This window comes from Muscardinus avellanarius (genome assembly GCF_963383645.1).
Source record: "Muscardinus avellanarius genome assembly, chromosome: 1".
NCBI classification, from domain to species: domain Eukaryota; kingdom Metazoa; phylum Chordata; class Mammalia; order Rodentia; family Gliridae; genus Muscardinus; species Muscardinus avellanarius.
This window is the reverse complement of record NC_137786.1, coordinates 225,997,461-226,069,549: the sequence shown is the minus strand read 5'-3', so window position 1 is coordinate 226,069,549 and position 72,089 is coordinate 225,997,461. Positions and strand designations below refer to the sequence as shown.

Below are 72,089 nucleotides of genomic sequence, written 5' to 3'. Positions count from 1 at the left end.
ATTTTTAGGATCCCTATTTGGAATATTAATATACCTTCAGATACAGCATTTGGAAATATTTTATCCCATTCTATTAGTAACTTTTAACTTTGTTTACAATGTACAATATTTTTTTTACTTTTTAAGAAGTTTGTTTATTCTTTTGTTGCCTGTGCCTTTGAAATCATATCCTAGAAATTACTGCCAATTTCAATGTTGTAAAGTGTTATAACCCAGGGTTTCTTCTAAAAGTTTATAGTCTTAAGATTTATATTTAGGTCTTTTATCTAGTTTGAGTTAATATTTGTATATGGTGTTAGGTAAGGGTCCAATCTTATTATTTTTCATGTAATTATTATATTTTAACTATTTAGTGAAAAGATTACCATTTCCTTCACCAAATGTTCTTGGAAACTTTGTCAAAAATAACTTGACCATATATGGAAGAATTTATTTCTAGGCTTTTTATTTTACTCCACTGGTTTATATATCTGCCTTTATAGCAGTACTACACTATTTCAATTATTGTAGCTCTATAAGGTTTGAAATCAGAAAATGTACATCTACTAGCTTTATTCTTTTTCGAGAGTGTTTTGGGTATTTGGAGTTCATATTTCTTGTTAGGATAGACTTTTCCTGAAAAAAAATAAATGTACGATAATTTAAAAACGATAATTAAAAAATAATTTAAAAAAATAGAAAAAGAAATTAATTAAAAAAAAAAGAAAAAATATCCTCTGGTAAGAAAGAAAGCAAAAAGAAATACTGAAATGTTATCTCTAAGTGATCAAAAGTTTGATATCAGACAGATGAATCTGTTATGTAAGATTATCATTGTTAATTTTGGATAAATTGCTATAATATTAGATGTCAACCACTAAGCCAAGCATGGGAAGGAGGGATGGGGAGGGGAAGGGGTAGGGGCTAACTGGACGATGTGTGCATGTATGTCTACACAAGTTTTTATTCCATTATGATGTATGAATACAGTGCACCAATTAAAAAAAAAAGAAATTTCAGGGAGAGAAAACAGTTGTGATAGGGGTTTCCAAACTTCATTTCTGGAGGTAAGTTTGTTAGGTTCTTAAACAGCTGGTCAAGGGGGAAACACGGAAGAGGAATGGCTCCACCTACTGGTGAGGAAATGTTATGCGGCTCCACATTGAAGAAATCCACCTTCCCATTGTGGGAGATGAGGGGCAATTTAGCAAAAACTTAAATGATCCTGTATTAGAATGCATAAGTTAAGAGATCATTGCAAAGCGACACATTCTTGTCACCTTGAAGGAGAAGGATCACGTTTTTAATGGAAATTAATTTCTTTCTTTTTATTTTTTTTGGTGGTATTAGGGGTGGAACCCAGGGGCTTTTCTACCTCCGGGCTATACTCCCAGACCTATTATATACTTTATTTGGGAACAGGGTCTCACTAAGTTGCTGAAAGCCTCATTAAGAAGCTGAGGCTGGCTTTGAACCTGTGCAATCCTCCTGTCTCAGCCTCCCAAGCGCTATACAAGCGTGTGCCACCACACCCAGCTGGAAATGGGCATCTATGTTTATTAGTCATCTCCACATAGCAGTCTTAGGAAACACAATGTGATGGTCTTAAAATAGAAAGTGTAGGTATGCCTGTCGGATATAATGGCTCATGGTATTGGTCTGTAATTTTATTTTCTTGAGGTGTCTTTATTCAGTTTGGGTATCAGGTGATCATTCATAAAAAGAGTTTGGTGGTCAGGTGTGGTGGTACATGCTTGTAATCCCCGTACTTGGGAGGTTGAGACAGGAGTGTTATAGTTGTAATGGTGCTGTGGGCTCCTTTTCCTTGATTCAGCTAAAACTTTATGGGTAGGGAAATTAAGAGACAGCTTGGTGCAGCTTCAACAAGTCTTTATTACAAAATCAGTAGGAAATAAAATGAGAAGAGAAACAAAGCAGTATAGCCGGGGCATGCCGGAGAGCCTGTAAATGGAACTACGCCTCACCTCCATCCACAGCCCTTATATAGACTTTGTATTGGTATGTTTGTATCAGCTTTACCAAGGCAATAGGCTAGTAATGTATTTCTTAGCCAGGTGGTGGCTCTTTGTGTCTGGACAGTGCACTTACCAGGTGCAGGGGTCAATAATCTACCTGGCTTCCGCCCGTTATTGTATTGGGCAGTATTGGTTGCTCATCAATTATGGGGGCTTTGAAGCAGCACACGGAGTTTACCTTTCCTATACTCAGGCCAGGTCACAAAGGAGAGGTCACAAAGGAACAGAGGCACTGACTGCCTCTACATATTTTTAGGGCTAAAAGTTTCAATTGTTTCTAGGGCTTTTTAAGGCTTAAGGCCTTAATTTTCTTTACATTCTTACTCTAGGTTAGTCTAGGTTAGTAATTAGAACAAAGGGGGGAGAGAGAGAGAGAGAGAGAGAGAGAGAGAGAGAGAGAGAGAGAGAGAGAAGAAGAAGAAGAAGAAGAAGAAGAAGAAGAAGAAGAAGAAGAAGAAGAAGAAGAAGAGAAAGAGAGAGAGACTCTGCAATGTAACAGCTGCCGCCCATCCCTGCCTGAGTTACTATGCAGCACCCAGGCTGTGACTGCTTTTTACATTTTGGAAATTAATACCAGAGCAATTTTTCTTTCTTTCTTTCTTTCTTTCTTTCTTTCTTTCTTTCTTTCTTTCTTTCTTTCTTTCTTTCTTTCTTTCTTTCTTTCTTTGGTGGTACTGGGGTTCCTGGAAGCCCTTCTACCTCCGGGCTACACTCCCAGACCTATTTTTTATACTTTTTTATTTGGAAACAGGGTCTCATAAGCCAGCGCGCGCGGCTAGCTTCGAACCTGCGCGATCCTCCTGTCTCTGCCTCCCAAGCGCGGGGATTACAAGCGTGCGCCACCACGCCCGGCCTATACCAGAGCAATTTTTCAATATCAGCACAGGAGGACTGCAGGTTCGTAGCCAGCTTCAGTTACTTAGCGAGACCTTGTTCCAAAATAAATAAAATAAAATAGAATTGGGGGGTGGTGTAGCTCAGAGGTAGAATGCCCCTGGGTGGTTAAACCTCCAATCACACACACACACACACACACACACACACACACACACACACTATATATATATATATATATATATATATATATATATATGCAACACTTTTCTTGTATAATATATACTATATTTTTCTATATTTCTATATTTTTCTCATATGAAGAATGCATATATAAATACATGTATGTGGACAGAACACACATATATGTGGGTATATGTACTTATATTTATATGAACTAGTCTCTTGTAATTTTCCAATTTATTATTTTCCTCTGGAAAGTGAAGACTAAGTGTTAGAATAAATTCAGCAAAAAGTATGAAGAAAAGAAATTTCCTTTTGTGACCAGCACGCCTTAAAAACTTAAAATGATTTATAAGAAAGAAAATATCTGCTACTACTGCTAATAGATAAAGGAACATTCTGGGTATGTAGCATGCAATTCTGTACTCTTTGGTTCAAAAAGAGGTTTGAATGATTCTTGAAGGTTTTGTTACATGGGTAATTGAATACTAAACTCAAGGTTGAAGTCAGAAGGGTGGTGAAGAATTTTAATTCTAGGCAGGAAGTAACAACCATCAAAAAAAAAAAAAAGCCCAAATGCAGTTAAGAAAATCTTCTAAGTTTAGTAAAGCACCATCCAGGATCAAAGACACATACATGTGAATTTTGTTAACAGTGTCTGCTGTGCTGAGCTTAGGCCACTGCACTGGAGTATCTCATCCTTCTGTGCTTGCCTCCCTCAGGTTAGTTTTGACATACCCAGCTTTGGTTTATGTCCCTTAGATCCACTCTAAACCAACTTTTCTCCCTCTCTTCCTCCCTCTCTTTCCCCTTCCTTTTCTCTCTCTCTCTTTCTGCATTGAAGATTGAACCTCGGGTATTCTATCTCTGGGACACATCCCCAGCTTTTCACGTGTGTGTGTGTGTGTGTGTGTGTGTGTGTGTGTGTGTATGTGTGTGTGTTGAATGTGGGAATCTTCCCTCTGATCTATACCCCCTAGCCCTAAATTAAATTCTTCTTCTTTTTTTTTTTATTTTTTGGTGGTACTGGGGTTCCTGGAAGCCCTTCTACCTCCGGGCTATACTCCCAGACCTATTTTTACATTTTTATTTGGAAACAGGGTCTCCTAAGCCAGCGCACATGGCTGGCTTCGAACCAGCGCGATCCTCCTGTCTCTGCCTCCCAAGCGCGGGGATTACAAGCGTGCTCCACCACGCCCGGCCAAATTAAATTCTTATTTTGAAACAGGGCCTCACTAAATTGCTGAGGTTAGCCTTGTACCTGTGATCTTTCTGACTCAGCTTCTCGAGTAGTGGGAAGAGGGGTGTGAATCACTTTCTCTGGCTAAAACTCTCCTGTTCTGCCTCTCCTCCATACTGGGATGATCCCTGGGGCCTTCCACAAGTCCCCTAGAGCATCTGAAATTGATCTCTTGGGAGGTTCTACTGAGATTGGACCCAGGACGCACCCCACCTCAGTCTCTGCCATGATCACTGTGCTCAGTTTGCTCTAGAGCAGGTGCCTTGCTCATGTTTACCCTCTCCATCACACCGATAGAATGCTTCTTTCTCTCTCATGTGCTATTCCAGCCACATGAGCACCGGAGATTTCATGTGAGGCAAGACTGGGTTGTTTCAAGCCGATCAAGGCATCCATTTAGCTTATTACCAATTTCAGCTTTTTGCTTGATGAATGAATTGGTCTCCAGGAGAACCACTGGAATTCCCTTACATGGCAGAGGAGGTGTTCAAGAGCACGCTAGAGTGGAGCTGGGCGCGCGCCTGCAACACCAGTACTTGGAGGCTGAGACTAGTGGATCACAGGTTCGAGGATAGCCTGAGAAATTTAGGGAAACCCTTTAAAAAGAAAATTTAGGGTTAGGCTGGGTGTGGTGGTGCACACCTGTAATCCCCGCGCTTGGGAGGCTGAGACAGGAGGATAGCACAGGTTCAAAGCCAGCCTCAGCTACTTAGAGAGGCTCTCAGCAACTTAGTGAGACCATGTTTTCAAATAAAAATATAAAATAGGTCTGGGAGTATAGCCCGGAGATAGAAAGCCCCTGGGTTTCACCCCTAAGTACCACCAAAAAAAAAAAAAAAAAATTAGGGTTGGGTTGAGGTAGAATGCACCTGTGTTCAATAACTGGCACCAAAAACCAAACAAAAACAAAAACAAAGCAAGCAAACAAAAACACCAGCAACAAAAAACAAAAGTAAATAAAATAAAAACATGTTAGAAAGAAGAATGAAGTCTGGTATGGTGGTGCATAGCTGTAATCCCAGTATGTGTGAGGCTGAGACAGAAGGACCACAGGCTTGAGGCTGGCCTCAACAACTTAGTGAGGTGCTCAGCAATTTAGTGAAACCCTGTTTCAAAATAGTCATATCCTGTTCTCTAAGGTGGAATGCCCCGGGATCAATCCCCAGTACCACCACCACCACAAAACAAACGAAACAACAACTAATCATTCACTGAGCAATGGAAAGTGAGTATTAAGTGTTTGCTTCTGGTGCACACAGAGTCAGGCCTGCTATGGAGATGCGGGCAGGATGGGATTCTTTCCTCCTGGAGGGCTGGCCAGCAACGAATGGCTATATAGTGACGTTGAAATTCTTGAAGTCTCGTAGCATGTACTCCTTGGTCAGGCGAGGACAGCTAAGCGCTTCGTAGATGAGCTTGTTTCCCATTCTGAGACGGCAGCAGTAGCTTACCCTTAGCTGAGGCTGAGGTATCTCAGGTTTAGCCTGGCCTCTACCATTAATCAGCTAGGAAAATTATGATAAAACACGAACCATCTCTCATTATTTGCAAGGGAAATTCAGAGGCTTCCTAAGAAAAATGGAAACTTGGTCCTCCGAGGACAGTGATAGAAAACCTATTTCCACACGAGAAGAAGTGGACAGTACTTATAGACTTTATCCCTAGTCCCGGGAAGTTGTCTACTAGTTATCACCTGGGCAACATGGAATACAGCCACAGCTCAAGAATCGAGAGGTAATTTTCTCTTAGACTCCATTTTCTCCCCTGTAAAATGAGGCTTTTTTTTTTTTTTGGTGGTACTGGGGTTCCTGGAAACTCTTCTACCTCTGGGCTACACTCCCAGACCTATTTTATATTTTTATTTGGAAACAGGGACTCTTTAGCCAGCAAGGCTGGCTTCAAACCTGCGCGATCCTCCTTGTCTCTGCCTCCCAAGCGTGGGGATTATAAGCGTGCGCCACCACGCCTGGCTAAAACGAGGAATTTGAGGGCTAGGTGCACATGAGCTCCTTGAAGAGCTGACAATTTAGATTCCAGGCTCTAAAGTGCCAACAACCTTACCATGAGAAAACCCTATAGAGATGATTGTTGGTGGATAGTCTTAGTAGAGGACTCTGCTGTAGGATAAACTTCAGCCTCTGGACAGTCTATTGGTTGGGACCTTCTATTGTGTCTTGAGTAAACATCTTTTCAGCTCCGATGTTTCCAATCTGGATTCCTAGTCTATTCCTTCTTGGGAGGTCCGAGTCTTCTCTTGAGTCTCCTCATGGCCGACTTCATCTCCTGGTTCCTCAGTGTGTAGATCATGGGGTTCAGGACGGGAATGATGACGGTGAAGGTGATGGACACAGCTCTGTCCATGGGGAGGGCGGTGAAGGGCCGGGCGTAGACATAGATGCAGGGCACAAAGTGCAGGGTCACCACGGTGATGTGGGAGGTGCAGGTGGAGATGGCTTTCCTCCTGCCCTCGCCGGTGTGCGCCCTCAGCATCGTCAGGATGACCGTGTAGGACACAAGCAGGAAGACAAACCACAGCGTGGAGATCAGGCCGTTGTTGGAAATCATCAGGATCTCCAGAGCAAAGGTATCAGTGCAGGCGAGTTTGAGGACCTGGGGGACATCGCAGTAGAAACCGTCAACAACATTGGGGCCGCAGAAGGGGAGGGGGAGCAACAGAGAGATCTGCACGATGGAGTGGATGAAGCCCCCCACCCAGGAGGCCGCGATGAGGGCCGTGCATCGCCCCCTGCTCATGACGGTCACGTAGTGCAGGGGCCTGGATATGGCCATGTAGCGATCAAACGCCATCACGGAGAGAGAGAAGATGTCCGCCCCGCCCAGGAGGTGGAAGAAGAACATCTGGGTGATGCAGCCATTGAAAGAGATTGTCTTCCTCCTGGAGAGCAGGTCCACCAGGACCTTGGGAGCGGTGATGGAGGAGAAGCAGATGTCCAAGACAGAGAGGTTGCGGAGCAGGAAGTACATGGGGGTGTGCAGGCGGGGCTCCCAGGTCACAGTCACCATGATGAGGAGGTTTCCAAGCACAGTGGCTGTGTACACCAAAGATAAGAAGAGAAACAGGGCCAGGCTCAGCTCCCGAGACTGGGTCAGTCCTTGAAAAATAAAGTATCTCACTCGGGTGCTATTTCCCTGATTCATTGGCTCATGGTTCTCCTTCCTCAGCCACCTGGGAGAAAGACTTTTGTTAAGGAAGGCATTATGTTACAAACAAGAGGAACGGGAGTCCTGTGCTTGGGTGCTATTTTAGAGTTATTTTGTATTTGGGAAAGGATGCCTGCGGTAAGATGGCTTTGGTGGATTAGTGATGTTTCTTTTCTTTTTTTCTCTTTCTCTTCCTCCTCCCCTCTCTTCCTTCCCTTCCTTCCTTCATCTTTCCTTTTCTTTCTTTCTTTCTCTTTTTTCTTTTGGTGGTACTGGAAATGGAACCTAGTGGAGCTCTACCACTGACCTTTGCCTCCAGCCCTTTTAAATTTTTTATTTTGAGACAGGGTCCTCTAAGTTGCTGAGTGTCTTGTAAGGTGCCGAGACTAACCTCAAACCTTTGGTCCTTCTGCCTGAGCCTCCTAAATACCGGGATTATAGGTGTGCACCATCACACCTGGCATACTATGGCGTTTCTTGGGTTCTCTCAGTGCAGAGAAAAGAATGGGTTTCTAATGGGGTCTTTGATTGAAGCTCGTAAAATGTGTTTTTCATGAAATTCTTCTTAAAAAGTTAATGGTTGCAGCTGGGCATGGTGGCACCTACCTGTAATCCCAGTACTTGAGAGGAGGATCGCAGGTTCAAGACCAACCTCAGCAATAGTGAGACTAGGAGTTACCTATTGAGACCTTGTTTCAAAATATAAAAAGAATAAAAAAAAAGGCCAAGGGTGTAGTTAGAAGGTAGGATGCCCCATGCATTTATTCCCCAGTACTAAAAATAAAAAATAAAGAAATGAGATATCAGTCTGTAGATGCGCATAAGGAAGCCATATATGCATATTGAGAAATAAAAGGAGCCCGTATGAAGAGATACAGGCTGTATGATCCCAAGTAAGTGACAATCTGGAAAGGGAAAAACTATAGGGACAGTAAAATAAGTGCTCACCAGGGATGTGGTGGTGAGGGAAGGGAGGGGTAAAGAGATGGTGCATGGAGATTTTAGGGCAGGGGGACCTCTTTTTATGGAACTATACCTGTGGATATGTCACCTTATGCATTTGTCACAACCTGTAGAAAAGTACAAGATAGAGTGACTCCCAATGTAAATTATGGACTTTAGTTAAGAATAATGTGTATTGGTCGATCAGTTGTTCAATAATGAGCTACATGAATGACAGGTGTTAAGAATAAGGGAAATCATAGTGGAGCTGGAGAGAGGGAATATGTATGTGAGAACTTTCTGCACTTGCTGTTGTATTTTTCTCTGAACCTAAAACAGTTCAAGGAAATATAAATCTACTGATTAAAAAGAGATATGTGATTGACAAAACAATTCAAAACACAATGGGAGCCAGATTTGGTGGTGCACATTTGTAATCCCAGTACTTGGGAGGCTGAGACAGGAGGATTGCAGGTTCGCGGCCAGTCTCAGCTGCTTAGTGAAACCCTGTTTAAAAATAAAGAATAAAGATTTTTGGACTTCCGGGAAGATGGCGACCGAGAAAAGTGGGGCTTAAGAGCCCCGCTAACAACAAATCTCCATTACTACAAAATCAGCGCCTTTCAAAGCCAGAAAACAACATCACCAGGAAAACAAAAAAATCACCAGGCTCCAGAGAGAAAGCGGACTGAGAACAGAGCCACAGAGGAGATCCTCACGCGCGAGAAAGCGGCTTCACGACGCGGCAGCAGCCATACTGCCGGCGGCACCGGCGAGTTCACGGGACGGCCACAACAAGCCGAGGGGAGCCGCTGCGGAACAGCCAGGTGGGATTTCTCGGCGCAGGAAGCATCTAAAGCTCGCAGTGGCTGAGCTCAGCACACGCTGCAGGGATTCAGAGTGGAAATCAAAACCAAGAAAAAAAAACGCCAGCCCCACAGCTGAGGGCATAGCAGCGGCACCATATTGCCACCAGCGGCAGCAGCAGAGAATTCACCGAATCCAGTACAGCTACATCTGCGTACTCAAGAACAGTGAGTCAAATTGTGGGCTCCAGAGGAGAAATCCCAGTACTGTACTCACTGGGACTTGACCCAGCGGGAGAGGGGCGGTGGCAGTGATATCACACCATAGGAGAACGTGCAACCAGGCACCCCCCACAGTCTAAAGCAGCCTCTATCGACTCTCTGGGTCGGAGACTCTGTGATACAACCCAGTAAAGGAGTAGTGGGGTCTGAGATACTACAGACTCGAGATCCAGAGCACCTTAAGTGAAGTCATAGTGACCCAAGGGAAGAACCCAGAGAACGCACAAACATCGGAAATCATGGGAAAGAGGAATAATACTGGAGCGATCAATGCTCACAACCCCACAACATCAGAACCCGATAAAACAGAAAATCAGAGATTTCTAGAAGATCAAATCAGGAAAATAACTGTAGAAATAATAGAGGTGCTTCGAAAAGAACTCAGAGAGAGCCAAAAAGAGATAAAGGATGCAATTAATGAAGTAAAGGCCTCAATTCAAAGCACAAACAACCGATTAGAACACATGGAGAACAGAATCTCGCTCTTAGAAGATAATCATTCCAAAAATGAACGCATAGTTTCTAATCTAGAAAAAAATATCCGACAACAGGAATCTGATATTGAAGAAATATGGGCCCATTTTAAGAGAGCTAACCTAAGAATAATTGGAATAGAGGAGGGAAAAGAAAGTGAAACCAAAGGGATCAACAATCTCTTCAAGGAAGTAATAGCAGAAAATTTTCCAGACATAGAGCAAGAGGTCGATACGCAGGTCCAGGAAACTTATAGAACTCCCTTTAGACAGGATCGGAGAAGAGGATCCCCACGCCACATAATTGTCAAAATGACCAATGTGGAAGCCAAGCAGAGAATCTTAAAGGCAACAAAAGCAAAGGGCCAAGTGACATTCAGAGGCAAACCAATTAGAATCACTCCAGACTTCCCAAACCAAGTTATGAGAGCCAGAAGGGCTTGGAGTAACATATTCCCAATTTTTTTTTTCGAATATGATTCTATTAGTGCAAATTTATTTATTTATTTATTTATTTATTTATTTATTTATTTATTTATTTTGGTGGTACTGGGGGGTGGAACCCAGGGGCTTTTCTACCTCCGGGCTATACTCCCAGACCTATTTTATGTTTTATTTGGAAACAGAGCCTCACTCAGTAGCTGAGGCTCTTTTTGATCCTGTGTGATCCTCCTGTCTCAGCCTCTCAAGCTCTGGGATTCTAAGTGTGCGCCACCACACCCAGCTTGTGCAAAATTTCAGACACTAAAATACAACATAGAAATACTAAAGTTTGATGGCGACCGAGAAAAGCGGGGCTTAAGAGTCCCGCTAACAACCAATCTCCATTACCACAAAAAGAGCGCCTTTCATAGCCAGAAAACACCATCACCAGAAAAACAAAAAAAACCACCAGGCTCCAGAGAGAAAGCGGACTGAGAACAGAGCTCAGGGCTACAGAGGAGACACACGAGCCCGAGGACGCGGCAGCAGCGCCATACTGCCGGCGGCAGCGGCGAACTCAACGGACGGCTACAGCAAGCCAGGTGAGCCGCTGCGGAACAGCCAGGCGGGACCTTTCGGCGCAGACAGCATTTAAAGCTCCCAGTGGCTGAGCTCAGCACACTGCAGGAATTCAGAGTGGAAATCAAAACCAGAGAAGAAAAAATACGCCAGCCTCATGGCCGAGGGCGTGGCAGAGGCGCCATATTGCCACCGGCGGCGGCAGCAGCAGTGAATTCACCGAGTCCAGTACAGCTACATCTGCGTACTCAAGAACAGTGAGTCAAATTGCGGGCCACAGAGGAGAAATCGCAGTATTGGGCCTCCTGGGACTTGACCCAGTGAGGGAGTGGTGGTGGCAGAGATATCACACCATAGGAGAACGTGCAACCTGGCACCCCCCATAGTTTAAAGCAGCCTCTATCGACTCCCTGGGTCGGAGACTCTGTGATAAAACCCAGTAAAGGAGTAGTGGGGTCTGAGATAATACAGACTCGAGATCCAGAGCACCTTAAGTGAAGCCATAGTGACCCAAGGGAAGAACCCAGAGAAGGCACAAACCTCCGAAATCATGGGAAAGAGGAATAACACTGGAGTAATGAATGTGCACAACCCCACAACATCAGAACCTGATAAAACAGAAAATCAGAGATTTCTAGAAGATCAAATCAGGAAAATAACTGTAGAAATAATAGAGGTGCTTCGAAAAGAACTCAGAGAGAGCCAAAAAGAGATAAAGGATGCAATTAATGAAGTAAAGGCCTCAATTCAAAGCACAAACAACCGATTAGACCACATGGAGAACAGAATCTCGCTCTTAGAAGATGAGCAATCCAAAAATGAATGCATAGTTTCTAATCTAGAAAAAAATATCCAACAGCAGGAATCTGACATTGAAGAAATATGGGCCCATCTTAAGAGAGCTAACCTAAGAATAATTGGAATAGAGGAGGGAAAAGAAAGTGATACCAAAGGGATCAACAATCTCTTCAAGGAAGTAATAGCAGAAAATTTTCCAAATATAGAGCAAGAGGTCGATACACAGGTCCAGGAAACTTATAGAACTCCCTTTAGACAGGATCGGAGAAGAGGATCCTCACGCCATATAATTGTCAAAATGACCAATGTGGAAGCCAAGCAGAGAATCTTAAAGGCAACAAAAACAAAGGGCCAACTGACATTCAGAGGCAAACCAATTAGAATCACTCCAGACTTCCCAAACCAAGTCATGAGAGCCAGAAGGGCTTGGAGTAACATATTCCAAACTCTGAAAGAAAACAACTTCCAGCCAAAAATTTCCTATCCAGCAAAACTTTCTATCAAATTAGATGGAGAAATAAGAAGCTTCCATGACAAACAGAAACTGAAGGAATTTATGTCTTCAAAACCAGCACTAGAGAAAATACTCAAAGAGATTAACTACAAAGAAGAAATAGGTAACACTCACCAGAACCAGAGAAACAAGAGTTTCCATTCAACAGACAACTAAGATTGGTTATCTGTGGAGATTCATTATTTATGTTAGTCTTTTACCTATCTCTAAGTTGTATTGTTTGCCTTTATTGTTGTTAATTTTTAGGATTTCTAGTTGGAATATTAATATACCTTCAGATATAGCATTTGGAAATATTTTATCCAATTCTATTAGTAACTTTTAACTCTGTCTACATTGTCTTTGGATATACAATATTTTCTTTTATTTTTTAGGGAGTTTGTATATTCTTCTGTTGCCTGTGCCATTGAAATCATAACCAAGAAATCACTGCCAATTTCAATGTTGTGAGGTTTTATGACCCAGATTTTCTCCTAAAAGTTTATAGTCTTAAGATTTATATTTAGGTCTTTTATCTATTTTGAGTTAATACTTGTATATGGGATTAGGTAAAGGTCCAATTTTATTCTTTTCCATGTAATTATTATTTTTCAACAATATTTAGTTAAAAGATTATTATTTCCACCACCAAATCTTCGTGGAAACCTTGTCAAAAATAACTTGACAATATAGGGAAGAATTTAGCTCTAGGCTTGTATTTAACTCCAATGATCTATATATCTGCCTTTAGAACAGTACTACACTGTTTCAATTATTGTAGCTTTATATGGTTTGAAATCAGAAAATATATATGTCTTCTAGCTTTGTTCTTTTTCAAGATCGTTTTGGGTATCTAGAATTCATATTCTATATTAGGATAGATTTTTTTCTGAAAAATAAATATATAAATATATGATGGTTTCACCTAAAAAACAGAAAAAAATATGCTCTAGTAAGAAAGAAAGCAAAAAGAAATATTGAAATGCTATCTTTAAATCATCAAACACTTGGTATCAGACAAATGAAACTGTTATGTGAGATTATCATTTTTAATTTTGGATAAATTGCTATAATACTAGATGTCAACCACTAAGCCAAGCATGGGAAGGAGGGATGGGGAGAAAATGGGGTGGGGATCGGGTGGGGGCTGACTGGGCGATGTGTGCATGTATGTCTACAAAAGTTTGTATCCCACTATGATGTATGAATACAGTGCACCAATAAAATAAAATTAAAAAAAAAAAACCAACAGGCAAAAAAAAAAAAAAAAAAAAAAAAAAAAAAGAAATACTAAAGTTTACATTGAATTGATATAGAGCTTACCTCTGGGTGGGGAAGGAGGAAAAAAGGAGGAGGAGGGAGGAAATGAGAGATAGAGATAGAGATAGAGATATATATATATATATATATATATATATATATATATAGAGAGAGAGAGAGAGAGAGAGAGAGAGAGAGAGAGAGAAAGAAACAGAAAGGCCTACAATATAAAGGAGTTCTGCTAAAGAATCTCTCGGCTCCCTTCCAGCTCAAATTTTTGCTCTACCTCCAGGGTCGTTAAAGAGAAATAAAACATTGTTTGGAATGCTCTGAAGGAAAAGAGACTCTGATGTGATGTTAAAGAAAAAGTCTCAGTTGATCATTTCCTTGAGCTAATGGTACTTGAGCTCGGAATGAAGGAGCCCAGGAGCCCAGGAGGGAGAGGCCAGCTCTGGCTGGAGCTGTGCTTTTAGCCATTCATTCCTGACATGAAAACAGGAGCCTTCTATGCTTAGCTTGTTGGCTCAGCGAGCCGCCTGAGGAAGTTGCAGCACAGAAGGAAGCGTATTGGAACTGACACATTGGGGTGCACTGGTCCTCCATTAATAGCTACAACTGAATTGCATGTTCTCACATAGCAGAAAGACACATCCGAGCAAAACCCATTTTTAATCAAGGACTTCGTGCATTTAAAGAAAAACCAAGTGGAAATTTGTTAACTATCCAGTGAATTTCTGCAACTTGATAACCAACCTGAACACCTTTGTGACCCCTTTCTCTATTTCAGTGCCAGGGATAAGGTTCTGAGTCAATTATAGTAATAAGTTACATATTTTGGCATCATCAAACATTTCGATTACAGGCATTCTGGTGGGTGAGGAATAGTATTAATTGTGGTTTTAATTTGTACTTCTCTGATGACTAAGGAGGTGTAGTACCCTTTCACGTATTTATTATCCTTTTATTTTGGTAGGCACTGGGGGTTGAACCCAGGGGCATTCGACCTCCAAGCTATGTCCCCAGCCCTTTTTACTTTTTATTTTGAAGCAGGGTCTTGTTAAGTTGCTGATGCTGGCCTTGAACCTGCAATCCTCCTGCCTCGCCCTCCCAAGTACTGGAATTACAGGTATGTGCCACCAAGCTGGGCATCTGTCAACCTTCTGAATGCCTTCTGCATTTATGGGCAAGGGTTGCCATAAAACGTACTACCACAATCTGCACAAATCTCTTCTCACAGTGCTGGGGGCTGGAAGTTTGAGGTCATGGTATGGGAGGGTCAGTTCCTCCAGGCCTCTCTCCTTGCCAGGCAGATGGGTGGTGGGTCCTCACATGGTCATCTGTGGCTGTGCATATCTGTGTTCTAATCTCTTCTTTTTTTTTTCTTTCTTTCTTTTTTTTTATTGGTGCAAGCACACTTTTCCCAGTCAGCCCCCACCCAATCCCCACCCCATTCTCTCCCCATCCCTCCCTCCCATGCTTGGCTTAGTAGTTGACATCTAGTATTATGGCAATTTATCTAAAATTAAAAATGATAATCTCACATAACAGTTTCATTTGTCTGATACCAAGCTTTTGATGACTTAAAGATAACATTTCAATATTTCTTTTTGCTTTCTTTCTTACAAGAGAATATTTTTTTTTCTATTTTTTAGGTGAAACTATCATATATTTGTATATTTATTTTTCAGAAAAAAATCTATCCTAATATGGAATATGGAGTCTAGGTACCCAAAACGATCTTGAAAAAGAACAAAGCTAGAAGATATATATTTTCTGATTTCAAACCATATAAAGCTACAATAATTGAAACAGTGTAGTACTATTCTAAAGGCAGATATATAAACCATTGGAGTTAAATAAAAGCCTAGAGCTAAATTCTTCCCTATATTGTCAAGTTATTTTTGACAAGGTTTCCACGAACATTTGGTGGTGGAAATGATAATCTTTTAACTAAATATTGTTAAAAAATAATTACATAGAAAAGAATAAAATTGGACCCTTACCTAATCCCATATACAAATATTAACTCAAAATAGATAATAGACCTAAATATAAATCTTAAGACTATAAACTTTTAGGAGAAAACCTGGGTCATAAAACCTCACAACATTGAAATTGGCAGTGATTTCTTGGTTATGATTTCAATGGCACAGGCAACAGAGGAGTATACAGACTCCCTAAAAAATAAAAAAAAATTGTATATCCAAAGACAATGTAAACAGAGTTAACAGTTACTAATAGAATGGGATAAAATATTTCCAATTGCTATATCTGAAGGTATATTAATATTCCAACTAGAAATCCTAAAAATTAACAACAATAAAGGCAAACAATACCATTTAGAGATAGGTAAAAGACTAACATAAATAATGAATCTCCACAGATAACCAATCTTAATTGTCTGTTGGATGGAAACTCTTGTTTCTCTGGTTCTGGTGTGTGTTACCTATTTCTTCTTTGTAGTTAATCTCTTTAAGTACCTTCTCTAGTGCTGGTTTTGAAGACATAAATTCCTTCAGTTTCTGTTTGTCATGGAAGCTTCTTATTTCTCCATCTAATTTGATAGAAAGTTTTGCTGGGTAGGAAATTTTTGGCTGGAAGTTGTTTTCTTTCAGAGTTTGGAATATGTTACTCCAAGCCCTTCTGGCTCTCATGACTTGGTTTGGGAAGTCTGGAGTGATTCTAATTGCTTTGCCTCTGAATGTCACTTGGCCCTTTGTTTTTGTTGCCTTTAAGATTCTCTGCTTGGCTTCCACATTGGTCATTTTGACAATTATGTGGCGTGGGGATCCTCTTCTCCGATCCTGTCTAAAGGGAGTTCTATAAGTTTCCTGGACCTTTGTATCAACCTCTTGCTCTATGTTTGGAAAATTTTCTGCTATTACTTCTTTGAAGAGATTGTTGATCCCTTTGGTTTCACTTTCTTTTCCCTCCTCTATTCCAATTATTCTTAGGTTAGCTCTCTTAAAATGGGCCCATATTTCTTCAATATCAGATTCCTATTGTCGGATTTTTTTTCTAGATTAGAAACTATGATTTCATTTTTGGATTGCTCATCTTCTAAGAGCGAGATTCTGTTCTCCATGTGTTCTAATCGGTTGTTTGTGCTTTGAATTGAGGCCTTTACTTCATTAATTGCATCCTTTATCTCTTTTTGGCTCTCTCTGAGTTCTTTTCGAAGCACCTCTATTATTTCTACAGTTATTTTCCTGATTTGATCTTCTAGAAATCTCTGATTTTCTGTTTTATCGGGTTCTGATGTTGTGGGGTTGTGAGCATTGATTGCTCCAGTATTATTCCTCTTTCCCATGATTTCCGATGTTTGTGCGTTCTCTGGATTCTTCCCTTGGGTCACTATGACTTCCCTTAAGGTGTTTTGGATCTCGAGTCAGTAGTATCTCGGACCCCACTACTCCTTTACTGGGTTTTATCACAGAGTCTCCGACCCAGAGAGTCGATAGAGGCTGCTTTAGACTGTGGGGGGTGCCAGGTTGCACGTTCTCCTATGGTGTGATATCTCTGCCACCGCCCCTCCCCCACTGGGTCAAGTCCCAGGGAGTACAGTACTGGGATTTCTCCACAGTGGCCCGCAATTTGACTCACTGTTCTTGAGAACGCAGATGCAGCTGTACTGGCCTCGCTGAATTCGCTGCTGCTGCCGCCGGTGGCAATATGGCGCCGCTGCTACGCCCTCGGCTATGGGGCTGGCGTTTTTCTTCTTGATTTTGATTTCTACTCTGAATCCCTGCAGTGTGTGGTGAGCTCGGCCACTGGGAGCTTTAGATGCTCTCTGCGCGGAGAAATCCCGCCTGGCTGTTCCGCAGTGGCTCACCTCGGCTTGCTGTAGCCGTCCAGTGAATTCGCCGGTGCCGCCGGCAGTATGGCGCTGCTGCCGCGTCTGCCGCGTCTGCCGCGTCCTCGGGCGCAAGGACGGTTATCTCCTCTGTGGCTCTGTTCTCAGTCCGCTTTCTCTCTGGAGCCTGGTGATTTTTTGTTTCACTGGTGATGGTGTTTTCTGGCTATGAAAGGCGCTGATTTTGTGGTAATGGAGATTTGTTGTTAGCGGGGCTCTTAAGCCCCGCTTTTCTCGGTCACCATCTTCCCGGAAGTCCATATTCCCAATTTTGAAAGAAAACAACTTCCAGCCAAAAATTTCCTACCCAGCAAAACTTTCTATCAAATTAGATGGAGAAATAAGAAGCTTCCATGACAAACAGAAACTGAAGGAATTTATGTCTTCAAAACCAGCACTAGAGAAGGTACTTAAAGAGATTAACTACAAAGAAGAAATAGATAACACACATCAGAACTAGAGAAACAAGATTTTCCATCCAACAGACAACTAAGATTGGTTATCTGTGGAGATTCATTATTTATGTTAGTCTTTTACCTATCTCTAAAGGGTATTGTTTGCCTTTATTGTTTGTTAATTTTTAGGATTTCTAGTTGGAATATTAATATACCTTCAGATATAGCATTTGGAAATATTTTATCCCATTCTATTAGTAACTGTTAACTCTGTTTACATTGTCTTTGGATATACAATATGTTTTTTATTTTTTTAGGGAGTTTGTATACTCTTCTGTTGCCTGTGCCATTGAAATCATAACCAAGAAATCACTGCCAATTTCAATGTTGTGAGGTTTTATAACCCAGATTTTCTCCTAAAAGTTTATAGTCTTAAGATTTATATTTAGGTCTATTATCTATTTTGAGTTAATATTTGTATATGGGATTAGGTAAGGGTCCAATTTTATTCTTTTCCATGTAATTATTATTTTTCAATAATATTTAGTTAAAAGATTATTATTCCCACCACCAAATGTTCGTGGAAACCTTGTCAAAAATAACCTGACAATATAGGGAAGAATTTAGCTCTGGGCTTTTAGTTAACTCCAATGGTTTATATATCTGCCTTTGGAATATTACTACACTGTTTCAATTATTGTAGCTTTGTATGGTGTGAAATCAGAGAGTATACATATTCTGGCTTTGTTCTTTTTTGAGATCGTTGTGGGTACCTGGAGTCCATGTTCCATATTAGGATAGTTTTTTTTTCTGAAAAATAAATATATAAATATATGATAGTTTCACCTAAAAAATAGAAAAAAAATATTCTCTAGTAAGAAAGAAAGCAAAAAGAAATATTGAAATGTTATCTTCAGGTCATCAAAAGCTTGGTATCAGACAAATGAAACTGTTATGTGAGATTATCATTTTTAATTTTTGATAAATTGCTATAATACTAGATGTCAATCACTAAGCCAAGCATGGGAGGGAGGGATGGGGAGAGAATGGGGTGGGGATCGGGTGGGGGCTGACTGGGCAATGTGTGCATGTATGTCTACAAAAGTATGTATCCCACTATGATGTATGAATACAGTGCACCAATTAAAAAAAAAAAGAATAAAATAGGGCTGTGTGTGTATCTCGGAGGGAGAATGCTCTTGGGTTCCATCCTCTGTACCACACACACACACACACACACACACACACACACACACACACACACGAAACCCCAGCAAAACAGGAAGAAGAACCACAACAACAACGACAACGACAACAACAGCAGCAGCAACATAACATGAAGAAACATACTTTCAAATCTTTTATTATCAAACTTTACTTCCTCTGAATCCTAATTCCATTCTTTCCCCTTGATTCCCACATTATTATTTATTTAGGTCCTGGGTTTTGAACCAAGGGATATTTTTTCTCCAAGCCTTCTTTATTTTTAAAGTTTTTCTGTTTTGTTTTGTATTGAAACAGGATCTCACTAAGTTGCCAAGGTTGGCTCAAATCTGAGATCCTGTCTAAGCCTCCTAAGTACTGGGATTTCAGGTGGACAACACCATACTTGGCACTACCTTATTTTATTTATTTTAAATTTATTATTATTATTATTATTATTATTATTATTATTATTATTATTAATCATTATTGTTGTTGTTGCGATACTGGGAATTGAACCAAGGGCATTCTACTTCCAAGTTATACTCTCGCCCTATTATACTTTTCATTTTGAGGCCTCACTAAGTTGCTGAGGCTGGCCGCAAACATCCTGTTTCAGTCTCCCAAGTACTGGAATTATAAGAATGTGCCACTATACTCAGCTCCACCTTATTCTACTTTATTTTTTGTGGGACTAGGGATGGAACCCAGGGGCATTTGGCCTCTGAGCTACACCCCCTACCCTATTTTTTATTCTTTTTATTTTGAAACCGGGTCTCACTGAGTTGTGGAGAGCCTCACTAAGTTGCTGAGGCTGTCTGTGAACCGCCATCCTCCGGTCTCAGCCTCCCAAATGCTGGGATTACAAGTGTGCACCATCATACCTGGCTGTTTATTTTATTCTTTTTTGCAGTACTGGGGATGAAACCCAGGGGCAGTCTATCTCTGAGCTGCACCTCCAGTTCTATTTTTTTATTCTTTATTTTGAAATCGGGTCCCACTGAGTTGCAAAGGTCCTCACTAAGTAGCTGAGGCTGTCTGCAAACCATGATCCTCCAGTCTCAGCCTCCTGAATTCTGGGATTACAAACTTGCACCACCAGGCCCGGATAACTCCACCTTATTATTTTTCTTTTTTGGTGGCACTGGAGATGGAACCCTTCTACCTCCGGGCTATACTCCCAGACATATTTTATATTTTTATTTGGAAACAGGGTCTCTTAAACCAGCAAGGCTGGCTTCGAACCAGCATGATCCTCCTGTCTCCGCCTCCCAAGCACGGGGATTACAAGTGTGCGCCACCACGCCTGGCATAACTCCACCTTATTTTAAAGATACCATTTAAAATAAGTACTACTTTGAGTATCGGCATGCATCTGGATATAGTGATTTCATTAATTCCTTAAGATAAAATTGCCTCCTGTACCTTTCTTTTCTTTTTTAAAATCAGCTTTGTTGAGGTGTAACTTACATACAATAAGCTGCACACATTTAAAGGGTACAGTTTGATAGGTTTTAAACATCAACATATGTATATGTGTATATATACACATATATATGATATCTAACTCTCTATATATCTGTGAAATCACCACAAATAAGATAATGAATTTTTCCATCCTCCCCCCAAGGTTTCCTGAGAATTGAGTAACTCTCAGCACAGAGCAATTCTCTTCACACTCCAGCACAGTATGTTAGTCAGCTTTCTGTTGCTATGACTCAATATCTGAGACAAACAGAAAACTTTCTCTGCTCAGCCAACCTCCTAAAGTTTCCACTGTCTCCCCACCAGAGCACCCCAGGCTGGTCACCAAGCCTCAGCAGTCCATGCCTGTGGGGCACATTCAAGATCCTACAATAATGTGTGCTTGCAGCAAGCTAAGGCCTACCCTGAGGGTCATATGCTGGGGGTGGGGGCTGGGAGGGGTGACTCAGTAACTCATAAAATGCCTGCCTGAGCTGGGCATGGTGGTGCACGGCAGGCTTCTAATCCCAGTACTTGGGAGGCTGAAACAAAGATTGCAGGTTTGCAGCCTGCCTCAGCAATTTAGGGAGGCCCTTTGCAACTCACTGAGACCCTGTTTCTAAACAATAAATAAATAAATAAATAATTTCTAAATAAAAAAATAAAATAAGGCTGAGGATATAGTTCAGATGGCTGGATCACAAAATTGTGGTATAGGCATACATACAGTGGACTTTTACTTAGCCACAAAGAGGAACAAAATTATGTCATTTGCTGGAAAAAAGATACAAGTGGAGAGTATTATTATTATTGATATTATTATTAATATTGTTATTAATATTTTTTGTAGTGCTGAGGAATGGAACTCAGGGGCATTCTACCTCTGAGCTGCACCCCAGCCCTATTTTTTATTCTTTATTTTGAAACAGGGTCTCACTGAGTTGCAGAGGGCCTCACCAAGTAGCTGAGGCTGTCTGTGAACTATAATCCTCCTGTCTCAGCCTCCCAAATGCTGGGATTATAAGTGTGTGCAACCAACCCAGCTGTGGAGAATATTATTGCTAAGCAAAATTAACCATACTCCCAAAGTGAATAGTTGCATGTTCCCAAATGTCATATGTAGGAACGAGATGGAAATTTGGAAGCAAAAGAGACCTCAGATTGAGGAGGAAAGACTCCAATGGAGTGATGAAGGGGTTTGGGGGAGGGAGGAGCGGGGACAGAGTAGTAAGGAAAGTAGCAGTTGACATAATGCTATGTGTGTATATGAGATCACCAATGCCAATCTCAACCACATAGACAGGGAAGGGGAAGGAGAGGGTGAGGTCCCGAGGGAAATGCTCCAAGTATTGTGTGCATGAATGACGATACAATCACAATGCACCAATAAAAGTATAGAAAAAGTGGATTACTCTTGAGGCTAACAGGGCTTGAGCTGCAGGGCCCCCACACTGGCTTGAGCTTCTTCGAGTCTCTGAGAGGAGCCCTAGCAAGATGTTCAGATGGTACATGATTTTGTAGAGTTTGCAAAAGTCAATGATTATAGCCATAATCAGTTAAGACCCCTATTTCTTTCTACTCTGGCTTCTCTTCCATCAGAACTCTTATTTTGGGGGCTTTGGAGAAGTCATGGGTATTTGGGGGATCCTGTTTAGGTGAGGTTGAATTAGGATTTATTTGGGGCTGGTAGCATTAATTTTTATGATGTCAAGTTGCATCTATGTATTCACAGAAAATGTTTCCTAGATTGGTAAACGATAGAAGTAGACTGAATTTGACATTCTGATGCCTCATAATTCATCAACAGGGCCTGCATTAAAGGCCTGCAATTGCCTTTGCTTAAAGGCCTGAAAATGTCTCCCCAGACAATTTTCAGCATTTAACCTAATCCTTCCTTACCTAACTGACTTAAAAGTACTTAGTTTTTTTTCTGTCTTCCTCTAGACAGTGTGCTCCCTCCAAAGTGGACTTTGCTGGATCATTGGACCACACCTGTGCTTGTGCTCCTCCCTAAAGCCTAAATGGCTCCATCTAATCATATCTTTGCTGATGCTTAGTTATTTTATATTGGATAAAATTGAAACACTAACATCAATGAAGGTGAAATGAAACTCACAAAAGGGAAGAATTGATGATGGGGTGGTTAATGATATCATCCATTCATGGAATATTTAAAATTCTTCACTGCCTAATGAAATATAAAATGTCCTAAAATCTTAAAGCTCATGTGTAAAAGAAAATGGTCACTAATTCCTCCCATTTAACAATTCTCCAAGAATTTTACTTGACATCAATATCATGCCTGAAGTCATAACTCATGAGGTTGAAAGGACCTTTTCTAAACAATCAGTAATAGCAGTAATAGCAGTCCTGCCTTGGGTCAGGAAGAATTGCAAATGAGAAGGATTTTGTACACCTTGGACCCTACACTTGGAAGATCAACAAATTGGGAAGCAGATAAAACTTGCATGTTGAGATGTGTGTGGTTGTGTAACTGAAGGTAACAGAAAACTATGAGGCTGATCTAAACATTCTCCATCAGCCAGGCATGGCAGCACATGCCTGTAATCCAAGTACATGGGAGGTTGAGACAGGAAGATTGCATGTTCAAGGCTAGCCTCAACAAATTAGACTCTCAGCAACTTAGTGAAACCCTGTTTCAAAAGAAAAAAATAGGGTTTTGGGTGTAGCTTGGAGGTAGAATTCTCCTAGGTTCAATCACACGCAAATACAGGTACACACACACACACACACACACACACACACACACACATCACCACCACCACCACCACCACCACCACTACTACCAAAAACAAACAAAACAGAGCATTCTGTCCCTGCTTTCTGTTTTAAAAATGGAACAGGAATTAATTGTATGGGGTTTAGTAAAGAAATTAATCTTGAAAGTGATAGAAACTGGGTGTGGTGGCACATGCTTGTAATCCCAGTACTTGGGAGGCTAGCAGATTTTCTGACAGCCTCAGCTGCTTAGTGAGGTCCTTTGCAACTTAGTGAGACCTTGTTTCAAAAAATAAAAAATAAAAAAATAGGGCCAGAGGTGTAGCTTGGAGGTAGAATGTCTCTGGGTTCCACCCTCCCCAGTACTGCAAAAAAAAAAAGAAAAAAAAGAAAAAAAAAGAAAGTGATCAAATTACTGATTCAGCTGAAAAGATATTGGCATGGTACTCTCTCATACACAATTAAAAAAGCAAGAGATAGAGGGCAAGAGAATTAGTGATATTTTGTGCATATATGAGTGTCTGTTTAGAAAAGAAGAAAATAAAACAGAGAAATATTACTTATAAGTTTTCTTGTTTTTGGTTTTGGCAAGAACACACTCAAAATCCCAAGTGCTTTCTTAGCAACATGTCCAAAAAAATCCACAGCATAAAAAATCTTATACAATAGGCACATTGGCTTTGTGGAACCTCCACCCGAGTCAATTCCTGACTCCATTGTCCACGGGGCACATGTGGCTCCATTGCCTAACAAAGAGAACTTTCTATGTCCTGCATGTCATCTTCCTAATATTGAACAACAAATTACTATTTTATTACCCAGTTTCTAGCTTTAATGTGAGTCATCCTATACCTATCATGGGTACCATTTACTTTTAAAACATTTCTGAATAATCTGTAATAATATTTTAAAATCAGTTGTGCCCCAGGCATACTTGAATACATATACAATCAAATACACAAGTACACTCCAAAAAGCCCCGCTTAGCACAAGGACTTCATTTAAAGCCCCAACCACTAATCCCTACCCAGAAAGTAGAGCTGGCCATTTGGTTGCATAGACTGGTGTTAGAAGGCCTTCATCATCAGGGATAATTCCCCTTCAAGGCAGACGTGCATCTGAGGATGGGTTGGCGCAGTAGCATCTCTTCTGTGGGCTCTGAGGATTGTCTCTGTGTGGTTCTATCACACTGCCCTGTGGTGCCTCTGCCACCAGTCCCAGTCCCTCAGCCTCAGACTCAATATTAGAATCACCAAAGGGAATACTTTTGGCTGTGATTGTTGAAGTTGACTGGCCAGACTTTACCATTGGGATGAAGCTCCATTGGGAGTTATTAAGAAGCCACGCATACACTGGAAGAGGTGTGGAAACACATGCTTTGATTTTGAAGTCCTAACATAGGGGAGGAAAGGCATCCTCAGAGATCATATGTTTAGAGCACAGATGATTTTTGCTTAATATAGACTCATAGGGGGAAAACAACTCTGTCTTTGATGGCAGGGTCTTTATTGCTGCTTCAATCACTTTGATTGCTATTGTTGGTTTAAATTTTTTATATCCTCTTGACTCAGTGTAAAAAGGTTGTATTTATCTAGGAACTCGTCAATTTCTTCCATTTTTTTTCCATTTTGTTGGAGTATAGTTTTTCAATATTTCTGATAGTCCTCTGGATTTCTATATTGTCAGTGGCAATATCTCCTTTTCCATCTCTTATCTTCCTAATTTGGGTTGATTTTGCCTTTTTTGGTTAAGTTGGCTAGTGGTTTATCTATCTTGTTAATTTTTTTTTTTGAGGAACCAGCTTTTGGTTTTGTTATTTTCTGTATTCTTTATTCTCGACTTTGTTGATGTCGGCTTTGATTTTAATAATTTCCTGTCTTCTACTAGCTTTGGAGTTAGACTGTTCCTATTTTTCAAAGGCTTTGAGGTACATCATTTGGTTATTTACTTGGTGATTTTTTTTTGTTCTTTTAATGTGGGCATTCAGTGCTATGAATTTTCCTTTTAATATTGCCTTCAAAGTGTCCCAGAGCTTTTGATACATTGCATCTCTGTTTTTGTTTGTTTCTAGGATTTTCTTGATTTCACTCCCTTCTATGACCCATTATTCAATTAGCAGTGTGGTGATCAGTCTCCACATGTTTATGTGGTTTCTCTGGGTCTTCTTATATTTGATTTCTAGTTTCATTCCATGGTGGTCTGAAAAGACGTAGGGAAGTATGTGACATTTTTTGAATTTGCTACTGCTCACTTAGTGGCCTAGGATGTGATCTATTTTGGAGAAGTTTCCATGAGCAGCTGAGAAAAATGTTAACTCTGCTGTAGTTGGGTCAAATATTCTATATGTCCAACAGGTCCATTTGGTTGATGATGTTCTTTAGGTCTGAGGCATCTTTACTGACCTTTGTCTGGAAGATCAGTCTAATGGTGTGAAAGGGGTGTTGAAGTCTCCCAGTATCATTGTATTTGGACTTATGTGTGGTTTAATGTCACAAAGAGTTTGTTTTATGAAAGTAGCTGCATGTATGTTTGGGGGCATAAATGCTGACTACTGTTAATTTCTCTTGCTGGATTGTACCTTTTATCAGTAAAAATGATCTGCTTTGTCTTTTCTAATGAGCTTGGGCTTGAGGTCTACGTTGTCTGATATCATAGTTGCTACTCCTGCTTGCCTTCGAGTTCCATTGGCATGGATTACTTTTCTCCAGCCCTTTACCTTTAGTTTGTTACTCTCTTTACTTATAAATTGTGATTCTTGTAGGCAGCAGATAGATGGATTCTGGTTTTTAATCCATTTTTCCACCTTATGTCTTTTTACTGGGGAGTTGAGGCCATTTATTTTCAGTGTGATTATTGAGAGATGATTTTTAATTCCTAATATTTTGAGTTTTAACTTCTGTTTGAGATAGTGTTTGGTTTTCTTTGCTTAGTTGTTTGATTTATGGAAATTCTTGTTTATTTGGTTCTGGCATGTATTAATTATTTCTTCTTTGAAGTTAATCTCTTTGAGTATTTCCTCTAGTGCCAGTTTGTAAGACATAAATTCTTTCAGCTTCTACTGGTTGTGGAAGATTTTTAGTTTCCCGTCCTACTTTGAGAGATAGTTTTGCTGAGTAGGGAATTTTTGGCTGCAAGTTGTTTTCCTTTAGAGTTTGGAATATGTTACTCCAGGTCCTTCTGGCTTTCATAAGTTGGTTTGGGAAGTCTGGAGTGATTCTAATTGGTTTGCCTCTGAATGACACTTGGTCTTTTGTTTTTGTTGCCTTTAAGATTCTTTTCTACATTGGTCAGTTTGACTATAAAGGTTCAGTGGCATGGTGAATCTTTTCTTTGATCTTGTCTGAAGGGGGTTCAATAAGTTTCCTGTACCTGTGTATTGACTGCTTGCTCTATGTTTAGAAATTTTTCTGCTACTACTTCTTTGAAAAGATTTTTGATCCCTTTGGTTTCACCCTCTTTTACCTCCTCTATGCCTATTATTCTTAGGTTAGCTCTTTTAAGATGGGTCTCTATCTCTTCAATGCTGTCGAATTGTTTTTCTACATTATATGCCATGTATTTGTTTTTGGAGTGATCATCTTTCAAGAGTGAGATTCTATTCCCCATGTGGTCTAATCTATTATTTATAGTTTGAGTTGATACCTTCACTTCAATAATTGCATCTTTGATTATTTTCAGACTCTCTACTTTTTTTTGGAAGTCCTGTATAATTTCTATCACTACATTCTTGATTTGTCCTTCTCACAATCTCTGAAATTCTGTGTTGTCACATTCTGTTATTGTGGTGGTGTGGGAACTCATTTCTCCCTTGTTATTCTTCCTTCTATGATTTCAGAAGTCTGTATCTGTTGCTTTTGACAGATTTCTCTCAGTCTCTAGGTGTCAGCTGGTATATCCAAGGGCAAGTTGTATTGTATTCAACAGTGAAGGTTGAGTGAGGAGCGAAGTGAAGTTGTAAATGCAAGAATAGGGTAAAGCCTCATATAGAATTGAATAGAAAGAGTATGAGTTTGGTAAGATAGAGTATAGTAGAGATTAGAGCTAGTAAATATGTAGTAGTATTCTAGTAAGCAATGTATTTAGTATGGTGATATAAAGTTGATTTAATCCAAGTCAAAGAAGAGAAAAGAAGAGAGAGAAAGAAAAAGAAAATGAATGGAGAGAAAAGAGTAGGTATGTACAAGGGAAGAGGCTTGGGAGAGGGGTTGAGAGGAGAACAAACAAACAAGCATACATATTTTCACACAAAAAAGAAAAGCAAAGAACCAAACAACAGAAAAATAATGCAACCCTAAAAATATATGACTAGTCATCAGACTGGGCCTCTGCAGTCTTTTTCTGGGCAGATACCAAGTGCCATTGGCACCTTTACTGCTGCAAGCCTTGTTCTCCAAGTCTTTATCTATGCAGAGGGCCAATATCAATGTGGCTGGATCTAGTGTTAAGCATAGGTCACCATCCACACTTTCCATGGATGTGGAGCCCGAATTTTTCCAAGGCTTTATAGGTGGCAGGTGCCTCTGGGACCAAACCTAGTGTAGGAATCTCTGTTCTCCACAGCTAGGGCTTGTCTGGTCTGACTTCTCCCCTTTCACTGTGATTGGGTGGTCTGTAGTGATCCTGGAGATCCTACTAGTTGTATATAGTGTTAAGTGTGGGTCTTCCTTCATGCTTTCCATTGATGCCAGGGCCTGAGTCTCTCTAAGCCTCTTCTAGGTCCAACAGCAGACTCCATTCTCACATTTGCCAGATTGAACTGCAAAGTCTCAGACTCAGCAAGTTTATTGCAGTTGTGCAAGTCCTTGGGGGTGCTGAGCTGGACATTCTCCTGCAGGGACATTGGGTTCATTTATGGTGTTGAGCACTGCTCTGAATCTCTGGAGGGTGTGGTGAGCTTGGCCACCACTGCTGCAAGTTGTAGTCAGTGTTTGTGCAGTAGAAACTTATGGCTTACAATTCTGATGATCTGCAGTGTGCTTACTTTGTTTCAAGTCATTGGTCGTTTTCTGTAAGTCTCTGAGTCAAATGCAATGAGGTAAGATGATGCTATTGTTGTGCCCACAGCTGTAGGCATTGAAGGTGGGTGGGATTATTTTAAGCTCTCTGATTAGTCTTCTAGATTTTTTCCCCCCTGCTATGTTTTACTTATTGTATACTTTTTAAAGTGATGGCTTTTTTCTTTTCTTTTCTTTCCTTTCCTTTCCTTTTTCTTTCTTTCTTTCTTTCTTTCTTTCTTTCTTTCTTTCTTTCTTTCTTTCTTTCTTTCTTTCTCTCAAGAATGCTGTCTTTAGGGCAATAGAGATCAGGTGTCAGCAGGACTGATATGTGCTGCTTCCCTCAGTTGCCATCTCCTTGAAAGGTTAATGGTCTATTAAACTTGCTTATCTTTAAAAAAAAGCTTTTTGTTTTGTTCATTTTTTTGTATTTGTTTTTGTTCTTTGTTTCACTGATTTCAGGTCTAATTCTAATTATTTTCTGCCTTCTCCTAGCTTGGGAGATTAGTCTGTTCTTGTTTTTCAAGGGCTTTGAGGTATGTCATTAGGTCGATGTTTTGGGTGACCTTCTATTTTTCTTATGTGGGTGCTCAATGTATAAAATTTTCTCTTAAAATGACCTTTAAGGTGTCCCATAGACTTTGCTATGTTATGTTTCTATTTTTGTTTAATTCTAGATTTTTTTATTTCTCCCCTTATTTCTTCAATGATCCAGTCCTCATTCAAAGTTGTATCACTTAATCTCCATGTATTTATGTAATTCCTTTGGGCCTTTCTGTTGTTGATTTCTACTTTCATTCCATTATGATCTGAAATGTCACAAGAAATTATATTACATTTTTAAAAACTTGCTAGTATTTACTCATGGCCCAGAATTTTTGGAAAAGTTTCCATGAGCAGTTAAGAAGTATGTGCATTAAGCTAGGTGTGGTGGTGCACGCTTGTAATCCCTGTGCTTGGGAGGCAGAGACAGGAGAATCGCACAGGTTTGAAGCCAGTCTTGCTGGCTTAAGAGACCCTGTTTCCAAATTAAAAAAAAATATATAAAATAGGTCTGGGAGTGTAGCCCGGAGGTAGAAGGGTTTCCAGGAACCTCAGTACCACCAAAAAAAAAAAAAACTATGTGCATTGAGCTGTTGTTGGTTGGAAAATGCTGTATATGTTTATTAGGTCTATTTGGTTTATAGTGTTGTTATGGTCTGAAAAGTCCCTACTGATTTTTTTGTCTGAAAGATCAATCTAGTGATGTATAAGGTGTGTTGAAGTTTCCCAAAATTGTATTGGTCTCTACCTAAGACCTAATGTCCTGAAGAGTTTCTTCTATTTGTGCACCCACCTTTGAGGCATAAATAATAGGGAATGTGCCAGTATTGGGAAATGGCTTTGGAAAATGTATTGGAAAATAGTTTTGGTGTGATGCAGACACTCAGGCAGGGAGGAGGAGGCTGCTGTTACCCTGCAGAGTTCTGGACACCAAAAATGATTAGCAAGAACACAAAAGAGTTGTAGCCCAGGGACTTCATATTTCAAAGACATGTTTACATAATAAATATCTTCTAGGAGACAGGCTAAAATTCCCTAAGAATGTGGGAGGATGATACAGGTCTTCCTCAAAGAAGGCAGATACCATGTGAGCCCTGACGTAAATCCAGTGACACATTTTGGGTCTTAATAAAGACCTGGGCTTGCAAGCTGGGTATGGTAGTGCATGCTTGTAATCCCCGCTCTTGGGGGGCTGAGACAGGAGGATTGCATGGGTTCGAAACCAGCCTCAGCTACTTAGTGAGGCTTTCAGCAACTTAGTGAGACCCTGTTTACAAATAAAATATAAAAAATATTAAAAAAAGTCTGGGAGCATAACCCGGAGGTAGAAAGCTTCTGGGTTCCACCCCCCAGTACCACCAAAGACCTGGGCTTGCACAGGAAACAGGGGCAGGCCTACACCTGCATTAGGTCAGGAGCAAATGTAAGGACTAAACAGGGTGTAAGATAAGTGAATCCTCATAATCACATCAAAAGGCTTGCCTCAGAGTTAATGTGTGGATCTACACCTAGTCAGGTCAGCAAGACTTAGTTAAGCACAGATGAAAGATAATCTCTATTAAAACTGTTCAGTATTCAAAAACATACCTTACCTTAAGTGACTTAACTTCAAGGTACTCCTCTCTCTCTCTTTCTCTCTCTCTCTCTCTCTCTCTCTCTCTCTCTCTCTCTCTCTCACATCTCTCTCTTCTCTCTCTCTCTCTCTCTCTCTCTCTCTCTGACATAGTGCTTTATGATTTCTTTCCCTTTTTTCTACCTTTGTAATAATAAAAATTGCTTATGTTTACAGCAGAACAGTTCTGGCTATTCTTTTTCTCAAAGTAGCTAAGAACAAGAACCTGTGCTACATCTCCCACTGTTACAATAAATATTTTCTATCATATCTTTTTATTTGATTGTTCTTTTTATCAATAAGAAATAAACTACTTTGTGTCTTCTGATAAATTTTGGCTTAAAATGTGCTTTGTCAGGTATGGGAGTTGCTACTCTGCTTATTTTTGGTCCCCATTTGCATGGAATATCTTTTTCTATCCTTTCACCTTTAGCCTACGAATATCTTTGGCTGTAAGGTGAATTTCTTGCAAGCAACATATAGTTGAATTATGTTATTTAATCCACATTGCAAGTCTATGCCTTTTAATCAGGGAGTTGAGACTGTTGTCATTTAATGTTATTATTTTTTATACTTTTATTGGTGCATTATAGTTCACAGAATAACAATGTTATTATTGGGAGCTGAATTTTATTTCCTCTCATTTTCAGTTTATATTCTGTTTGATACAGTGTTATTTCTCCACTTAGTTGCTCAACTGGTAGAGTTCATCCATTCTCTTATTCTGGAATTTATTTCTTTTTTCTTTTGTGTTTTATTTCTTAGAGTATTTATTTCTAATCTTAGCTTGTTAGTCACAAATTCTTTTAGTTTATGCTTCTCTTGGGAGGTTTTTATTTCTCTGTAAATATTTTATTATATAAAATTTATGGTCTCATATATTCCTAGTTAGGACCCCCAAACTTCCTGGGCATAGAATGTATCAAGGGGCACAGAAACACACACAAATCACTATCCTACTAGGGAGAACCAAGCAAGGACAGCGCCCTGGGGATGGAGGGGAGGGGGCACTCAGAGGCTTCATGGACCAGGTGACATTTGGTTCAGATTGGGAACACGGGTGGGTGCAGGTGAGAGTGATCTGCATGGCTAGACAAAATATGGTGAATCAAGATATGTGTCATGGACCTCAGACTTTTGAGAAGACAGTGGGGTGTGGGTACTGGGTAAAGGAATGTAATCAATAAAACCTTCATGAAACAGAGGGAATCCTCATCCAATAGGAGGGTAGATACTTACCAGTGCAGAGGCTCTAAATGCTCTCTTTGCAGGTGATGATAGAAGATTAGTCTGTAGGTCACCCTGGATCCCGAAGTCCTGATCCTTGGGAATCAAATGCATGAGCAAGAATCTTCCCTAAGGGGAACTGTCAAAAGAGTAAAACAAAACAACGCAAGCAAACACAACTCAAAAGTAAATGAGACCTCAGAGTAAGCGCTGACCCCTGACTTCACTTGCATCCCAGCTGTCATATTACTGAGACAGGGTCTTCTGTTACCTACAACTATTCATTACTACAGAGCCCAACATTAGTATATCATGCTCCTGATATATCCTTCTCAAAGACAGCAAACACCACACATAATAAACTTATCCCAAATAAAAACTAGCATAAGCTTAGGGATCTCCTATATTACTGTGGTAATTTAGGAAATTTTAACCCCCTTCTTATCCATCTACAAATATCTGTACCCTGTAATGCTCTGGAAGCATTACAATTGTTGCATTATATTCCTCTTCTTGAGGTGGTTCAAAGTCTTGAAACATGAACTTTACATAATTTTCTATAACATTATGGATGGGTAGTTATAAGAGGCCTACAGCCAAACTCTTTATCACTCCAGTTTTCAGACCATTGTAATTTTCTCTCAGAAGATAAAATAATGTAACAGCTGCAAACACAAAGAGATGAAGTCATATAAAAATTTAAAAATCAAACAAAATAACACAAGTTTGTCTTCAAACACTGCTAAAAGCAAAACCAACTTACTTTGTTTACCAAAGCTATAGGTATTTTATAAAGTACTGAAGAAATGAACAGCTCATAAAAATAAAAAAAATTTAGGTGGGAACATAAAACCAACATCAGCTCATTCTGCAGCAAAGAGTTCTTCTAAAATACCACGTCCACGTGGAGGGACAGACAGCAAAACTGTCTGTCTGGGGCTGCCATGCAGGTGAGACAAGTCAGGTCTGCTTCAGAGGTATAGGGATGTTGCCAGATGCCTGCTCAAGTTAGGCCAAGGAGTCCTGAAGGATTTTGGCATGCTTTTTGCATGTTGATGTCCCTCAGCACCTGCTGCCAGTGCCTCAGCTTGGCCAAGTGCTTCTGGACCAGCATGTTCCTATGCTGCAACTTGTTTCTCAGTTCTGAGACATCTTCTTTGATAACTTGTTCTTGTTTCTTCACAGAAATTAGCAACCTTTTTTTGTAGGAAAGAACATTTTATCTGTTATCAATATCAAGAAATTTCTGAACCCACAAACTGACCAACATCAGTTTGAATTTTTTCTTGATTGGTGCCATTGACATAATCCTGACTCACAAGAGACACAAAGCAAGCCTCAAATGATGACTACAACTCGTTTATCAACATACTGTTAGAAGGTCTCAGAGTGCCAAGTGCTGCCTGAAGATGTGAAGCCTGGCCAGGGATGACTACAACTCGTTTATCAACATACTGTTAGAAGGTCTCAGAGTGCCAAGTGCTGCCTGAAGATGTGAAGCCTGGCCAGGGAGTCCCTGTGGGTGCAGCAGAGGCCTGGGTGGCTGGCCCGAGAAAATACTGCCCAGCAGAGCTGCCATGTTTGATCTTTATAAATTTTGAAAGACATATTTCTGGATAAATCAGTCTTGGTTGGAAATTGTTTTCCTTTAAGGTTTATAGTACATCATACCAAGCCCTCCCGACTTTCATGATTTGGGTTGAGAAGTTTAAACAAATTACTTACTCTTTTGTCCCTGAATATCGCCTTTTTGCTCTTGATGAATTTAAGATTCTTTCCTTGACCTTTATATTCATCATTTTGAATATTATCTGGCAAGGAGAAGTTCTTCTTTGCTCTTGTCCTAATGGGTTCTGAACGGTCCCCGTATGCGGGTGTCCATCCTGCTTTCCATGTTTGAGTAATTATCTAATATAATTTCTCCAAAAAGGTTTCTAATGCCCTTGGTTTGTGTACCAGTATTGGGAAGAGGTGTCAAAATGTATTAATGTACTAGTATTGGGAAATATTTTCAATTTTCAAAATATATCTTTGGTAGTAAAAATACTCAGGAGCTTCAGGGAAAGGGCTGCAGAATTCCAGGCACCAAGGGTGATTAGCAAGACAACAGAGATAGTCTCAGGGTCTTTTTCATTGTAAAGATGAGATTTCCCAAGGATGTGGAAGGATGCCATAAACCTTCAAGAGATCCCAGACTTCGATAATCATGGGAGGATGCCATAAGCCTTTAAGAGATACCATAATCTGATGATTAATGAATACATTTTGTGGTATCACAAAAGGCTTGAGGTCTGTACTGGAGACAGGACAGACCTACAGGAAGGAATCCCCACATCAAGAGACTGGCACCAGAGGGGGCAGATCTAGTTGGGTCAGAAGATGGGTTATAAAATACTCTGTATCCAGGAATTATCGGTGACTTCATTTTGGGCCACCTCCTTATACTATCTCAGAATAGTATAGGGCTGTAAACTATCTCCTATATTTCTATAGGATTTAGCTTCTTCTTTACTGGAGCTAGTCACCAAGAGCTGCTAGATTCTGGCAACTCCCATCTCCTGTGCAGGCTCACCAAGATGGTTTCTGCCCTAGCTCTCTGCTCACCAGATGAGATGCTTGGAGATCTTTTTAATTCTCTGTTTTTTGTGCTGCTTCTGATTCAATTATGTTGAACTTTCTTCTCTTGAGTTCTGACTGTTTTCTTTTTCTTGTCAAAAAGCAGTCTTTCCACTGGTTAGTTTTGAGTATCAGAATAGTCAAAATGTACTGCTTTCTTCTATTGCACCATGTTTAATTCTGAGATGCTCATTTATTTATTTTTGTCTTTAAAGAGACTCATTTCTTTTTTAAATATAATTTTATTGGTATATTGTAGTCTCACATAATAATGAAGTTTAGAGTGATAGGGGCATACATCACACAGCACTTGGTGATCTTCTCCCCAACTCCCTCTTCACTCCCTTCTCTTCTCGGTACATTACATTGAGATTTATGATTTTACAAATGTAAATGATGTCAATGGAAGTGTTTTCTTGGTGAATTCTTCCTTCCCCAAATCACCATTCTCTCTTAGGCCTCCAATCATTCCACTGTTCTTAGATAAAGGATGTTTCTCTTCCTTTATATAAAGTTCCTCTTGTATTCCAATTACTCCCTAGCTTACACATATGAGAGAAAACATATGAACCTTCACCTTCTGTGACTTGACAGTCTCAATGTTCTCGTTGCTCATCCATTTTCCTGTAAATGATTTAATTTTTTCTTTATGCTTGAGTAGAATTCTATTGTGTGCATATTCCATAATTCTGTCATCCATTCATCTGTTGATGGACACTTAGGCTGGTTCCCTGATTTGGTTATTGTGAATTTGTGCTGCTATAAATATGAATATGCATGTGCCTCTATAATATTCTGATTACAGTCTCCTTGGAAAGATACCCAGGATTTGTACGACTGGTTTGTATTGTGGTTCCATTCTCAGTTTTCTGAGGAATCTCCATGCTGATCTCCACAGTTGCTGGACTAATTTGCCAGACCACCAACAGGGTATAATAGTTCCTATTTCCCCACATCCTTGCTAGCATTTATTGTTGCTTGACTTCTTTATGATTAGCATTCTAATTGGTGTTAGATGGAATCTCAGTGTCATTCTGATTTGCATCTCCCTGATTGCTAATGATGTTGAACATTTTAAAAATATATTTATTGGCCACTTGTATTTCTTCTTTTGTTCTACATCTATTTAGTTCAATTGCCCATTTTTCGATTGTGTTTTTTTTTAGTGTTAAGTCTTTCAAGTTCTTTTTATATTCTAGATATTAGTCCTCTATCAGAAAAATGGCTGGCAAAGATCTCCCAATCTGCAGGCTCTCTTTTTAGATTCTTGATGGTTTCCTTTGTTGTGAAGCAACTTTTAATTTAATGCCATACCATTTATTAATCCTCATTTTAATTTCCTGAGTTTTAGGGGTCCTAATAAGGAAGTTTCTACCAGTGCCTATAATATGTTGTAGTGTTGGTCCTTTGCCCTCCTCTAGTAATTTTTTCTCTTTCTTTCTCTATATCTCTTTTTTCCCTTTGTTACTGGGATTGAACCCAGGGACATTTTACCTCTGAACCATACCCCCAGACCTATTTTTCAGACTTTATTTTAAAATAAGGTCTCATTAAGTAGCAGAGGGCCTCATTAAGTAGTTGAGGATGGCTGTGAATCTGTGATCCTCCTATACCAGCCTCCCAAGTACCGAGATTACAGGCATGTGCCCCATGCCTGGCTGAAGACATTAATTTCTAAAGGAGGTTTTGCATTAATAAAATGTTTATTGTGGTGATGCATGCTTGTAATCCCAGCATTTGGGAGGCTGAGACAAGAGGATCCGGGTTCATGGAAAGCCTCAGCTACTTAGTGAGACCCTTTGCAACTCAATGAGACCCTGTTTCAAACTAAAGAATAAAAATAGAGATGGGCATGGTAGTGCATGCTTATAATCCCAGCATTTGGGAGGTGGAGACAGGAGGTAGAATGCCCCTGGTTTGCAGACAGCCTCAGCTACTTAGCGAGGCCATTCACAACTCAGTGAGATCCTGTTTCAAAAAATATATAGACTAAAAAATAGGACTGAGGCTGTAGCTCAGAGGTAGAATGCTCCTGGGTTCCATCCACAGTATTACAAAAAAAAAAAAAAGAATAGGAATTAGTAAGAATTAGTGAGAGTTATAGCTGCAGACTTCTCAATCAGAATGGCCATGAGTCCACTTGGGATCGATTTATCTCAGAAAAGATGGGCGAGGATTCGGGTGCTATTCTGCAGCCGCTTATCCGCAGTGATTCTTTCCCCTCTAGGAAATAAATTTCTTTAAGTTTCTATTTACGGCGCTTCTGGAAAGAATCTGACATGGACAAAAGCTTCTTGAGCTATTGATACTTTATTACAAGAACCCAGAAAATTTATACCCTTCACCAGTGAGATTAATAGTAAGAAAAAAGAGGGGAGTGCAATTACTGCAAAACAATAGTGAATAACATGTAAACAAAGGTAAAAAAAAAAAAAAACTAGTCCAGCATTCAAGGGATTAGCTCCGGATCTTTTCCCGGATCTTGCAGACAGTGGTTCCAAAGGGAAAATTCCAGAAGGAACGGGCACACCCAGGGCTTGGAGGCCTCTCATGGAATCTTCTTTAAATTTTTTGGAACTTTCCATCTTTAGGGCTTAGTCCATATGGCAGGCATGGGGAGATGTGGCGATACAGGTGGATGTGATGGAGTTCTCCCAGGTGTCGTCTGCCTTGCCTTCTAAAATCTGAAAGCTTAAGCAAACTCACAACACAGTTTGGCAGATAAACACCAAAAAATACCATAAAGTTTTTAGATTTAGTTGTCAGATGTACTTCCTTAGCTGCTGAACACTTTTCCTCAAACGATAGGCTTATTAGAAACCTATTCATCTTATAAATAATCCATATTCCTGTCCCAGACCCTTTGCAATATCCTTTTCTTAGCCACGTGGTGCCTCCCTGTCTCGGGCAGGGCTCATACTGGGTGTAAAGGTCAAGAATCTTCCTAGCCATCAGCTTCATTGTATTGGGCAGTATTAGTTGCTCATAAACTAGGTTGCTTTGATGTCACACCCAACGTTTGTCTTCCTGTATCTGGGCAGGATCACAAAGAGAGGGGTAAATAGAGGCACCAGGTTGCCTCCCTTCTAGGGCTTTTGTTGTAAGTTAGTCATTAGGATGAAGGTCAGAGATTGAGGGAAAATCTGTGTTTGTAATTACTGAATGGAATGCTGCCACTGCATCTAAATTCTAACTAAATTTTATTACCATTTGAACAAAGCCGGGGACATTTAGAGGCTTAGACAAATTACCAGAAAGTTTGTTTTCCAAGGACTCAGTTTCTTTCACAGTCCTGATCTTACACCACCAGAGCAATTTTTGTGGAGAGTTAAAAGAATCATTACCAAAAGAATAATAGTTATGAAAGAATATCTAAAAGTGGGGGGAGTACTTTGGCCAGAGACAACACCCTCTCTCGGGGCTTATTTCTCGAGTTGAGATCCTGCCGATTAGCTGCGTGGGAGGTCTTCACGCAGATGCTGAGAGAAAGCAGGTGGTCTCGGCAAGTTATCTTCTGGCAGGATTATCTTCTTAGCCAAACTCCAGAGTTCCATCTCATGGAATCTGACCTTTTATTTTTTGTGGTACTGGGGATGGCACCCAGGGGCATTCTACCTCCAAGCTATACCATCAGCTTTATTTTTTTATTCTTTATTTTGAAACAAGGCCTCACTAAGTAGCTGAGGCTGACTGCAAACCTATGATTCTCCTGTTTCAGCCTCCCAATTGCTGGGATTACAAGCAGCACCACAACAGGTTCAAACCTGACCTTTTCATCCACTGTCATCCTGTTCCTGAATTTAAATTCATCACTCTCCTTACTTTAAATTCATTTCCCCCTATCATCTTCATTTCAGTTTTGTTCTCTCTGTGTTCCAAGTCTCCAGCCATCTTTCCTGTAGACATTTATATGTCTTTTTTGTGGTACTGGGCGATGGAACTCAGGGGTTTTCTGTCTCCAGGATACACTCCCAGACCTATTTTATATTTTATTTGGAAACAGGGTCTCACTAAGTTGCTGAGAGTCTCACTAACTAGCTGAGGCTGGCTTTGAACTTGTGTGATCCTCCTGTCTCAGCTTCCCAAGTACTGGGATTACAAGCGCATGCCACCACCCTCTGCTTGACATTTATATGTATTATGAAAATTCTTCTGAAGTCAATGTCTTGCTCTTTGGGACTCAAAACAATGGTGATTCTTAGTAGTGAGTCATACACGTGGAAGAGTCACTAGGGCTCACTGCTTTTCATGTTTTCTTCTTTCTGGGGAAAGAACTAAAAATTCTTCATATTCCTATGTGGTTAGGTGAGGTTATGTGGCCAAGGGCTGGCTTATCAAATGTGGTCAAAAGGTTCACCCTACTTCCAGGTCCCACCATATAGACACTCCTGATTAGAATTTTTTTTTTTTTTGCAGTGCTGGGAGTTGAACCTATGGACATTGTCTCTCTGAAATACACACACACACACACACACACACACACACACACACACACACACACATATATATATATATATATATATATATATATATATATATATATATGTGCTGTGGATGGAACCCAGAAGCAATGTACCTCCAAGCTACACTCCCATATCTATTTTTTATTCTTTTATTTTGAAACATGGTCTCACCAAGTTGTGGAGGGCCTCACTAAGTAGCTGAGGCTGGCTTCTAATCGGGATCCCCCTGTCTCAGCCTCCCAAATGCTGGAATTACAAGTGTGTGCCACCATTCCCGGCTACTCCCAGACATATTTTCATTCTTGATTTTGAAATAGGGTCTCTCTAAGTTGCAGAGGGCCTTACTAAATAGCTGAGACTGAACCTGTGATCCTCCTGTCTCAGCCCCTTAAGTACTGGTATTACAAGCATGTCCCACCGTGCCTGGATGAATTCTTTTTCTTTTTTGTGGGTCTGGGGATAGAACCCAGGGAAATTTGACCTCCAAGCTACACCCCCTGCCCTATTTTTTATTCTTTATTTTGAAACAAGGTTTCACTAATTTGTGGAGGGCCTCATTAAGTAACTGAGGCTGTCCTCAAACCATGATCCTCTGGTCTCAGCCTCCCAAATGCTGGGATTACAAGTGTGGGCCACCACGCCTGCCTTTCTTTTTTCTTTTCTTTTTTTTTAAAATAATTTTTAACTGATGCTTTGTAATTGCACATGATAGTGAGATTCACAGTGATATATCTATGTATGCACATGCCATTATTTAATCTCTTTCCTTCCTGACTCTATAATTCTTATTTGTCTCTCCTTTTCTCTATCTGCCGTAAATAGAATTCTGAGGATCTGGAGAAACATGGAGCTCAAGATGAAAGAATCTTGCATCTCTGGATGGCATATACTCTTTCTACAGATCAGCATTGGCCTAGAACATGAGCAAGCAGTGCACTTCTGTTGCGGACATTGTTGTCACAACAGTTGTCCTCCTCTGATTCAGCAGCTGCTTTGGCTTGGACCTGACCATAATGGGAAAGATGGTACAGTAATATCAATAGATCCCAGTAAAATAGCAGCTGAACTGCCAGATAAGCCTTCTCCTAACACCATCCCCACTCCTTTCACTTAAGAGACTAGAAAATTCTCAGATGAACTGAATTGGCTCTCATGCTTTTGTCCTACCCTCGCTTTACCTTCTAATGGAGAAAGTAGAAAGAGAAAGGAGTGGAGGTCCCTACTTGCAGAAACGGAAGAGTCTGTGAGTGGAATAAATCTGCTATATCTTGTGGAGTTAGTTCTTGGCATCTACCAACCTTTGTTCAAGACTGTCACAAAGTTAGGTGAGCTGCCCACTGCCTCCACCCATGGGCGAGATTTTCCTATGGATACTCCTACTAACAGCATTAGCTTCCTCTCCCAGGAGGAAATCATGAAGTTAATTGGGGATCTTCTCTCCCTAGCAGAAATTTTGGATTTGCTTTGCTCAGCAAGCCACAAATGGAGTTCTCCTTTCCCAAATGTTTCAGCCAGCATTCTCACTGCAGTAATCCAAAACACCTGACCACCACGCTCTAGAGGAAGAAATTTGTTCATGGTTCTGGAGATTTCATGGGCTCAGTCCCTGTTAACCCAGGTTATACCTGCAGAATTCAAGGGATGGGGGCAGGAGGTGGAGAGCACAAGCAGAGGCACCTGCTCTCACATCATGGAGGCCAGAAGTAGGAGAGGGCAAGCAAAGGGGTTCAAGGACACAAGCCAACCCCAAGGCCACACCCCCAGTTGTTCACTTCTTCTGGCCACACTAAATAAATAAATAAATCTGTTACGATGGATTTATCCACTGATGGGATTACAACCTTCAGGATTTAATTATATCACTTCTGAATATCAATATATGAGTTCTTTCAGGGAACATTCTTTATTTTGTCACAGGGGATAGAACCCAGGAACTTCAATCTACCTCCGAGCTACACCCCTAGCCCTGTTTTATTTGAAACAGGTCTTGTTAAGTTGCAGGGGCCAAAGTTGCTGAGATGGGCCGCAAACCTGTGATCCTCCTATCTTAGCTTCCCAAGTACTGGTATGACAAACATGCACCACTATGCCCATCTTAGAACATTCTATATATCTAAATCATAACATCAACTCTTTTTTTTTTTTTTGCAGTACTGGAGATAGAACACAGAGGCATTCTACCTCCGAGCTGCACCCCCAGCCCTATTTTTATCCTTTATTTTGAAACCAGGTCTCACTGAGTTGCAAAGGGCCTCACTAAGTAGCTGAGGCTGTTTGCAAACTGCGATCCTCTGGACTCAGCCTCCTGAATGCTGGGATTACAAGCGTGCGCCACCACACCCAGCTATAACATCAACTTTTAAGTGCCAGCTCCCATGAGTGTACTACTTAGTGGCAATCCTGAGTTCACTGTGGCATAAATGTGGCATATTCGTTTAACCATTCTGTCTTCTTGCATTCACTGTTTTCTTTATTTGAGTTGTTTTTCTTTCCTCTTAAAAAGGTCTTCACACTGTTAATGTTTTTTTGTTTTGTTTTGTTTTTTTTGGTGGTACTGGGGTTCCTGGAAACCCTTCTACCTCTGGGCCACACTCCCAGACCTACTTTTTTATATTTTTATTTGGAAACAGGGTCTCTTAAGCCAGTGAGGCTGGCTTCAAACCTGCACGATCCTCCTGTCTCCACTTTCCAAGTGCGGGGATTACAGGTGTGCGCCACCATGCCTGGCTGTTAATGTTTTTTGTAACTCCCCCAAAGAGTGCCAACAATGCTTCACGAGCAGTTTGTTTATTTTATTTTATTTTTTTGGTGATAATGGGGATTGAACCTAGGAAATTCTATCTCTGAGTTATATTCCTCTTTTCTTTTGAAATAGGGTCTCACTAAATTCCTGTAGGCCTCACTAAGATGGTGAGGCTGGCCTTGAACCTGTGATCTTCCTGTCTCAGCCTCCCCAGTACTGTGATAACCAGCATGCGCCACCACACTTGACTTGTTTATATTTATATTAAGGCATTTTAGGGTATATCTTTAGGGAAGTGCCTTTACTTAATCTTCTTGCAGCAATATGAACCCCAGCACTGTCAGGCACATGTATGTGCTCTGTGTATATTTGTGGAACAAATAATTGAAAGTGAGTAGTGGAAGATATAACGACATCACCTTAAAGCAGCATCACCCATATGGTCCGCAGTATAGGCTATGAGACCGAGCTCTTTTAGGACTCCATGGTATCCACAGATGCTCCTTTGATTTTGGCATGATGATGGTTACTTCCCCTTCTGAGAAAGTGAAATTTAATGTCTGTCTCTAAATTTGGGTGCTTTCTCCTCCTCATTGAATTCAAAGCCTTTCTGAACGCCGCATTTGTTTTTTTAGTTTTCTCATGGCGGACTTCATTTCCTGGTTCCTCAGCGTGTAGATCATAGGATTGAGCAGAGGGGGGATGACGGTGAAGGTGATGGACACAGCCCTGTCCATGGGGAGGGCGGTGAAGGGCCGGGCATAGACAAAGATGCAGGGCACTAAGTGCAGGGTCACCACGGTGATGTGGGAGGTGCAGGTGGAGATGGCTTTCCTCCTGCCCTCCCCAGTGTGTGACCTCAGCATCATCAGGATGACTGTGTAAGATAGGAGAAGAAAGAAGAATATTAACCAACTGAGTAATCCATTATTGGAAATCATCAGCAGCTCCAGAGTGAAGGTGTCGGTGCAGGCGAGTTTGAGGACCTGGGGGACGTCACAGAAGAAAGTGTCCAGGACATTAGGTCCACAGAAGGGGAGGGGGAGCAAGAGGGAAATCTGTACAACAGAGTGTACAAAGCCCCCCACCCAGGAGGCCACAATGAGAGTGGTGCACCGCCCTCTGCTCATGATAGTCACATAGTGGAGGGGCTTAGAGATGGCCATGTAGCGATCCAGCGCCATGACACAGAGACAAAAAACATCTGCTCCCCCTAGGAGGTGGAAGAAGAACATCTGGGCAACGCAGCCATTGAAGGAGATAGTCTTTCTTTCTGACAAGAGATCTATCAGAACCTTAGGAGCCGTGATAGAAGAGAAGCAGATGTCAAGAACAGAGAGGTTGCGGAGCAGAAAGTACATGGGGATGTGCAGATGAGATTCACAGGTGATCGTGACCATGATGAGGAGGTTTCCCGTCAGGGTTGTCAAGTACACCAAAACCAGGAAGACAAATAAGACCAGGCTCAGTTCCTGGGACTGTGTCACTCCCAGAAAGATAAATTCTTTCACTCTGGTGTAATTTCCTGGATCCATCAAATTACAGATCCTTTTTCAAGTGCATTTCTGGAAGAAATCATGATACAGTTATTAATATGATCTGAAATCTAGTGTTATCTTTTTTTATGGTACTGGGGATTGAACCCAGGAACATTCTACCTTCAAGCTACATCCCCAGCCCTATTTTATATTTTTTGTTTTGGAAGGCAGCTATGCTAACCAGTATACCACCAATGCTTACTATTCTTTCTTTTGAAATAGGGTGGTCTCACTACATTGCAGCTGAAGCTGCCTGTGAACCTGTGATCCCCCTCAAGTACTGGGATTATAAGCATGCACTACCACACCTGGCTTAGTGTTAATTTTTCACTTAAAATTTGGCTTAGGTTTGTGGGAAGTTCATATGTCTGTTCGTGCACAGGTTCTTATGTCTAGACATGCAATCAGGAAACTACTAGTAGGTGAAAAATTACCAAGGATTTTGACTCAGTCATTGAAGAGAATTCTTCAGGAAAGATTCCATCCCCGAAGTCCCCCAAGTAGATATTACAGATCTGTGAATCTATTTGATTGCATTTTTCCTATAAAGTCTGAAACCTAAAATAATAATGCAGAGGCATAGATTTAATTATTTCTGACTTTAATTATTTCTGTCTGGCTATGTGTGGTGGCACATGATTCTAATCCCAGTACTTGGGAGGGTGAGACAGGAAGATTGCAGGTTCAAGGACAGCCTCATCAACTTTGTTAGAGCCCTCAGCAATCTAGAACGACCTTATCTTAAAATAAAAAATTAGCTCAGGGATAGAATGCCCTTGTGTTTAATACTCAGTACCCAAAACAAAAAGCAAAACAACAGCAACCAAAAAGAATTTCTGTCCACAAAAGGTATTAAGGGAGTTAATAGGTTACTTGAAAATGGGAAAAGATGTTTACATGATATATATTTGAAAAAAACCTCATGTTCAGAATATTTAAAGAATGTCTATGATTCAGTTTAATAAACACAGATAACCCAACCCAAAATGGCAAAAAATAAGAACCAATATTTCACAAAAAAGAGTATCTAGATGCCAATCCAACTTCACTAATTAGCATGTTAATGTAAATTAGAACTACAACAATAAACCACAACAAATACACCTGAAAGCTTAAATTGAAAAAGACAAAAATCAACCAAGCGTTGATAAGAAGGAGAGCAACCGGAGCTCCCATACGCTGATGGTAGATATGTAAAACTGGTATAAACACTCTGTGGCTTGATTATGTCTGCTAAAATTATATACACAATTATAAATATATGTGTATATATGTCATATTCTATATAGATATATATATTTCTTAAGGATCTCTTTCTATATTTCTTCTAAGAATATACATATATATTTCTGCTCCTAGGAAATATATACATATGTCTCTCAAGAGACATATTCTAAGTTTTCATAGCAGCACTGTTCACAATTTTCCCAGAGAAGAGGACATAAAACCCATTGTTGGTAGAAAAGATAAATGGTTTGAAATTCACACAATGCCACACAGAAATGAGAATGATTTATACTATCTGTAAGAATATAAGTGAATCCCACAAACATAATGTAAGAAACAATCCATGCATGAAAGAGAACACTCTATTTTACTCATGTATGTAAAATTGAAGGGGGCTTGAGGGAGGCTTCTGGGGAGCTGAGGATGATGTTTCTTTTTTTGGTGCTTACTACAAAGGTACATTCAGTTTGTGTTAGGTAGATGAGAGAGAGAGAGAGAGAGAGAGAGAGAGAGAGAGAGAGAGAGAGAGAGAGAGAGAGAGCTTCTAGTAAATAGTGGAAGGGAATTGAGGGTGGAAGGGCCGGAGAGGACATGTGATTAGAGAAACAGTTCAAAATGCTATGTAAATATATGAAATTATCAACACTAATATCAATGCTATGAATGGAGATGGGGAGGGAGCAGGGTAGGATCTGGAAGGAAACACATCAAGGGCTATGCGAATGCACATCTATATCACTCTGAACCTCATTATAATGTACAATTACAAGGCACCAATAAAAGGATATTTAAAAAATTCATTGAGCCATACACTTATGTATATTTTTCTGTATGTAATTATGGTATACTTCAGGAAAACATTTATAGTAATATATATGTGATCATTTTTTATCATTTTAATCTCATGTCTAAAGAATGAAATTCATATGGAGCAAAATATAATGGACCACTCACTTTCATAACAGCTGCTTTCACAGTTATCTATCTGATAGTAGCAGCAGCTACTATGAAAGTTTTTATTTATTTATTTTTATTCATGGACTTTTGGTCTTCCTACACTCTTGTGTTATGTTGGTGGACCTGCTATACAAATGTAGTTTTTTCCCCCCTGGTTTTAATTTCTCTAGTTTGTTTCATTTTGGGAAAAATTCCTCAAAATACTATACCTTTCCATCAGCATCTTCTTTTTCAAACTCACACAGAAAAATATGATCCTCTTCTTCTATATCATTGGCATCATTGGATACTGGAATAATTCAGTGGATTTCAAATGTTCTGCTCAGAAAATCTCCAGGACAAGCCCAAGTATTTCCTGTATCACTTGCCCTCTCCTCTCTTCTGCTCTTTTTGACTATTTTTCTTCCTGTTCTTTCTTTTTGACTTTTTTTATTCTTTTCTTTCCATTGTCTTTCATTTCCATGACACTGATAAATTCTTTTCAAGAAAAAGGGGACACATATATAAGTCCTTTCCTTAAGAAGTTTGCAGTTAAGACAATAAGAGTATTGCAGCTTGTGAAATTGGCAGAAAATATGATGTGGTTAGTTAGACATAGTAGTATACTCAGTACTTGGGAGGCTGAGACAGGAGGATCACAAATTCAAAGCCAGCCTCAAAAACTTAGCAAGAGCCTATTTCAAGATAAAAAAAAATTTGAAAGAGTGGTAATGTAGCTTGACGGTAAAATGTAGAATGCCCCTGGGTTTAATTCCCAGTACAATGAAATAGAATACAAAGATTAAGAAGATTAGGCTGCACAAAATGATGGTGATGTGTATGGGAAAACAGTTCTTCTATTTGAGTCTATGTTTGTAAACCCCATGCTATCCAGAAACTCTTAAAAACAATCTCATGACCTGCATGTGCATTTTGGATACAGACATATGGGTCATCTGGAACAGTTATACAAGTTAGGTTTTACCACTTCCTAGCTGGTGTGACCATGGGCAGGTTACTCCATAATAGTACCAGACTCACAGAAATATAGGAGGGGTACAAGATACAGCCTAGAGTCACTTTTAACATGTACAACTATGATTTATTGATAACCTGGTTGTAAAAGGTCTTCCTCATCCACAGTGTACTTCTAAGGAGTAGGTGAGGTTGTCAGTCTTTTTAAAAAACAAAGGTCGCTGAAGAATCTTTTTATCCTTTGTCACCTGGTTGTACAAACCCAGGAGAGTGCATTTCTCCTTACACATGGCAGACCCACCTGTGGGGCTCACCTGAGTATGACTCATTTTGTTATTGACCCTGTGGTCCAAAATCATTTTACCAACATTTTGGAGCAAGTAGAAGATGCTTTCTGTGGATATTTTTAATTTTTTGCTCAGGGTCTTTAGCATATGTCCAAAACACCAAAAAAAAAGTTAAGGTATTTGTACTCACATATCTGCTTAAAAAACATAAAATTAAGTTTGGTTTGGTGGCACATGCTTGTAATCCCATTATTTTGGAGGCTAAAACAGGAGGATTGCAGGTTTGCAGCCAGCCTCAGCTACTCAGTGAGGACCTCTGCAACTTAGTGAGAACCTGTTTAAAAAAAAAAAAAAAAAAGAAGCCGGGCGTGGTGGCACACACTGTAATCCCAGCATTTGGGAGGCTGAGGCCGGAGGATCATGGTTTGTAAACAGCTTCAGCTACTTAGGCCCTCTGCAGCTCAGTGAGACCCGGTTTCAAAATAAAGAATAAAAAATAGGGCAGGGTATAGCTTGGAGGTTGAATGCCCCTGAGTTTCATCTCCAGACCCCCCCCCCCACACACACACAATAGGACTGGGGGTGAAGTTCAGAGGAAGAATGCCTCTGGTACTGCTAAAAAAATTCCCATACATTTATTTATTTTTTATTTATTACTTTTTTGAGGTACTGGGGATGAAACCCAGGGGCATTCTCCGAGTGACACCCCCAGCCCTAGTTTTTATTCTTTATTTTGAAACAGGGTCTCACTGAGTTGCAAAGGGCCTCACTGAGTAGCTGAGGATGTCTGTGAATCCAGATCCTCCTATCTCAGCCTCCTGAATGCTGGGATTACAAGTTCCAAAAATTTAATAATTTAATTTCAAGAAATTACAAATATAGATATTGATAGCATAAAGAAAGTATATCAAAATCCTCAATAAGAAACCCTGTCTTCTGAATAGTAGCCCCCAGGAGGTCTGTGCAGTTTTCAAGGCCTTAGCATTATAGGCCTATGGACAGAACAATGGAATTCTACTTTGATATTTTTTTCTTGATTTAGGGGGTATTTATGGAATGATTCTTTAAGAAATATACTGTTATTGGTATATTGTAATTACACATCATAACAAAGGTTAGAGTGATCAAAACATACATGCATACAGCATTTGGTGTGTTTCCCTCCAGACTCCACTCTGCTCCTTCCCCTCCCTGTACATATTATCGAGATCGGTATTGATAACCTTGAATGAGGTTATCAACTCATTGATACCAATTGCTTTAGTTTTTCTCTATCAAAATCTGTTAAATCCTCCAGGTATGATAATGCGTTTGTAATCTCAGCATTCAGGAGGCTGAGACTGGAGGATCACGGTTCATGGACAACCTCAACTACTTAATTAGGCCCTCTGCAACTTAGGGAGACCCTGTTTCTAAAAAATAAAGAATAAAAATGGGGTAGGGGGGGTGCAGCTCGGAGATAGAATGTCCCTGGGTTCCATCTTTAGTACCGCAAAAAAAAAATCTGTAAAATCCTTGTGAAATAGATATTATTATCCTGATTTTTGTTGTGATACTGGGGGTGGAACCCAGGAGCCTTCTACCTCTGGGATACACCCCAGATCTATTTTATTTTATTTTATTTTTATTTTTATTTTTTGGTGGTACTGGGGTTCCTGGAAGCCCTTCTACCTCTGGGCTACACTCCCAGACCTATTTTATACTTTTATTTTTGGAAACAGGGTCTCTTAAGCCAGCGCGGCTGGCTTCAAACCTGCGCGATCCTCTTGTCTCCGCTTCCCAAGCGCGGGGATTACAAGCGTGCACCACCACGCCCAGCCACCCCAGATCTATTTTATACTTTATTTGAAAACAGAGTATCTCTAAGTTGCTGAGAGCTTCACTAAATTGCTGAGGCTGGCCTGAGATCCTCCTGTCTCAGCCTCCCACTTATTGGGATTACAAGCATGCCCCACCACGCCCAACTATCCTGATTTTTTAAGTGAGAAAATTGAATCCCAGCAAGATTAAGTAACTTGATCCAGGTTTCATAGTTAATAGAGCTTTACCTCAGGTCAACATCTGTCTGATTTCAGAGTTTCTCTTAACTTCCACGACTCTTCTTAGTGGTGATCAACCCTTCCCAGAAAATGCTGCAGAAGGAAAGGAACTGGAGGACATTATGCCAAGTGATATTAGTCAGTCACAAAAAATAAGAAATCAGATGCTTTCCCTAATATGTGAAAACTAGGGAGAAATATGTCATAAGAGGAACTCTAGATGAAAAAGGAAGTCCTATAGGGGAGCAAACAAGACAACCTAAATCAGGGGATGGGAGGGGGGAAGAAGGAAATTCTCTAAAACACACAAAGTACTTAAACATATCGAAGTCAACCACTAAGCCAAGCAAGGGAAGGAGGGACGGGGAGAGAATGGGGTGGGAATTGGGTAGGGGTTAAATCAGTGATGTGTACATGTATGTCCACACAAGTTTTTTACCCCAATATGATATATGCATATAATGTACCAATAAAAAATAAATTAAAACTAAAAAAAAGAAAAATCCTTTGCAGATGAAATTAGTGTATTGTGTGATAGCAGGTGATGTTAGGAGTCTGAAGTTCGGGAGGGTTGTGGCTGGCAATGACTTGGCACCAGAGGAAGTCGGGGGTGACTGTGAAGCCGGGCGTGGTGGTGCACCCTCATAATCACAGTACTTGGGAGGCTGAGACAGGAGGGTCCCAGGTTTGAGGACAGCCTCAGTTACTTAGTAAGGCCCTCCACAAATTAGTGAAACGTTGTTTCAAAATAAAGAATAAAAAATAGGGCTGGGATGTACCCCTAGGTTCAAATCCCCAGTACCCCCCCAAAAAAAAATTGAAGCAGAGTTTGAAAAATCAGACTTTGCAGAAATGAGTTCTGAGTACCATTACCTCAAATATAAACTTCCTGGCCCATGATGGTTCTGGTGGTTTCCTTTCCGTGGTGCCTACCATTCAAAGAAAAGGTACTTTGAAAGTATGGGATTAGCTGGGTGTGGTGGCCCATGCTTGTAATCCCTGTGCTTGGGAGGCGGAGACAGGAGGATCGCACAGGTTTGAAGCCAGGCTTGCTGGTTTAAGAGACCCTGTTTCCAAATAAAAATGTAAAATAGGTCTGGGAGTGTAGCCTGGAGGCAGAAGGGTTTCCAGGAACCCCAGTACCACCAAAAAAAAAAAAAAAAAAAAAAAAGTATGGGATTATATGCATTGCATTCAAACAAAAGCACAGTAGAAAGAGGGGCAGGAAAATGCATAAAGAAGCACAATTTCACATACCTTTGTAAAGTCAAAATAAAGACCATGAGAAATTTTTAATTTTTAGAAATTATACCAGAGGAGGCCATCCTGAGGAGACAAGTTTACCAAAGGTCTTGGGCAGCGCCTGCAAGCTGTATTCCCCCCTTGCCTCAGCATCCACTGAGAAAGGCTGCCTTGTTGCCTGCACTGTTGACTTTCCAGGGTTCCTTGCCTGTCACTTTCTCTTTTTCAATTTTGAAAGTCCCTTCGTCTTGATCGGATCCATTATTCATGTCCAGTGACACACAAGGGCACAGATAAGCAAGTCATTAGGACATCTTACTCGAAGCCCCCAAATGTCTTTGCCCCATCAAAGAAACAAAGCCAAACCCATTGCATAAACTGGGAGTAGGCATCACTATTCTAAATGCTGTTTTTCTGAGGGAGCACCCTTTGAATTGCTGAGAAAGTCAGCACTTCCACCATGACCTAGAAAATGCTTCAAACCTCACCATCCGGCCAAGTAAACTGCAGCTACAGCTCTGAGAGCCGACTGACCTTCTTGCTATGTTTTGCAAACCACATTTTCCCGCCCTCCTTTTCCTTCCCCTTGCAAACTACAGTTCCTCTCTCCTTTCCTTTGAAAGGCAGCAGAGTGCTTCTTTGCTTCTGAAGAGTCATGGCTTTAACAGGAGCACTGTATATGCTTGCAACTTTTCTGTAAAACCAACTCTTCGGTTTGAGAAGCTCCTCCACACGAATGCTAGCTGTTGGTTACTGCTTCTGCTGCCATCTTAGAGAAAGTAGATGCTGGGGAAATTCTTAGTTTCATGTGGAGCCTACCTCAAGGAATCTTCTTCCTTCAGATGGAAAAGGCCATCTCAGGGATTCTCACTGTTCTGATATTCTCTTCTGCCATAGAGTGCCTTGGCCACCTGCCTCAGTCCCTCAGAAGCAAACAAGCCCAATATTGGAATTATCAAAGGGAATACCGTTGGGCCTAAATATGGAAGTTGAGTGGCCAATTCAGGGAGGTTCCTGTGGGAGTCATTAAAATGTTATAAAAGCCAGGTGTGGAGGCACGCACCTGTGCCACCCGGTTTCCCAGGACATGGGAGGCTGAGACAGGAGGATTGCAGGTTTGAAGACAGCCTCAGCAATGTAGTGAGACCCCGTTTCAAAAGAAATAATAAAATGGTCTAGGGATGTAGCTCAGAGGTAGAATGCTTCTGAATTCAATCCCTAGGACCCCCCCCCCAAAAAAAAAATCTAAATCAATCTCTCTCCTGCTACTTGTCCCTCTTTTTGCCTCCTCTCCTACCTTACACATACATGCAAGAGGCACTCAGGGATATTTAGGACACATTCTTTTTTTTATTTTTATTTTTTGCAGTACTGGGGATTAAACCTGGGAAATTCTACCTCTGAGTTACACCCTCAGCCCTATTTTTAATTTTTATTTTGAAACAGGGTCTCACTAGGTTGCAGAGGGTCCCTCTAAGTAGCTGAGGCTGGTTTTGAACCTGTAATCCTCCTGTCTCACCCTCCCAAGTACAAGCAGGGCTTGCAAGCATGCGCCAGCATACCCGGCTAGGACACATTCTTATTTCTGGAGGAAGTGTATCAGATAGTGCATTTTCTTCTTTGGCTTAGGAAGAAGGTGTTGTGGTAAGTGACACTGGATGGTTCAGTCTTCCTCCTGACAAAGTCACTTTTCCTATAATCAGCTGGGCAGTAAAACTTTGGTAAAAGAGTAGTAATGGAAAAATGAAAGCTCTGTGGCTATGATGAGGGCAGTTCTCAGAAACTGAGTTTGTGTGAATCTCAATGCTAAATTTCTTTTTCAAAGAACATGTACATTGCTTCTATGCAATTATTTAAATTTATGGCTCTAACATCTACAATTCACCCAGATTCTTGGAAGTAGCATAGAGACAACTCTTGATATTAGTGATCTTCATTACTTCACACATGTCTAATGTTATTTTTTTTATGGGTAGAGATGTTTTTCATTAAATCATTTGATCCAGAGAGTGTAAATACCAAGTGGTAGTTTGAAAGCCATGTGTGTACATCAATTTTCTGGGTTTTTCTGTGGTTCTTAGCAACAGAGCTTAAAAAGTAATAAAAACACACACAATTTTATTTTGTATACATGTATCAAAGCATTGTGCTGTATACTGTAAATATAGGTGTTTCTATTTATTAATTATACCTCAACAGAGCTGGTAAAAACTTGATTTAAATGGAGAAAATTGCAGTGCAGCTAAATGCTTATGTGAGCAGAGGCAGTTATGTTCCCCTTTCCAACTTACTGTGTTGCCTTATTTGTTGTGGAGCGGGAGTTTGATAAAATCACAAGTAACAATCATATGGCAGGGGTTCCAGGGTTATTGTATCCTTAGAATTACACTTCTGAGATACAATGACTCCGACTTTACAGGTCTTTGGTGCCATAAGATTCTGACAAGAAGGAAGAAAAACACGATTTGAATGAATCACCAGAGATCGGTAGGAACGGAAAGGACACATTTGCATAAAATGGGCTATTAGGTGGTTTGTGGTGTGCATTTTTCAAGGGAAAGTACATAAAAGTGTGGGGATTCTTGAGACCAGGGCTACTAGGGCAAAGGTAGCAGAAGCCTGTGATTAGTGACTTGGCATATATGAGTTGTTCTTAGAATTTCTATGCTTAGTGGGGAAATTTAATATTGTAGAACATTAGTCTTAGTTGATGAGGTGGCAGGAAATGACAAATATTCAAGACAGTTGTTCATGGAATCATCGATGTTTATGAGGCCACCAGGCCAGATCCGATGAGGGTCATAGGTTTGTCTTTCTTCAACACACCATGCTTTGGCCAACTTTTCCTCAATTCTCTGTTCTATCCCACTAGTCTTGTTGCCTTGATCTCCCTCATAGTTACTCTCAAAGCCAGGGTTTTATCTTTGACCCATTATCATCTTTTGATCCAAAACTCTCTTGTACTGTGCCTCTCATCAGCTTTAGGGTTACTCTGAGCTTTATAAGTAATGAGCAAACTTAGCTATATCTTGCCATAATGCTTTCCCCCTATAACGCTTTACCTTGGGCCATCCACCTGTTAACCTTTCAAATTGGAGGCCGGGTAGCCATTTGCAGTTGAGCATGAATCATTATATATAATCTCGTAAAAGGTTCTTGTGGTACAAAACCTGAAGCACAGTGTACAATTTCATATTATAAGCTGCTTATGTTTCTGTTTTAACATATTTGGTAGAGTCATCTGTAAACCAAGAATGTTGTCTTTAACTTAGCAGGATCTTTTGTCTTTAGGATTTTGACCAACACTCATAGATCCTCCGGTAGTTTACAGGAATAGGAATATCTCCTTTCTGTAGTGTCTGTTAGTCTGAGACCTGTAAAGCCTCAAGAGCCAAGGTTTAACTTTATAGCATTTTATAAAGACTTAGCTGGAGGGAGGTTTTGGGCATCAGTATCATATCTTATTTCTTTTGTGAGTCTAAAAGTAGAAGCACCATTATAAATGGCTTCAGTACAGCTTCTTTTTGTCCCCCCTGAAATAGCACACTTGTCTCTGGTTAAACTTTTCTGCTGAATATTCAAGACAAAGTAGGTAGGCCAATGTTGGTCAAATATACATTTTTATAAAATTATTTTGCTCTCAAGGTCAGTTAAGGCTGCTGAGAGTTAAACTTAGGGACTTCATGGGGATTTTTATGTACCAGCAGTTCCATCTGCCAGGATGGATCATGGTCTTTCTGACCATTTGTATTTCCTTGAAGCATAGGGGACATTCCCTTCTTCAATGATCCTCCTTTTTGCCGAGCATGTGCTGGTGGCTTCCAGTCTCTGTGGCCTTTATTATCTACCTGACAGGGAGATCAAATGACTTACCAGATATGCAGGGCCCTTAGAGGAGTCTTATCATTTCCTGGGTTCTATTTGACTTTGGAGGACAAAGGTCAAAATATTGGCCATTCTTAGCTGGGCATGGTGGTGCACGCTTGTAATCCCAGCATTCAGGAGGCTGAGACAGGAGGATCTTGGTTCATGGACAGCCGCAGCTACTTAGTGATGCCCTCTTCAACTTAGTGAGACCCTGTTTCAAATTAAAGAATAAAAACTAGGGCAGGGGGTGTAGCTCGGAGGCTAAATGTCCCCGGGTTCCATTCCTAGACCTGCAAAAAAAATATTGGCTATTCTTTATTAACTCTTTACTTTGTGATTTTTCTCTAAGTCTCAGTTGTTGAACACACTGAAGGTCAGTTTTCCCAATCCTTTTTAATCTGTTTTGCAGGAAAGAGCTACAATCCGAAAACACTGTATAGGTATTGTTCTGTCAAATATTAACAGACAACAGTTACAAAGTTTTATAAGAAAAACACAAAACAAAATTATCAGAGACAATGAAAAATTCCATTTGTACCTTTGCATGAAGAAAATGATCATAATACGGTTAGGAACACACAAATATAAACCTGAAAATGCTATCACTATTATTAATTTTTGTTTAGATGACATTAGCTTGGTGAGATATTCTTTTAGAAGTCCCATATACTTTGGGAACACAAATACCTCTAACACACAAAGAATTTTGCCTTTGAAGTTAAATCTAGAATTCATAGCTCAGTGAGATAACTATAGTTACAGGTATATGTGGGCCCATAAACGTTAATAACTTTGTCAAAAATCCGGCAGGGCGTGGTGGTGCACGCTTGTAATCTCAGCATTTGGGAGGCTGAGATCGGAGGGTCATGGTTTGCGGACAGCCTCAGCTACTTAGGCCCTCCGCAACTCAGTGAGATCCTGTTTCAAGATAAAGAATACAAAATTGGGCAGGGGGTGTAGCTCGAGGTCAAGTGCCTCTGGGTTCCATCCCCAGATATGCAAAAACAAAACAAAACAAAACAAAAAAAACAAGACCTTTTATAAGTGCAGGGAACAGTATTAATAATCAGAAATAGGCTTATTATCTGATATACAATTGTATTTCACTTATACAATAATAAAACATTTGTTTAATTAAAACAGATATAAACCAGATCTTAAAATGTTAGGATGTTTTGTCTGAACAGTACTAGGTGCTTAGATAGCAGAAATTGCTGGGCATGGTGGCACACACTTGTAATCCCAGAGCTTGGGAGGCTGAGACAGGAGGATCTCACAGGTTTGAACCCAGCCTCAGCTACTTAGTGAGGCTCTCAGCAACTTAGTGAGACCCTGTTTCCAAATGAAATATAAAAAATAGGTTTGGGAGTATAGCCCAGAGGTAGAAAAGGCCCTGGGCTCTGTTCCCTGTAACACACACACACACACACACACACACACACTAGATGGCAGAAATTTAAAAAATTCCATTATGTGTTATGTATTTAGGATTTAGACATGATGCATATTGTATAAAACAGAACATTTATTGGTTACCTTGAATGTATTAAATAAGTAAATATATCTTTATAAACTTATATAGCTGGGCATGGTGGTACACACTTGTAATTCCAGTACTTGGAAGGCAAAGACAGGAGGATCATAGGTTGTGGACAGTCTCAGCTACTTAGTGAGGCCCTCCACAACTTAGTGAGACCCTGTTTTGAAAGAAAGAATAAAATAGGGCTGAGGGTGGAGCTTGGAGGTAGAATGCCTCTCGGTTCAATCCCCAGTACTGTAAAACAAAGACAAAAAAAACCTTTTATATAGTGCCGCCTCTACTTCCTTTTCCTCAGCATCTGCGTGAAGATATTCCCACACAAGAAATTGGCTAAGCTTAAAGAAAGCAGAGCCCCGAGGGAAAGTGTTGTCTCTGGCCAAAGTACTCCCCCACCCTTAGATATTCTTTCATAACTATTATTCTTTTGGTAATGATTCTTTTAACTTTCCACACGAATTGCTCCGGTGATGTAAGATCAGGACTGTGAGAGAAACTGAGTCCATGGAAAATAAGTTTTCTAGTAATTTGTCTAAGCCTCTAAATACCCTCGGCTTTGCTCAAATGGTAATAAAATCTAGTCAGAATTCAGATACTGTGGAAGCATTCCAGCTACCACAATTGCAAATGCAGAATTCCTCCCTATCTTTGACCTTCATTCTAATCATTACAATAGAGCTGAAGGCTAGGAGGAATCTTGACCTTTGCACCTAGTGATAGCACTGCCTGGAGACAGGGCAACACCACCTGGTTAAAATAGTTATGACAGAACAAAAGACAGATATAATAAAAACTTCATGTTGTTTTTTGGGTCCTGTCTACTAAAATATATTTTGAGTGTTTAATAGGGTGAAGCGTTCAGACAGCAGATGGTATTGCAGACAAAATCCAGCAGACATTCATTGAAATCCTCTAAATCATCATAAATGTACATGGATTTCCCTACGCCAACTACATGTATGAAAGCTGGAATCTTTGACTTTGTCCCCATGCAGCTCAAAGGAGGTTGTTAGATAGAGAAGGACATTGGACTAAGCCCTAGGAATAAAAGGTTCCAAAAGGGTTAAAGAAAACTCTTAAAAACTGAATTCTTCAAGTGATTTTGGGTGTGACTTTTGTTCTTCTGGAATTTGCCCACTAAAAGCCTCTGCAGCTGCAAGGCCAAGGCAAGGCCAAAGGGGCTGACTTAAAGCACAAGACCCACTTGCAGGGTCATGAGACTGATTTCAATCACAAAGACCTGTGATGTCACAGGCCTTACTTTTGTCTTGTTCAGGGTTGGTGATTTACATGTATATTTCACTATTATTTTTGGGGTGTTTACACTTTTCTGCTAGGGAATCAGGGGGAAATAGGGAAGTATAAAAAATCCTGGGTTCTTGTAATAAAGTGTCAATTGTACAAGAGGCATTTGTCCATGTCAGATTTTTTCCCAGAGAGGAATCTCCACTTTTAGCACTGTGAACAGGAACTTAAAGGAGTTTATTTCATAAAAAGGGAAAAAATCGCTGCAGATAAGTGGCTGCAGAACTACAACCGAATTCTTTGACCACCTTTCTGAGAAACTTGGTCCTGAGTGGACTCAGTGCCCATATTCAGTGCCTGGTTGAGCCAGTCTGCCTCAATATAGAATTTAAATAGAGCTAATATCCACAGTATATGTAGCCCTCAGATGTGTTTGTGTGTGTGTGTGTGTGTGTGTGTGTGTGTGTGTGTGTGGTGTCATATATGTACCAGTATTGGGGAGAGGCTTCAAAATGTATTAATGTACCAGTATTGGGAAAGATTTTCAATTTTTCAAATATATCTTTGGGGGTGAACTTGTTTGAACCACACACCCCTGCCACTTCTGAATGGCTTGGGGCTTTAACTGTCTTCTGTATTTCTATCTTTTTAATAAACTTCTTTAAATCTTCAGCAAGAGTCCGGGCTAATGTGTATTTATCCCTAGCTCAGGACAAGAACCCACACATTTTTATCTTTTTGTCTTGTGGTTTGAGGGAAATTTATCTGGGACCCTAACAGGGGCCCTCAGGGACAGTTTCCCCAAAATGTAACATATTCCCAAACTGTAACATAATTTTGCGCCCACGTGGGGCTGACTTAGTTTCGGGTAATCCCACTATTTCACTCTGTGGCGTGGTGCTTTATTCTAGCTCTAGCTTTCCCTCTTTCTAAGGGCGCCAAAACCGAAACATAATCTGGTGCCCACGTGAGGCTATCTTTTGAGCCAAAGGTGACTCCAGCTGGTGGTGGCTCAAAAGCCACTGCATTTGAAGGTCAGTAACCCTCCCCAAAACAGGACCAGATCCTGGCAGATGACTGGATTGCTGGCACCAACAGGCTCTCTGGAACTGTGGAGACCCCCCTGCCACAGACTAGCTATGGCAGAATCTCCAGGGGAGGGGAATATTCCCCATTAGATAGCATAGGCATGATAGGCCCAATGAGTGCCTGTCTATTCTGCCCACATCACAGATGGGACACTCTTTTAAAAGCCCTATGAACTGTTAAATAAAAAAGAAAGTCACATTACCCCACCTTCAGAAAGCTCCCCAAACAGGACATGCCAGCCAGCACCCATTTCTAATATGGTAGTGACTCCCAGCAGCAATAGCCTAAATGGGTAAGCTTCTCCAAGAGCTCAAGGAAAAAAAAAAACCTAGTCAAAAGTTTCAGCCAGATAACTAACTGCCAGGCAGTCCTGCTAGGTGAATGGCCACACCTAGGAGGCATTGTCCAGCATTCAGCAGGCAGTTAGTTAAAGCTCCATTTGCATAAGAAAGCCCTCAGGGAAGTAAGCTCTGGAGGGAGCCACGCTGGACAGTGTGGCAGCTCAGGACTCTTAGGCCCATCAAAATTGGAAAATATTTTCAGGGAAGCTAATAAGATTTTTTTTGAAAATGACAATATTTTCAGCTAGAAAACTTAATTGAGAAAAGGGACTGAAGAAGGGATTAGCAGGGCAGGAGGGAGGTGGCTAAACTTCAAGCCCACAGCACTCTTCTGGTGGACTATGAGGCCACCCTCACTGCTCCATGCCATCCCAGCTGGATGCCCTCAGCTGGGTTACTAGCTTTAGGGGTTGCAGGGGACCTAATCTGGACAGAAAAAGGCCACACAGACCTCTCTCTGTCTTAAGATGAGATTCCAGCAATATCCTAAATGCTAGGGTAATTGGTTTTAGATTGGGAAGCTCTGGGAAGGGGGGGAGACCTTGCCCAGACAGGCCATTAAGACCCCACCCTTTCTCTCTCAGATGGGGTACCAGAAATCCAAAGTGGAAGCCAGATCTCCACTAGCATGGGTCCTCCAAAACGAGGAAAAGTTTGATCCCAAAATGCAAAGGTTTTTCAGCACTTGAGCCCGGCCACAGTAAAGCCGGACCATCCCAGGCACAGCTTCAGCGGCCTGGGATCCTCAGGGTCTTAGTGCCACCAGATTAGCCTCCAATTGGTTCTGCCTATGGGCCTTCTTATACCACCTGGGGAGGAGAGTTTAGAGTTCGATCTGTCCATATGCAGAGCTTAAAGCTATATCACCAACTCAAACAATAAGTGCTGGCATTCTTAGCTAATTCTTTACCCGGTAGAAGGGAAGGCCATCCTCAGACAAATACTACTACTGCAGGCTGCCAATTTGGTTTAACAGGGACTTGAAAAGGGAAAGACAGATAGGCAAAAGCCATGAAAGAAGTCTGGCTGAGCACAGAAGCCTAAACTCAAGTCTGTTTTAAGGGGTGGAGAGTAAGGGCATCTCTGGCGTAAATGCCCTCAACCACAAGGCTAAAAAGGCCCTCCAAGGCCTGGCTCATGGAACAAAGGGGACCAATAAATGGCTGAGTGCCCCCAGTTCTGGAGGAAACTGGGGTCCCCAGACCTAGGTTCCCAGTGAATCCTCCCAACTATCACCACCTGAGTTAGGACTAAAAGAGCCTTAGGCTATCACAGTGAGATCTCACAGATGTAAGGGGTTACCCTCCTTTCCTGGTCCAAGGTCTAAAAGCTTAGCTAGGGTGAGAGGCAGATCAGATCAGCCCCCAAACTATTTTTTTACCCAATACTCAGCTCGCGGCTTCCAGGATGACCTCCAATTCTCCCATTCTCAGTTAAACTAGAGATTTTAGCTTCTCTCAGGAAACGGACTTTGTCTTTTTGCTGGCATCACTAAAGTTATCGCTCAGTTTTTTTTTTTAATTTTCAACCAGTCTTAGCTAAAATGGTAACTTTTAAAAGGCTCTTCAATTAGACCTCTGAGATGTGATTAAATAAAGTTATTTTCTTCTTTGATAAAATTAATGTTTTAAGACACTCATGATGCTTATATGGTGTTGTGGGTTTCTGTGGTAATCTAACAAAATTAAGGCTTTAAGATGCTAGTGATATGTAAATGGGATTTTAAATATCCCATTTACTCGACATCCTTATTCCTTTGCTAAGGGGTACATTCATGTGATAGAAATGATGGGAAAATTAATGGGAATTGAGCTCATGTTCATTGTTAATAACAATTGTAAAAGTCAAAATGTACTTTCTACATTTACTTTTGGCCTGACAGGTGTCAGGAAGTTACTAGACAGAGGGGGGAATGTACCAGTATTGGGAATGGCCTAGGAAGATTTGAGAAAGCTCTAATTATTAAGATATTTCAAAAATTGGGTGAGGGGCAAATCTGTGAAAGACTTGGTCTTGGTTTTGGTCAGGAAGCAAACAGCTTTTGAAACTTAGATTGACTTAGCTAAAAGTAATTAGCAAGTCCATAGGAGAGGGGAGCTAGGACTTCCTCTTTCTAAAGACATATCTACATAATAATACAGCTAGGATGGGAGGAGGGGATTGACCTTTGTGAAAGACACCTTGGCAGGGAAGTAAGGGGAGGTACCTTACAGGGTAAGGGAAGGTACCTTACAGGGACATTTACTACGTCAGAATTATGTGAATAAGATGGAGGTCATGTGTATAAAAAGTCTGGTCCACGTGTTGTATCTCGGTGAATTCGTTCGAACCCCTCCCCCCCCAGCCACTTCTGAATGGCATGGGGCTTTAATTGTCTTCTGTATTTCTATCTTTTTAATAAACTTCTTTAAATCTTAAAAAAAAATAAAAAAACCCAAATATATCTTTGGTAGTAAAGAAGCCAGGAGCTTCAGAAAAAGAAGCCGCAGTATTCCAGGCACAAAAGGAGATTAGCAAGACAACAGAGATAGTTTCAGGGCCTTTTCCATTATAAAGATAAGATTTCCCAAGGAAGTGGAAGGATGCCATAAACCTTCAGGAGATCCCAGACTTCGATAATCATGAGAGGATGCCATAAGTGATGGTTAATTAACACATATTTTGGGCTTAGGGAAACAGGGCAGACCTGCAGGAAGGAATCCCCCACATCCAAAGACTGGCCCTAGATGGGGGTGGATCTTTGTGGGTTAGGAGACTGGCTGTAAGAATACTCTGTGTCCAGAAATGTTCTATGAATTCGTTTGAACCACCCTCCTGAATGGCACGGGGCTGTGACTGTCTTCTGTATTTCTATCTTTTTAATAAACTTCTTTAAATCTTCATCAAGAGTCCGGGCTATTGCATATTTTTCCTTAGCTCAGGACAAGAACCTGCGGTTTTATGGGAATAGTCTTGGGGAGCCTCACAAAGGTCTCCAGGGACAGTTTCCCAAACCATAATAGTCCAAACGGTAACAATATATTCTATAACAGCCTGAGTTATAAAGTTGCCATTCAACAGATACCTAAATCATGACTCTAAGGTACAATGTGCTAATAACCAAAGACCTAACAAGGACACAAACACAAGAGGTCATATTTGATCAGAAAACATTATTGTTTTAGATATAGACAATAGAGACAGCAGGAAACAGGAAATTATATTAATAAAATGTAACATTTTTCTCTCTAGGCTTGTTTTTATAAAAATTTTAATTATAAACAATTTTTTCACATACACAATTTTTTTCTACCTGAAAATATTTATCTTTTTCTTTTAGCCTTTTTTTCTCTTCTTTCTCTGTTTTCTTTCTTTCTTTCTTTCTTTCTTTCTTTCTTTCTTTCTTTCTTTCTTTCTTTCTTTCTTTCTTTTTGGTACTGGGGATGGGACCCAGGGGCACTCTACCTCCAAGCTACACCCCCAGTCATATTTTTTATTTCTTATTTTTGGAAACAGTGTCTCACTAAGTTTCAGAGGGCCTCACTAAGTAGCTGAGGCTGGCCTTGAACCTGTGATCATCCTATCTCAGCCTCTCAAGTACTGGGATGACTAGCATGCACCACCATGCTCAGCTTATTCTTTATTTTGAAACAGGGACTCACTAAGTAGCTGAGGCTGGTTGTGAACCTGTGATCCTCCTGTCTTAAGTCTTTCAAGTACTGGGATTACAAGCAAATACTACTGCACCTGGATTTAACCTTCTTTATTAAATACCCCCTTAATTTATAAATATCTCCTTTTATTTATTTGGTTTCTTTTTGTCTTTCTGGGCTCTGGTGATATGGTGAATGTTTTATCTGTCAGTGTGGCCAAAAGAGCCACATCTGATTTACATTGCTGGCACAGCTTTAGATTTTCCTTTAACACAAACTTGAGATCCTTTACTCTCTCTTGCAAAACAAATCCAACTGCAAGATAGCATCACTGTTTACATTTCTCTCTAACCAAAGACCTAACAAGGTCACAAACACAAGAGGTCATATTTGATCAGAAAACATCATTGTAATTCTGGTTTCTAGTCCAGTAAAATTTGGCCCCTTTTCCTATGAAGTTTAAAAATCTCCATGTAGCTTCATCAGTTAAAGATTGTTCACAGGTGTTTCATTGGTTTGATAATTGTCTCTAAATTTTTAGCTAAGGAAAGACAGAAGATAAAAATAGCTGCCCCACACAGGAAGGAAGAGTCCCTCAGAGAGAGGAGCCATGGGAGTTAGTGGTGGGTGAGCTTTATTCCTTCTTGTGGTCCCCCATCAGCTCTTTTGTGATTGGTCAGAATTGGATCTTGGGGGCCCAGTGTCTTTTGCCTAGTTTTAATCCTTAATTTGAACCATCACCTCTTGGGCTAGTGGCTCTAAATAGAGCACTACTTGCCTGCTCACCTCCCCCATCCTGTATAAACAGGTTGTCCTCAGAATGCAGCCACAGAAGGGGCTGAAGTTTTGATTTCCATGGTCCTTGCATGGCCATCATTACCCTTCTATCTTAGTAATTTTCCCTGTTTTTGTTCTTGCTACAGATGGCCTCTTTTAACCCTTCCTGTTTCTGCCCACCTCATTATGTTTAATACATATGATCTCATTTTAACTCTACAACAACTTCATGAGGTAGCTATCATAAGTACCTGGTATACGTGACCCTTGACCCCCGGAGGGATGGAACAACTTGCTTAATTTAAGCTCACAGCGCTGGCAGGTGGCAGAATTGGGATTTGGACCCAGTTCTGTATTAGACTGAAGGTAACGCTTTTGGCTGCCCAGCTCTGCTACTTTCCCAGATGGTGACACTGGTCCAGAAGGCCTTTTAGCAGGCACCAGTGGTTTGAAGAATAGGCTGGATAGTTTTGTCTTCCTTAATCTCTCCACTCATTCTCTCTTCAGAGGAAAGTAGTATGAGTGGTGAGATCGATGCGGTGAAGCCAAACTGCAACTGGAAAGTCCATCTGGAGGGTAGGAGTGGAGTGCTTTGCTTAAACTCATTATGAGAATGTGAATCTGGCCTGTTTCATTCTTGCTAAAGTAAATGCCATTAGGCCAGTAAAAGACATCTCCCACATTCCTGATAGGAATTCAGGAATTCAGGAAGGCAACTTTTTTCTTTGTACTAAGGATTGAACCTGTAGGTAGTCTACCTATGAGCTATGTACAGCTCTTTTTTTTTTTTTTTAATTTATCTATTTTGAAAGAGAGTCTAGCTAAATTGCTGAGGCTGGCCTGGAACTTGTGATTCTCCTGTCATGGCCTTCCAATTACCCGGATTACAGGCATGTGCCCAGCTATTAAGAGTTTCAGCAGAGGCACGTTTCTCAATCTGTAAGAGCCCATCCATTTCCATATAAGTGAATTCGAAGGCACTGATTGTGAGATCTTTCTATAACAGAATTACAGCCGGGTGTAGACAGATCTAACAACTCAAGAAATAACATTCATGTGGCATAAGAACAATGGGTTGAGTATCAGAAGAAGTCTCTGTAATTAGCTTGGTTAATTTGAAAAGATTACCCTCTCTAGGCTTTTTATTTCCTTATCTTCTGAAAAAAAGGAGTTGGACTTGATCATATAGCTATCTTGACTGGTACATTACTACTTTGGTTTGTTAGTGGAAATATATTAATCAGTTCAATCCAATAACACAGTACTGCATGCTTAGCAGCACCTTAGTTTATCAGTTACCTACTTATTTAAACAGGAAAATAAATAGTTCTCTAGAAACTGCAGCTGGCTAATTGGCAATGCATCTGAGTATATGCATCTATAAAAAACACAATTAAAGAAATCCTTTGTGATGAGGACTTGAGGATCCTCTTCTATTTCCTTTCGGAAGGCCTGAGTCTTCTTTTGAGTCTCCTCATGGCTGACTTCATCTCCTGGTTCCTCAGTGTGTAGATCAAGGGGTTCAGCAGAGGGGAGATGACGGTGAAGGTGACAGAGATGGCCTTGTCGGTGGGGAGGGCGGTGAAGGGCCGGGCGTAGACATAGATGCAGGGCACAAAGTGCAGGGTCACCACGGTGATGTGGGAGGTGCAGGTGGAGATGGCTTTCCTCCTGCCCTCACCTGCCTGAGACCGCAGCATTACTAGGATGACCGTGTAGGACACAAGCAGGAAGACAAACCACAGGGTGGTGACCAGGCCATTGTTGGAAATCATCAAGAGCTCGAGAACAAAGGTGTTGGTGCAGGCGAGTTTGAGGACCTGGGGGACGTCACAGTAGAAAGTATCTAGGACATTGGGTCCACAGAAGGGGAGGGGGAGCAACAGAGAGATCTGCACGATGGAGTGGATGAAGCCCCCCACCCAGGAGGCCGCGATGAGGGCCGTGCATCGCCCCCTGCTCATGATGGTCACGTAGTGCAGGGGCCTGGATATGGCCACATAGCGATCAAACGCCATCACGGAGAGAGAGAAGATGTCTGCCCCTCCCAGGAGGTGGAAGAGGAAAATCTGTGTCATGCAGCTTCGATAGGAGATGGTTTTCTGCTTTGACAGAAGGTCTGCCAAGACCTTGGGAGCAGTGATGGAGGAGAAGCAGATGTCAAGGATGGCTAGATTGCGGAGCAGAAGGTACATGGGGGAGTGGAGGCGGGGCTCCCAGGTCACCGTGACCATGATAAGCAGGTTTCCCAACAGAGTTGTCATGTACACCAGACCCAAAAGTAGAAACAAGACCAAGCTCAGTTCATGTGACTGAGTAAGTCCCAGAAATATAAATTCTTTCACTCTGGTGTAATTTCCCAGCTCCATGGCATCACATGTCTTCTTCCTTTTGCATCTTGGAGAAAGTGGAGAGTGTGGTTTCTGAAGGAGTTCACTCTTCTTCTGCAGACTCAGGTTTATAGATCAGGATTAGGTCTGACACTCATGAGGTAGCACAGCCGCGTGGATTGCTGTGTCAAGTTTGTGGCTAGTTGTCAAAAATGACATCTTATTGCACAAGCACACATTTGAGTATTCTTTTTTTCCTATAAATTACAAATATTTTAGAAAATGTGTATAAGTAATGTTTGGCATATAGAAGTTCAAGATAACCCAGTTGATGCTAAATATTCAGAAGGACCTATTTGTGGCACAAAAGATATAAAATGGAGTTCTTTTTTGCTGTAATGTGTCTAGAGGGATTTTTTTTCCAGACTGCATTTTCCATTTAAATGGTTCTAAGAATCCCTATGGGAATTTTTGTTTGTACATGTGGTACTGGGGTTGAATCCAGGGATAATCTACCTCCAAGCTATGCTTCTAGCCCTTTTATATTTTGTTTTGAAACAGAATCTCGCTACATTGCATAGAGTCTGGCTATTTTCTGAGGCTGTCCTCAAACCTGAGATCTCCCTGTCTCAGCTTCTCAAGTACTGGGATTACCGGTGTGAACCACAATGCTAGGCTCAATATGATTCCCTTTGAATTGAATTCCACAGGAGCACTCCCCTTCATATATATATATATATATATATATATATATATATATATATATATATAATGTATATGTATATATATATAATGTATATGTATATATGTATGTATGTATATATGTATTTGAAACAGAGTTTCTTAAGCCAGCGTGGCTGGCTTTGAACCTGTTCGATCCTCCTGTCTCTGCCTCCCAAGCGCGGGGATTACAAGTGTGCGCCACCACGCCTGGCAGCACTCCCCTTCTTTAACCATACATTTTTTTTTGGTGGTACTGGGGGTGGAACCCAGGGGCTTTCTACCTCCAGGCTATACTCTCAGACCTATTTTTTATTTTATTTGGAAACAGGGTCTCACTAAGTTGCTGAAAGCCTCACTCAGTAGCTGAGGCTGGCTTTGAATCTGTGCGATCATCCTGTCTTAGCCTCTCGAGTGCAGGGATTACAAGCGTGCACCACCCCACACAGCTTAATCATACATTTTATTTCATAAAAAAGTTGAATTTTGTTTGCTGGTCTGGGGATGGAACCCAGGAGCATTCGACCTCTTTTTGTTAGAATGACTCTTTTTGTTCTTTATATTGAAACAGGGTCTCAGTAAGTTGCAGAGGGCTTCACTAAGTAGCTGAGGCTGCCTGCGAACCATGATCCTCCTGTCTCAGCCTCCCAAATGCTGGGATTACAAGCGTGAGCCACCACGCCCAGCAAAAAAATTGAAAAAAATTTAAAGACATGAAATTCTTCCTCAAGGGGAATCAGTTGTTTCTACCTTTACTTTAGGTACCAAAACCCCTGGGTAGTGAATACTTCATTAGCTATAGAAATAAATATATTAATCAGAGCTTCTATTCTGTTCATTGTCTTAACTTCTTCCTTAAAATTAATTCTTTTAGCAGGGTCTGATGGCACACACCTGTCATTCCAGTACCTGGGAGGTTGAGACAGGAGGAACACTAGTTTTTAGAACAGCCTAAGAAATGTAGCAAGACTCTCAGCAATCTAATGAGACCCTTTTTCAAAACAAAAAATAAAAAGGGCTGGGGGTATAGCTCTGATGTAGAATTCCACTGGGTTCAATCACAAGTAGCACAAAAATTAATTTTTTATTGAGCTATCATTGACATAAATCGATAATATTTTAAGTGAAAACTGATAAATTTTGACCTAAATTTGTAGCTATAATGCTATCACTATGGCTAAGATAGAAAACATTTGAACATTGGTGTATAGATCTTTGTGTGGACATATATTTTCACTTCTTCTGGGTAAACAGCTAAGAATGGAATGGATGGCTGCAACTTTTAAAATTCATTAATAGGAAAATAATCAATAAAGCCAGGCACAGTGGCACATGTCTGTAATCACAGCACTTGGGAGGCTGAGACAGGAGGACTGCCATATTGAGGTCTATTTGCAGTAACTTAGCAAGACCTTGTTTTAAAATAAAAAGGCTGGGCCGGGCGTAGTGGCGCATGCTTGTAATCCCTGTGCTTGGGAGGCAGAGACAGGAGGATCGCGCTGGTTCGAAGCCAGCATGCTGGTTTAAGAGACCCTGTTTCCAAATTAAAAAAAAAAGTATAAAAAATAGGTCTGGGAGTATAGCCCGGAGGTAGAAGGGCTTCCAAGAACCCCAGTACCACCCCCCCAAAAAAAAGGCTGGGAGTAGAGCTCATAGGTAGAATGTCTTTGGATTCAATTCCCAGTAACACACACACACACACACACACACACACACACACACACACACACACACACACACAAGCAACACAATTAAAAAAGTACAAATCATTTGAGCAGGTGTTTCAAAAGACTATATAGGCATGGAAAATTATTACAGGAAAAGATACTCAACATCACTTATCACTGGGGAAATGTAAATTGAAATCACAGTGTAGATTACATCACAATGTAAATTAAAATAGAGCATACACCTGTTAGAATGACTAAATCATAGAGCTGATCTATCAAGAGGGGCTAAAAATTTAGAGGAACTAGAACACTGGTGCCAAGGAAGCACACCAGGGGACCACCTTGCATCACCTTGAGTCTCACTAGGATGCACAATCATAATGCCCTGATGCAAAAATATAAAAGTAAAACCACGTTGACAGCTTCTTAAAACGTTAAACATGTATTTACCATTTAATTGTGTTCTTTTGGGATTTCTTTTTTTTTCCATGAACTCTTGAAATGGTCCTTAGTTTCTCTCTTGCAAATTTACCTTCCCTCCCCCCCCCAATAACTAGAAACAAAAGAAGAGTGAAGCTAGGGGTGGCAGCACATACTTGTAATCCCAACACTTGGGAGGCTGAGACAGGAGGGTCGTAGGCTTGAGGCCAGCCTCAGCAACCTATGGGACCCTGTTTCAAAACAAAACAAACAAACAAAAAGGGATGAGGTATAGCTCAGAGGTAGAATTCCCTTGAGTTCAATTCCCAGTTCTACACCACCACCACTACCACCAACACCACCAACAACAAAGGAAGGATGAAAGTCACTTTTCTTAGGCATGTTTTCCTGCCCAAATAAAGATATTCTTTTCACCTACCTCCTTTTCCTTTCGAGCTTTCTTTCCTCAGTATGGAATTTTGTCCAAGGTTCATTTAATCTGGAAGACTGTTAAACAAGCTACAAGAGACATCATAGCTTAGAGGGTGACACTTGGTAGACTCTGGCACCACACGGCATGTCCAAAGCCAAGCTGGGCACTCGCTGGTTATGTGACTGGGGCCAAGCCACTTCACTCCAGTGGCCTTAGTCTCTGGTCATCTGGAGAAATTAATGAATTAATCTACCTAAAGCATCAGTACTTCGAGCACTGCCTAATTCTTAAGTGTGTTTATGCATGTTACTGTAAGAAAAACTCTGGGATTATATATTATGAACACATGGCTTCTTCAAATACTGACAATTTTTTAGAGAAACTGTCTTTCCCAGAATATATATCCTAAAACAACATCATCAGAGCACAGACTTTTAAATGGATTTTTTCTCCTTCCTTCCTTCCTTCCTTCCTTCCTTCCTTCCTTCCTTCCTTCTTCTTCCTTCCTTCCTTCTTTCCTTCTTTTCTTCCTTCCTTCCTTTCTCCTTCCTTCCTTCCCTCTTTCTTCCTTCCTTCTTTCTTTTTTCTTCCTTCCATCTTCTTTGATAGGATTGAACCTAGGGGTTTCTACCTCCAAGCTACACCCCAGCCCTATTATATTTTGAAACAAGGTCTCCCTAAGTTGTTGAGGGTCTTGCTAAATTGCTGAGGCTGGCCTCAAACCTGTGATTCTTGAGAAGGTATTTTTCCTTTATTGGCAATGAAAGCAGCACAGAGCTCAGTGACCGCATGCAAGAATTAGCAGTCCACTTGCTTGGTCTAGTTTCTTTTCTTTCAGCATCTAAACAGACCAGAGAAGTTAAGTTCAAAGGCTCTGCAGAAAAAAATGTCTGCAAATACTGAGAGAGCCTTGGTGGAGTTCTGAGACATCTGAAAAAATGGAATACAATCTGAGCACAGTGAGAAAAACATTGGAATCTAATGGTAATACAGGAGCAATGAGGCCCATCTTGGGCCATATAAAAAGCTTTGGAGCATATGAAAATGGAAAGGAGTGGCTTAGGGGCCTTCTTGGACATGTGAAATTTGCCTATGAACAGGGAGTTTGGTTGGAGAGAAACATGAATCATTTGGAAAACATAAGGAGGAAAATTATTGCTATAATTTTTTGTTTTTTATTTCTTGCTGGTAGTGGGGATTGAACCCAGGAGTGCTCTACTACTGAGCTATACCCGCCCTATTTTATTTTTTTATATTTGTAATAAAAATATTACTAAGGGTCTTACTAAGTTGCTTATAATGGCATCAGACCTATGATTCTCCTGTCTCAGCCTCCCCAGTAATGGATTACAGGCATATGCCACCATGCCTGGCTTATAATTTTTAATTGTTTTGGCAAAAGTAAGGAAGGGAACATAGGTGTGAATTTCATTAGTTTTTTAACTTTTTTGTGCATTTGAATATTTTTTCTTGCTAACTTCAAATTTAGGGTAAGAATTACCTCTGTAGATTTCAGTCTGAGGAGATATATCTAATGCAGAGAAAAATGCATGAGAAAAATCTTTCCTATACAATTCAAGAAGTTACAAGAAGAGCTGGGAATGGTGTTACAGGCTTGTACTCCCAGTACAGTTGCAGAGACTTTGTTTCAAAAATAAAAAATACCCAGGCATGGTGGCACACATTTGTAATCCCAGAATTTGGGAGGCTGAGACCGGAGGATCACTGTTCATGGACAGCCTCAGCTACTTGATGAGGCCCTCTGCAACTTAGTGAGACCCTGTTTCAAAATAAAGAATAAAAAAATATGGCAGGGGGTGTAGCTCAGAGGTCGAATGGCCCTGGGTTCCATCCCTAGACCCTCAAAACAAAAAATAAACTAGGGATTGTTCCCAGTAACACACACACACACACACACACACACACACACACACACACACACAGAACAAAAGCTGCTTTCTCTCCAATTCCAATTGACTGACCTCATTTCTATGTGTTTCATTTCACAGTGTCCTCCTTGTTAATATTTCTATCTTGTGCTGTTACAAGGATTCTTTCTGGAATGCAACATCTTGTGTACATATGACATTATTTGTCATCAAAATGTATTTATGACTATTACATCTGGATGTTAACATTTCTCACTCTTATTTTCTTAGTCTTGTGCCTACACACCACACTCCACAGGCACACACAGTCTTGTAGGGTTGTATCTCTTACCTGTAATCTCCAACCTTCTTTCAGGGGCATCACCATCTTAAATACTGTTCACATGGAACTTGGAATCATTTGGTTTCTGAAGGATCTTCTGTGAACCAGCCCTCTGAGGGCCACTAATTCCCATGGCTTCTCTTTTGTCTTGATGTGACAAAGGGCAGACTCAGGGAGACCGACTCTGCTCTATTTTCTTGGCTTTTCACACGAACTCACTGTGCTCCATCACATTTACTGACTCCTTAATCCCAGAAGGAGTGTCAGAATTAGCAGAAATATATAGCGGATGTGTGGCTGTGGAACAATTCTGCTGATGGCACGGGTGTTTCAGTGGGAGTAATTAAGAGGTTACTCAGACACATATGCCAAGAAATACACACCTTGTGTATGTCTAAAACTTTCTGGAGAAAGGTGAAAGAACAAATCCTCTCATCCTCTGGTTTCAACAGAAAGAGAGGTTATGCTAAAATAAGTAAAGTTATATTCATTAGAAAGCCTAAATTGTACAGTTCTTGGTTATCAGAGCATACCTTGATCTTGTGTATAAGTGGTAAGGAGTGACTTGCTGCCCCTAGAAATGGAAAAGAAAACTTTCAGTATAATAAATACAATATGTTATATAAACATGGCATAAGTAAACAAATAAAATCCAATTTGATTCATGGAATAATGCATTTTTGAACACATGCATGAAATCTGAATCAGCCACATAGGGTTCTCTCCTAAAGGAAGTTATCTTATCAGAAAATAAAATTTTCCTCCTCCTTCTTCTTTCTCTCTTCAGTTATATAGATACTCCTAACTAGAATTTTTTAGAAGTAATTTTAAATTGATGCTTTGCAATTGCACGATAGTGAGATTACTAGTGATACATCCATTTATACACATGTCATTATTTATTTATTTATTTAAATTTTTAATTGATGCATTGTATTCGTACATCATAATGGGATAAAAACTTGTGTAGACATACATGCACATATCACCCAGTTAGACCCTACCCAATCCCCACTCATTCCCTCCACATCCCTCCTTCCCATGCTTGGCTTACTGGTTGACATTGATATGTTTGTTTACATACATCATGTGCTTTAGAGAGTTTCCTTCTTCCCCCCTCCCATCCCTCAGTTAGGTTGCCTTATTTGCTTCTCTATAGGATTTCCTTTTTTACCTATAGTTCCTCCTATGACCCATTTCTCCTTAGCTTTCACATATTAGGGAAAGCTTCCAATTTCTTATTTTTTTGTGACTGACTAATCTCGCTTAGCATAATGTCCTCCAGTTCCATCCATTTCCCTGAGAGTGATGGAATTGTTTTTTTTATGGCTGAGTAAAATTCCATTGTGTACATATATCACAGTTTTGTGATCCATTCATCTGTTGATGGACATCTTGGCTGGTTCCATAGTTTGGCAATGGTGAATTGTGCAGCTATGAACATAGATATACTGACTCTGTAATTATTATTTCTCTCTCCCTTCCTCTATCTGCCTGGTGAATAGACAGTATTCTGAGGATCTCAAAAGAGATGGATCTCAAGATGGAAAAACCTGCATTTCTGAATGACACATCCTCTTTCTGCAAATTAATATTGGCCTGGAACATGAGCAGGTGATACACTTTTTTTGCAGATGTTTTTATCAGAACAGTTGGCCTCCTCTAATTCATACACAAATGGTAGCTGATTTGGCTTGGATCCGACCATAATGGCAAAGATAGCACAATAATAACAATAGAACCCAGTAAAATAGCAGCTGAACTGCCAGATAAGCCTTCTCCTAGCACCATCTCCACCTCTTTAAGAACTAGAAAATTCTCAGATTCACTTGCCAAGACTTTGCCGCCCACTCCATCTTGGCATCTACGTGTGTAAAAATCCATGTAGTCATATTGGCGATTAGCCCCGAGAGAGGGCATCGTCTCTGGCCAAAAAACTCCTCCACTCTTAGATATTCTTTCATAACTATTATTCTTTTAGTAATGATTCTTTTAACTCTCCACACGAATTGCTCCGGTGGTGTAAGATCAGGACTGTGAGAGAAACTGAGTCCGTGGAAAATAAACTTTCAGCTTTGTTCAAATGGTAATAGATGCAGTGGCAGCATTCCAGTCAGTAATTACAAATGCAGAACTCCACCCTTATCTTTGACCTTCATTAGCCAAGGGCTGAAAGGAAACTTGGCCTTTGCACCTAGTGATAGCGCTGCCTGGGGACAGGGTGACACCAC

The 72,089-nt window shown here is 40.6% G+C and overlaps 3 protein-coding genes and 1 pseudogene across 4 annotated transcripts; all 4 read right to left on the bottom strand.

The window, feature by feature from the left end:
• Positions 1 to 6,495: 6,495 nt before the first annotated feature.
• LOC308279684 (olfactory receptor 4D11-like) lies at positions 6,496 to 7,780 on the bottom strand (the record flags this gene model as incomplete). Its single annotated transcript, XM_080719802.1, has 1 exon — positions 6,496 to 7,780. Exon 1 carries the CDS (start codon positions 7,429 to 7,431, stop codon positions 6,496 to 6,498), a length of 936 nt encoding a protein of 311 aa, XP_080575928.1. The 5' UTR covers positions 7,432 to 7,780.
• A 24,700-nt stretch (positions 7,781 to 32,480) lies between these two features.
• Positions 32,481 to 33,099, bottom strand: LOC308279701 (mediator of RNA polymerase II transcription subunit 28-like; annotated as a pseudogene). Its single transcript has 2 exons — positions 32,954 to 33,099; positions 32,481 to 32,869 (listed from the first exon to the last, which is right to left on the bottom strand). The product of its transcript is annotated as a mediator of RNA polymerase II transcription subunit 28-like (transcript).
• An 8,842-nt stretch (positions 33,100 to 41,941) lies between these two features.
• Positions 41,942 to 42,877, bottom strand: LOC308260391 (olfactory receptor 4D9; the record flags this gene model as incomplete). The annotated part of the gene is made up of 1 exon (XM_080691683.1): positions 41,942 to 42,877. One exon carries the CDS (start codon positions 42,875 to 42,877, stop codon positions 41,942 to 41,944), a length of 936 nt encoding a protein of 311 aa, XP_080547809.1.
• A 20,630-nt stretch (positions 42,878 to 63,507) lies between these two features.
• On the bottom strand, positions 63,508 to 64,443 carry LOC308279683 (olfactory receptor 4D11; the record flags this gene model as incomplete). The annotated part of the gene is made up of 1 exon (XM_080719801.1): positions 63,508 to 64,443. The coding sequence occupies one exon, from the start codon at positions 64,441 to 64,443 to the stop codon at positions 63,508 to 63,510; it is 936 nt and encodes a 311-aa protein (XP_080575927.1).
• Positions 64,444 to 72,089: the final 7,646 nt, after the last annotated feature.